The 72089-nt window shown below is 47.5% G+C and overlaps 1 long non-coding RNA gene across 1 annotated transcript; it reads left to right on the top strand.

The window, feature by feature from the left end:
• Window positions 1-27270: 27270 nt before the first annotated feature.
• Window positions 27271-68747, top strand: LOC308525718. The gene is made up of 3 exons (XR_013996468.1): window positions 27271-27392; window positions 36850-36971; window positions 67199-68747. It is a non-coding gene; the product is annotated as an uncharacterized lncRNA (long non-coding RNA).
• The last annotated feature ends 3342 nt before the right edge of the window (window positions 68748-72089 follow it).

The following is a 72089-nucleotide window of genomic DNA, read 5'->3' as shown; positions in this document are numbered from 1 at the left end:
GTATTATGAAGTGGCCTTCTTGATCTCTTTTTATGTCCTTCACTTTGAGATCTAATTTGTCAGATATAAGTATTGCTACCCCGGCTCTTTTTTCACTTCCATTGGCCTGAAAAACCTTTTTCCATCCCTTCACCATCAGTCTGTGTGCGTCTTTTTTTCTGAGGTGGGTTTCCTGTAGACAGCAGATATATGGGTCATGTTTTCTTATCCATTCATTTACCCTATGCCTTTTGACTGGGGAATTTAATCCATTTACATTTAAAGTTATTATTGATAGAAACTTGTTAGTCGCCATTTTTGTTCTTTACCGCTGTGTTCCTTCTTTGTTTCCTGTTTTTTCTATTTATAGCAGACCCTTTAGCATTTCTTGCATTGCTGGTTTGGTTGTAATAAACTCCCGTAGACCATTTTTGTCTGTGAAGCTCCTGATTTGACCCTCAATTTTGATTGATAGCCTCGCTGGGTATAGTATTCTTGGATTCAGACCCTTCCTTTGCATGACTTTGTATATTTCATTCCATTCCCTTCTTGCCTGATGTGTTTCTGTTGAGAAATCGGTCGCTAGTCTGATGGGGGATCCTTTGTAGGTAACTTTCCGTCTCTCTCTGGCTGCTTTTATGATTCTTGCTTTGTCGTTGGTGTTTGCCAATTTAATTATTATGTGCCTTGGTGTCGGTATTTTCGGGTTCCTTTTGTTTGGGACTCTGTGAGCTTCTTGGATTTGTGTGAGTTTTTTCCTCCCTATATCAGGGAAATTTTCTGTTACTATTTTTTCAAACAGGTTTTCTATTCCTTGCTCAGTTTCCTCTCCTTCTGGCACCCCTATTATTCGGATGTTGTTTCGTTTAGCATTGTCCCAGAGTTCTCTTAGGCTCTCTTCCTGCTTTTTAATTTTTTTGCACGTGTTTTTAAATAACAACCTTATTTATTCAAAAGGAGTCTTTAACTTAATGGGAAATAGTCTACATAAATAGGTAGGTACTTTTAGAAATTATCCTTATTTACTATTATAAATGTACAGTTGGGATGTATTCCTCTGAATTATTGAAGATAATCGCCTAGAACTCTTCTGACAGCACGAGAGAAGTCTTCCAGGGCAGCCAGTAGCTGGCTCCATAATGGCTTCAGGTACTGCCTCGGGCCAGGACTGGCCAGGGCAGGGCCTCTCATTGGACCAGTCTGGCCCCTGAGCAGGCCCTTCCTCTGCCTCCGGACAGCTCTGGAGCTCTGGGCTTGGACCTGGAGCAGGAGAAAGAGACACATTGACTCACACTCCTGGATTTGCTGTGACTTAGTGCAGACAGGAAAGATGCCACCGCCTTAAGGAAACTCCAACCCATGAGCCTGCCATTCCCCGATGATCTGCCCACATGATCATTCCCCCTCACCTTGTTGAGTTGCCTCGGTGGGCTCAAGGTGCTGCAGTGCCAACCATAGATTTTGGGCATGGCCCACCAAGTGTGAGGCAGAGTTGACGGTCTCCAAGGCCTGCTCTACCTCGAAGCAGGCGAAAGGAAGGGGCTGCCCAAAACCCTGGACCTGGTCCAGCCAGGTCCCCACCATCGCAGCAAAGGCCCTGGGGAGAGGCAGGTGGGCAACAGAGTCTGAGTCCTGGTCTTTCTTTCCACTCTGCCCTCCCATGGCACACTTGTTTAGATCTGAGCCTCTGTGCAGGCCCCCCTTGCCCACCCAGGGGACAACCCCATGCCACCCTCTGCCCCTGTGTGGCTCTCCTGGTTGTAGCAGTTGTGGGATCCAGCAGGTTCAACACGGAGTCTGAGTAAGACTCTTCTTCCCACTGGCAGCTCTCCGGAAGGTCCTGTGCACTGCACACACCCACCCTCGGGGCACTGGGTATCTGGGATGAGGACTGAGACAGACTGCTGACCACAGTCCGGTTCTGAGCTTGGCCACAGTGGTAAGGGGAGATGGATATGGAGAGGGGAAGGCAGAGCGAGGCGGGATGTTTTTCACAAAACTTTCTCATACTGGCAAGGAAAAAAGAAGCTGATGTTTAATATAGGTTTGGATTTGGGAGGGTGGGATGAATGGTGGTGGTCAAAGTCATGAGAAACAGGGTGTTGTGTTAGTGCCGGCAGTGTATAATAATGAATTTGATTTCCTTTTACATGGTAGACTATTGAATATTGTTAAAATCTTGAAAGGATGGTCAGCTCAATATCTGAAGTTTTATGCCACAACTGGTCCAGTTTTTCATTTAAAAACTTGGTCTAGAACAGCATTGTTGGATATTGGAGATACTAGAGAACTGAGGTTTTACTCTGTTTCACTGATGATTCACTTCATGTTACTTTTGCCCCATACATAAGTAAGATATTAGTAATAAGGGGAATTGGGTATGATGTACATGGTTATTATCTTCACAAATTTTCTGTAAATGTGGAACTATTCTAAAATCAACATCCATTAAAACAATACTCAATATCCTAGGAAATTGTAGCAACTGAACCTAGTGGAATGGACCACTGAAATGACGGGGGAGTATGGGAATTGTCTTAGAGGAAACACCACCTCCCTGCCATATGCTGGACTGTAATGTAACTAGAGGAAATGAGAGAGAGAGAGGACAGTTTCGGAATAATGTTAGGAGTTAAGAGGAAGGTCTCTGTTTTATAACCAGAGTGTGTGAGATTTCTGCATCTTCTGCTACCCCCGCCCCTCTTGGATGGTCTAGCTGAGGCATTGTGATGTCAAGCCACACCATGGCAACCACAGAATTTGGGCAACCAGAGCTGAAGGCAGTGGCTCCTCATTACCCTAAAGAGTATAAATCGAGGCCAGGCCCCCTTCAGTAGTGTCTGTTGCCTCAAGATAGCGAAACTTAATAAGACGATATTGTAGACTAGTAGAGATAAGGAGTAAGACCTCAAACAGAAGGGTGGATGAAGAAACTGTAAGTCCAAAAGTGAATTTATGTTCGTATTGGCGGTAGGTGGGATGGATGGTGGAGGTCGCAGTCATGAGTAACAGCGTGTTGCGTTAGTGATGGCTGTGTATAATTAAGTATTTGATTTCCTTTTTATATGGCAGACTATTGAATATTGATAAAGTATGGAAAGAATGGTCACCTCAAGATGTGAATTTTATGCCACAACTGGTACAGTTTTTCCTTGAACAACTTGGTCTAGAACAGCATTTTTGGATATTGGAGATACTAGAGAAGTGAGGTTTCACTCTGTTTCACTGATGATTCACTTCATGTTACTTTTGCCCCATACATAAGTAAGATATTAGTAATAAGGGAAATTGGGTATGGTGTACATGGTTATTATCTTCACAATTTTTCCGTAAATGTGGAACTGTTCTAAAATAAACATCCATTAAAACAACACTCAAAGTCCTAGGAAATTGTAGCAACTGAACCTAGCGGAATGGACCACTGAAATGACGGGGGAGTATGGGAATTGTCTTAGAGGAAACACCACCTCCCTGCCATATGCTGGACTGTAATGGAACTAGAGGAAATGAGAGAGAGAGGACAGTTTCGGAATAATGTTAGGAGTTAAGAGGAAGGTCTCTGTTTTATAACCAGAGTGTGTGAGATTTCTGCATCTTCTGCAACCCCCGCCCCTCTTGGATGGTCTAGCTGAGGCATTGTGATGTCAAGCCACACCATGGCAACCACAGAATTTGGGCAACCAGAGTTGAAGGGTGTGGCTCCTCATTACCCTCAAGAGTATAAATAGAGGCCAGGCCCCCTTCAGAAGTGTCTGTTGCCTCAAGATAGCGAACCTTAATAAGAGGATATTGTAGACTAGTAGAGATAAGGAGTAAGACTCCAAACAGAAGGGTGGATGAAGAAATTGTAAGTCCAAAAGTGAATTTATGTTCGTATTGGGGGTAGGTGGGATGGATGGTTGAGGTCGCAGTCATGAGTAACAGGGTGTTGCGTTAGTGATGGCAGTGGATAATTAAGTATTTGATTTCCTTTTTATATGGCAGACTAATGAATATTGTTAGAGTATGGGATGGATGGTCAGCTCAAGATGTGAATTGTATGCCACAACTGGTACAGTTTTTCCTTGAACAACTTGGTCTAGAACAGCATTTTTGGATGTTGGAGATACTAGAGAAGTGAGGTTTCACTCTGTTTCACTGATGATTCACTTCATGTTACTTTTGCCCCATACATAAGTAAGATATTAGTAATAAGGGAAATTGGGTATGGTGTACATGGTTATTATCTTCACAATTTTTCCGTAAATGTGGAACTGTTCTAAAATAAACATCCAAGAGTATAAATAGAGGCCAGGCCCCCTTCAGAAGTGTCTGTTGCCTCAAGATAGCGAACCTTAATAAGAGGATATTGTAGACTAGTAGAGATAAGGAGTAAGACTCCAAACAGAAGGGTGGGTGAAGAAACTGTAAGTCCAAAAGTGAATTTATGTTCGTATTGGGGGTAGGTGGGATGGATGGTGGAGGTCACAGTCATGAGTAACAGGGTGTTTTGTTAGTGATGGCAGTGGATAATTAAGTATTTGATTTCCTTTTTATATGGCAGACTATTGAATATTGATAAAGTATGGAAAGGATGGTCACCTCAAGATGTGAATTGTATGCCACAACTGGTACAGTTTTTCCTTGAACAACTTGGTCTAGAACAGCATTTTTGGATGTTGGAGATACTAGAGAAGTGAGGTTTCACTCTGTTTCACTGATGATTCACTTCATGTTACTTTTGCCCCATACATAAGTAAGATAGTAGTAATAAGGGAAATTGGGTATGGTGTACATGGTTATTATCTTCACAATTTTTCCGTAAATGTGGAACTGTTCTAAAATAAACATCCATTAAAACAACACTCAAAATCCGAGGAAATTGTAGCAACTGAACCTAGCGGAATGGACCACTGAAATGACGGGGGAGTATGGGAATTGTCTTGGAGGAAACACCACCTCCCTGCCATATGCTGGACTGTAATGGAACTAGAGGAAATGAGAGAGAGAGAGGACAGTTTCGGAATAATGTTAGGAGTTAAGAGGAAGGTCTCTGTTTTATAACCAGAGTGTGTGAGATTTCTGCATCTTCTGCTCCCCCCGCCTCTCCTTGATGGTCTAGCTGAGGCATTGTGATGTCAAGCCACACCATGGCAACCACAGAATTTGGGCAACCAGAGATGGAGTGGCTCCTCATTACCTTATGGAGTATAAATAGAGGCCAGGCCCCCTTCAGTAGTGTCTGTTGCCTCAAGGTAGCGAAACTTAATAAGACGATATTGTAGACTAGTAGAGATAACGAGTAAGACCTCAAACAGAAGGGTGGATGAAGAAACTGTAAGTCCAAAAGTGAATTTATGTTCGTATTGGGGGTAGGTGGGATGGATGGTGGAGGTCGCAGTCATGAGTAACAGCGTGTTGCGTTAGTGATGGCAGTGTATAATTAAGTATTTGATTTCCTTTTTATATGGCAGACTATTGAATATTGATAAAGTATGGAAAGGATGGTCACCTCAAGATGTGAGTTGTATGCCACAACTGGTACAGTTTTTCCTTGAACAACTTGGTCTAGAACAGCATTTTTGGATGTTGGAGATACTAGAGAAGTGAGGTTTCACTCTGTTTCACTGATGATTCACTTCATGTTACTTTTGCCCCATACATAAGTAAGATATTAGTAATAAGGGAAATTGGGTATGGTGTACATGGTTATTATCTTCACAATTTTTCCATAAATGTGGAACTGTTCTAAAATAAACATCCATTAAAACAACACTCAAAATCCGAGGAAATTGTAGCAACTGAACCTAGCGGAATGGACCACTGAAATGACGGGGGAGTATGGGAATTGTCTTGGAGGAAACACCACCTCCCGGCCATATGCTGGACTGTAATGGAACTAGAGGAAATGAGAGAGAGAGAGGACAGTTTGGGAATAATGTTAGGAGTTAAGAGGAAGGTCTCTGTTTTATAACCAGAGTGTGTGAGATTTCTGCATCTTCTGCTCCCCCCGCCCCTCCTGGATGGTCTAGCTGAGGCATTGTGATGTCAAGCCACACCATGGCAACCACAGAATTTGGGCAACCAGAGCTGAAGGCAGTGGCTCCTCATTACCCTAAAGAGTATAAATCGAGGCCAGGCCCCCTTCAGTAGTGTCTGTTGCCTCAAGGTAGCGAAACTTAATAAGACGATATTGTAGACTAGTAGAGATAACGAGTAAGACCTCAAACAGAAGGGTGGATGAAGAAACTGTAAGTCCAAAAGTGAATTTATGTTCGTATTGGGGGTAGGTGGGATGGATGGTGGAGGTCGCAGTCATGAGTAACAGGGTGTTGCGTTAGTGATGGCAGTGTATAATTAAGTATTTGATTTCCTTTTTATATGGCAGACTATTGAATATTGATAAAGTATGGAAAGGATGGTCACCTCAAGATGTGAATTGTATGCCACAACTGGTACAGTTTTTCCTTGAACAACTTGGTCTAGAACAGCATTTTTGGATGTTGGAGATACTAGAGAAGTGAGGTTTCACTCTGTTTCACTGATGATTCACTTCATGTTACTTTTGCCCCATACATAAGTAAGATATTAGTAATAAGGGAAATTGGGTATGGTGTACATGGTTATTATCTTCACAATTTTTCCGTAAATGTGGAACTGTTCTAAAATAAACATCCATTAAAACAACACTCAAAATCCGAGGAAATTGTAGCAACTGAACCTAGCGGAATGGACCACTGAAATGACGGGGGAGTATGGGAATTGTCTTGGAGGAAACACCACCTCCCTGCCATATGCTGGACTGTAATGGAACTAGAGGAAATGAGAGAGAGAGAGGACAGTTTGGGAATAATGTTAGGAGTTAAGAGGAAGGTCTCTGTTTTATAACCAGAGTGTGTGAGATTTCTGCATCTTCTGCTCCCCCCGCCCCTCCTGGATGGTCTAGCTGAGGCATTGTGATGTCAAGCCACACCATGGCAACCACAGAATTTGGGCAACCAGAGCTGAAGGCAGTGGCTCCTCATTACCCTAAAGAGTATAAATAGAGGCCAGGCCCCCTTCAGTAGTGTCTGTTGCCTCAAGGTAGCGAAACTGAATAAGACGATATTGTAGACTAGTAGAGATAACGAGTAAGACCTCAAACAGAAGGGTGGATGAAGAAACTGTAAGTCCAAAAGTGAATTTATGTTCGTATTGGGGGTAGGTGGGATGGATAGTGGAGGTCGCAGTCATGAGTAACAGCGTGTTGCGTTAGTGATGGCAGTGTATAATTAAGTATTTGATTTCCTTTTTATATGGCAGACTATTGAATATTGATAAAGTATGGAAAGGATGGTCACCTCAAGATGTGAATTGTATGCCACAACTGGTACAGTTTTTCCTTGAACAACTTGGTCTAGAACAGCATTTTTGGATGTTGGAGATACTAGAGAAGTGAGGTTTCACTCTGTTTCACTGATGATTCACTTCATGTTACTTTTGCCCCATACATAAGTAAGATATTAGTAATAAGGGAAATTGGGTATGGTGTACATGGTTATTATCTTCACAATTTTTCCGTAAATGTGGAACTGTTCTAAAATAAACATCCATTAAAACAACACTCAAAATCCGAGGAAATTGTAGCAACTGAACCTAGCGGAATGGACCACTGAAATGACGGGGGAGTATGGGAATTGTCTTGGAGGAAACACCACCTCCCTGCCATATGCTGGACTGTAATGGAACTAGAGGAAATGAGAGAGAGAGAGGACAGTTTCGGAATAATGTTAGGAGTTAAGAGGAAGGTCTCTGTTTTATAACCAGAGTGTGTGAGATTTCTGCATCTTCTGCTCCCCCCGCCCCTCTTGGATGGTCTAGCTGAGGCATTGTGATGTCAAGCCACACCATGGCAACCACAGAATTTGGGCAACCAGAGCTGAAGGCAGTGGCTCCTCATTACCCTAAAGAGTATAAATCGAGGCCAGGCCCCCTTCAGTAGTGTTTGTTGCCTCAAGGTAGCGAAACTGAATAAGACGATATTGTAGACTAGTAGAGATAACGAGTAAGACCTCAAACAGAAGGGTGGATGAAGAAACTGTAAGTCCAAAAGTGAATTTATGTTCCTATTGGGGGTAGGTGGGATGGATGGTGGAGGTCGCAGTCATGAGTAACAGGGTGTTGCGTTAGTGATGGCAGTGTATAATTAAGTATTTGATTTCCTTTTTATATGGCAGACTATTGAATATTGTTAAAGTATGGAAAGGATGGTCATCTCAAGATGTGAATAGTATGCCACAACTGGTACAGTTTTTCCTTGAACAACTTGGTCTAGAACAGCATTTTTGGATGTTGGAGATACTAGAGAAGTGAGGTTTCACTCTGTTTCACTGATGATTCACTTCATGTTACTTTTGCCCCATACATAAGTAAGATATTAGTAATAAGGGAAATTGGGTATGGTGTACATGGTTATTATCTTCACAATTTTTCCGTAAATGTGGAACTGTTCTAAAATAAACATCCATTAAAACAACACTGAAAATCCGAGGAAATTGTAGCAACTGAACCTAGCGGAATGGACCACTGAAATGACGGGGGAGTATGGGAATTGTCTTGGAGGAAACACCACCTCCCTGCCATATGCTGGACTGTAATGGAACTAGAGGAAATGAGAGAGAGAGAGGACAGTTTGGGAATAATGTTAGGAGTTAAGAGGAAGGTCTCTGTTTTATAACCAGAGTGTGTGAGATTTCTGCATCTTCTGCTCCCCCCGCCCCTCTTGGATGGTCTAGCTGAGGCATTGTGATGTCAAGCCACACCATGGCAACCACAGAATTTGGGCAACCAGAGCTGAAGGCAGTGGCTCCTCATTACCCTAAAGAGTATAAATAGAGGCCAGGCCCCCTTCAGTAGTGTCTGTTGCCTCAAGATAGCGAAACTTAATAAGACGATATTGTAGACTAGTAGAGATAAGGAGTAAGACCTCAAACAGAAGGGTGGATGAAGAAACTGTAAGTCCAAAAGTGAATTTATGTTCGTATTGGCGGTAGGTGGGATGGATGGTGGAGGTCGCAGTCATGAGTAACAGGGTGTTGCGTTAGTGATGGCTGTGTATAATTAAGTATTTGATTTCCTTTTTATATGGCAGACTATTGAATATTGTTAGAGTATGGAATGGATGGTCAGCTCAAGATGTGAATTGTATGCCACAACTGGTACAGTTTTTCCTTGAACAACTTGGTCTAGAACAGCATTTTTGGATATCGGAGATACTAGAGAACTGAGGTTTCACTCTATTTCACTGATGATTCACTTCATGTTACTTTTGCCCCTTACATAAGTAAGATATTAGTAACAAGGGAAATTGGGTATGGTGTACATGGTTATTATCTTCACAATTTTTCCGTAAATGTGGAACTGTTCTAAAATAAACATCCATTAAAACAACACTCAAAGTCCTAGGAAATTGTAGCAACTGAACCTAGCGGAATGGACCACTGAAATGACGGGGGAGTATGGGAATTGTCTTGGAGGAAACACCACCTCCCTGCCATATGCTGGAGTGTAATGGAACTAGAGGAAATGAGAGAGAGAGAGGACAGTTTGGGAATAATGTTAGGAGTTAAGAGGAAGGTCTCTGTTTTATAACCAGAGTGTGTGAGATTTCTGCATCTTCTGCTCCCCCCGCCCCTCTTGGATGGTCTAGCTGAGGCATTGTGATGTCAAGCCACACCATGGCAACCACAGAATTTGGGCAACCAGAGCTGAAGGCAGTGGCTCCTCATTACCCTAAAGAGTATAAATAGAGGCCAGGCCACCTTCAGTAGTGTCTGTTGCCTCAAGGTAGCGAAACTGAATAAGACGATATTGTAGACTAGTAGAGATAACGAGTAAGACCTCAAACAGAAGGGTGGATGAAGAAACTGTAAGTCCAAAAGTGAATTTATGTTCGTATTGGCGGTAGGTGGGATGGATGGTGGAGGTCGCAGTCATGAGTAACAGGGTGTTGCGTTAGTGATGGCTGTGTATAATTAAGTATTTGATTTCCTTTTTATATGGCAGACTATTGAATATTGTTAGAGTATGGAATGGATGGTCAGCTCAAGATGTGAATTGTATGCCACAACTGGTACAGTTTTTCCTTGAACAACTTGGTCTAGAACAGCATTTTTGGATATCGGAGATACTAGAGAACTGAGGTTTCACTCTGTTTCACTGATGATTCACTTCATGTTACTTTTGCCCCATACATAAGTAAGATATTAGTAACAAGGGAAATTGGGTATGGTGTACATGGTTATTATCTTCACAATTTTTCCGTAAATGTGGAACTGTTCTAAAATAAACATCCATTAAAACAACACTCAAAGTCCTAGGAAATTGTAGCAACTGAACCTAGCGGAATGGACCACTGAAATGACGGGGGAGTATGGGAATTGTCTTGGAGGAAACACCACCTCCCTGCCATATGCTGGACTGTAATGGAACTAGAGGAAATGAGAGAGAGAGAGGACAGTTTGGGAATAATGTTAGGAGTTAAGAGGAAGGTCTCTGTTTTATAACCAGAGTGTGTGAGATTTCTGCATCTTCTGCTCCCCCCGCCCCTCCTGGATGGTCTAGCTGAGGCATTGTGATGTCAAGCCACACCATGGCAACCACAGAATTTGGGCAACCAGAGCTGAAGGCAGTGGCTCCTCATTACCCTAAAGAGTATAAATAGAGGCCAGGCCCCCTTCAGTAGTGTCTGTTGCCTCAAGGTAGCGAAACTGAATAAGACGATATTGTAGACTAGTAGAGATAACGAGTAAGACCTCAAACAGAAGGGTGGATGAAGAAACTGTAAGTCCAAAAGTGAATTTATGTTCGTATTGGGGGTAGGTGGGATGGATGGTGGAGGTCGCAGTCATGAGTAACAGCGTGTTGCGTTAGTGATGGCAGTGTATAATTAAGTATTTGATTTCCTTTTTATATGGCAGACTATTGAATATTGATAAAGTATGGAAAGGATGGTCACCTCAAGATGTGAATTGTATGCCACAACTGGTACAGTTTTTCCTTGAACAACTTGGTCTAGAACAGCATTTTTGGATGTTGGAGATACTAGAGAAGTGAGGTTTCACTCTGTTTCACTGATGATTCACTTCATGTTACTTTTGCCCCATACTTAAGTAAGATATTAGTAATAAGGGAAATTGGGTATGGTGTACATGGTTATTATCTTCACAATTTTTCCGTAAATGTGGAACTGTTCTAAAATAAACATCCATTAAAACAACACTCAAAATCCGAGGAAATTGTAGCAACTGAACCTAGCGGAATGGACCACTGAAATGACGGGGGAGTATGGGAATTGTCTTGGAGGAAACACCACCTCCCTGCCATATGCTGGACTGTAATGGAACTAGAGGAAATGAGAGAGAGAGAGGACAGTTTGGGAATAATGTTAGGAGTTAAGAGGAAGGTCTCTGTTTTATAACCAGAGTGTGTGAGATTTCTGCATCTTCTGCTCCCCCCGCCCCTCCTGGATGGTCTAGCTGAGGCATTGTGATGTCAAGCCACACCATGGCAACCACAGAATTTGGGCAACCAGAGCTGAAGGCAGTGGCTCCTCATTACCCTAAAGAGTATAAATCGAGGCCAGGCCCCCTTCAGTAGTGTCTGTTGCCTCAAGGTAGCGAAACTTAATAAGACGATATTGTAGACTAGTAGAGATAACGAGTAAGACCTCAAACAGAAGGGTGGATGAAGAAACTGTAAGTCCAAAAGTGAATTTATGTTCGTATTGGGGGTAGGTGGGATGGATGGTGGAGGTCGCAGTCATGAGTAACAGGGTGTTGCGTTAGTGATGGCAGTGTATAATTAAGTATTTGATTTCCTTTTTATATGGCAGACTATTGAATATTGATAAAGTATGGAAAGGATGGTCACCTCAAGATGTGAATTGTATGCCACAACTGGTACAGTTTTTCCTTGAACAACTTGGTCTAGAACAGCATTTTTGGATGTTGGAGATACTAGAGAAGTGAGGTTTCACTCTGTTTCACTGATGATTCACTTCATGTTACTTTTGCCCCATACATAAGTAAGATATTAGTAATAAGGGAAATTGGGTATGGTGTACATGGTTATTATCTTCACAATTTTTCCGTAAATGTGGAACTGTTCTAAAATAAACATCCATTAAAACAACACTCAAAATCCGAGGAAATTGTAGCAACTGAACCTAGCGGAATGGACCACTGAAATGACGGGGGAGTATGGGAATTGTCTTGGAGGAAACACCACCTCCCTGCCATATGCTGGACTGTAATGGAACTAGAGGAAATGAGAGAGAGAGAGGACAGTTTGGGAATAATGTTAGGAGTTAAGAGGAAGGTCTCTGTTTTATAACCAGAGTGTGTGAGATTTCTGCATCTTCTGCTCCCCCCGCCCCTCCTGGATGGTCTAGCTGAGGCATTGTGATGTCAAGCCACACCATGGCAACCACAGAATTTGGGCAACCAGAGCTGAAGGCAGTGGCTCCTCATTACCCTAAAGAGTATAAATAGAGGCCAGGCCCCCTTCAGTAGTGTCTGTTGCCTCAAGGTAGCGAAACTGAATAAGACGATATTGTAGACTAGTAGAGATAACGAGTAAGACCTCAAACAGAAGGGTGGATGAAGAAACTGTAAGTCCAAAAGTGAATTTATGTTCGTATTGGGGGTAGGTGGGATGGATAGTGGAGGTCGCAGTCATGAGTAACAGCGTGTTGCGTTAGTGATGGCAGTGTATAATTAAGTATTTGATTTCCTTTTTATATGGCAGACTATTGAATATTGATAAAGTATGGAAAGGATGGTCACCTCAAGATGTGAATTGTATGCCACAACTGGTACAGTTTTTCCTTGAACAACTTGGTCTAGAACAGCATTTTTGGATGTTGGAGATACTAGAGAAGTGAGGTTTCACTCTGTTTCACTGATGATTCACTTCATGTTACTTTTGCCCCATACATAAGTAAGATATTAGTAATAAGGGAAATTGGGTATGGTGTACATGGTTATTATCTTCACAATTTTTCCGTAAATGTGGAACTGTTCTAAAATAAACATCCATTAAAACAACACTCAAAATCCGAGGAAATTGTAGCAACTGAACCTAGCGGAATGGACCACTGAAATGACGGGGGAGTATGGGAATTGTCTTGGAGGAAACACCACCTCCCTGCCATATGCTGGACTGTAATGGAACTAGAGGAAATGAGAGAGAGAGAGGACAGTTTCGGAATAATGTTAGGAGTTAAGAGGAAGGTCTCTGTTTTATAACCAGAGTGTGTGAGATTTCTGCATCTTCTGCTCCCCCCGCCCCTCTTGGATGGTCTAGCTGAGGCATTGTGATGTCAAGCCACACCATGGCAACCACAGAATTTGGGCAACCAGAGCTGAAGGCAGTGGCTCCTCATTACCCTAAAGAGTATAAATCGAGGCCAGGCCCCCTTCAGTAGTGTTTGTTGCCTCAAGGTAGCGAAACTGAATAAGACGATATTGTAGACTAGTAGAGATAACGAGTAAGACCTCAAACAGAAGGGTGGATGAAGAAACTGTAAGTCCAAAAGTGAATTTATGTTCCTATTGGGGGTAGGTGGGATGGATGGTGGAGGTCGCAGTCATGAGTAACAGGGTGTTGCGTTAGTGATGGCAGTGTATAATTAAGTATTTGATTTCCTTTTTATATGGCAGACTATTGAATATTGTTAAAGTATGGAAAGGATGGTCATCTCAAGATGTGAATAGTATGCCACAACTGGTACAGTTTTTCCTTGAACAACTTGGTCTAGAACAGCATTTTTGGATGTTGGAGATACTAGAGAAGTGAGGTTTCACTCTGTTTCACTGATGATTCACTTCATGTTACTTTTGCCCCATACATAAGTAAGATATTAGTAATAAGGGAAATTGGGTATGGTGTACATGGTTATTATCTTCACAATTTTTCCGTAAATGTGGAACTGTTCTAAAATAAACATCCATTAAAACAACACTGAAAATCCGAGGAAATTGTAGCAACTGAACCTAGCGGAATGGACCACTGAAATGACGGGGGAGTATGGGAATTGTCTTGGAGGAAACACCACCTCCCTGCCATATGCTGGACTGTAATGGAACTAGAGGAAATGAGAGAGAGAGAGGACAGTTTGGGAATAATGTTAGGAGTTAAGAGGAAGGTCTCTGTTTTATAACCAGAGTGTGTGAGATTTCTGCATCTTCTGCTCCCCCCGCCCCTCTTGGATGGTCTAGCTGAGGCATTGTGATGTCAAGCCACACCATGGCAACCACAGAATTTGGGCAACCAGAGCTGAAGGCAGTGGCTCCTCATTACCCTAAAGAGTATAAATAGAGGCCAGGCCCCCTTCAGTAGTGTCTGTTGCCTCAAGATAGCGAAACTTAATAAGACGATATTGTAGACTAGTAGAGATAAGGAGTAAGACCTCAAACAGAAGGGTGGATGAAGAAACTGTAAGTCCAAAAGTGAATTTATGTTCGTATTGGCGGTAGGTGGGATGGATGGTGGAGGTCGCAGTCATGAGTAACAGGGTGTTGCGTTAGTGATGGCTGTGTATAATTAAGTATTTGATTTCCTTTTTATATGGCAGACTATTGAATATTGTTAGAGTATGGAATGGATGGTCAGCTCAAGATGTGAATTGTATGCCACAACTGGTACAGTTTTTCCTTGAACAACTTGGTCTAGAACAGCATTTTTGGATATCGGAGATACTAGAGAACTGAGGTTTCACTCTGTTTCACTGATGATTCACTTCATGTTACTTTTGCCCCATACATAAGTAAGATATTAGTAACAAGGGAAATTGGGTATGGTGTACATGGTTATTATCTTCACAATTTTTCCGTAAATGTGGAACTGTTCTAAAATAAACATCCATTAAAACAACACTCAAAGTCCTAGGAAATTGTAGCAACTGAACCTAGCGGAATGGACCACTGAAATGACGGGGGAGTATGGGAATTGTCTTGGAGGAAACACCACCTCCCTGCCATATGCTGGAGTGTAATGGAACTAGAGGAAATGAGAGAGAGAGAGGACAGTTTGGGAATAATGTTAGGAGTTAAGAGGAAGGTCTCTGTTTTATAACCAGAGTGTGTGAGATTTCTGCATCTTCTGCTCCCCCCGCCCCTCTTGGATGGTCTAGCTGAGGCATTGTGATGTCAAGCCACACCATGGCAACCACAGAATTTGGGCAACCAGAGCTGAAGGCAGTGGCTCCTCATTACCCTAAAGAGTATAAATAGAGGCCAGGCCACCTTCAGTAGTGTCTGTTGCCTCAAGGTAGCGAAACTGAATAAGACGATATTGTAGACTAGTAGAGATAACGAGTAAGACCTCAAACAGAAGGGTGGATGAAGAAACTGTAAGTCCAAAAGTGAATTTATGTTCGTATTGGCGGTAGGTGGGATGGATGGTGGAGGTCGCAGTCATGAGTAACAGGGTGTTGCGTTAGTGATGGCTGTGTATAATTAAGTATTTGATTTCCTTTTTATATGGCAGACTATTGAATATTGTTAGAGTATGGAATGGATGGTCAGCTCAAGATGTGAATTGTATGCCACAACTGGTACAGTTTTTCCTTGAACAACTTGGTCTAGAACAGCATTTTTGGATATCGGAGATACTAGAGAACTGAGGTTTCACTCTGTTTCACTGATGATTCACTTCATGTTACTTTTGCCCCATACATAAGTAAGATATTAGTAACAAGGGAAATTGGGTATGGTGTACATGGTTATTATCTTCACAATTTTTCCGTAAATGTGGAACTGTTCTAAAATAAACATCCATTAAAACAACACTCAAAGTCCTAGGAAATTGTAGCAACTGAACCTAGCGGAATGGACCACTGAAATGACGGGGGAGTATGGGAATTGTCTTGGAGGAAACACCACCTCCCTGCCATATGCTGGACTGTAATGGAACTAGAGGAAATGAGAGAGAGAGAGGACAGTTTGGGAATAATGTTAGGAGTTAAGAGGAAGGTCTCTGTTTTATAACCAGAGTGTGTGAGATTTCTGCATCTTCTGCTCCCCCCGCCCCTCCTGGATGGTCTAGCTGAGGCATTGTGATGTCAAGCCACACCATGGCAACCACAGAATTTGGGCAACCAGAGCTGAAGGCAGTGGCTCCTCATTACCCTAAAGAGTATAAATAGAGGCCAGGCCCCCTTCAGTAGTGTCTGTTGCCTCAAGGTAGCGAAACTGAATAAGACGATATTGTAGACTAGTAGAGATAACGAGTAAGACCTCAAACAGAAGGGTGGATGAAGAAACTGTAAGTCCAAAAGTGAATTTATGTTCGTATTGGGGGTAGGTGGGATGGATGGTGGAGGTCGCAGTCATGAGTAACAGCGTGTTGCGTTAGTGATGGCAGTGTATAATTAAGTATTTGATTTCCTTTTTATATGGCAGACTATTGAATATTGATAAAGTATGGAAAGGATGGTCACCTCAAGATGTGAATTGTATGCCACAACTGGTACAGTTTTTCCTTGAACAACTTGGTCTAGAACAGCATTTTTGGATGTTGGAGATACTAGAGAAGTGAGGTTTCACTCTGTTTCACTGATGATTCACTTCATGTTACTTTTGCCCCATACTTAAGTAAGATATTAGTAATAAGGGAAATTGGGTATGGTGTACATGGTTATTATCTTCACAATTTTTCCGTAAATGTGGAACTGTTCTAAAATAAACATCCATTAAAACAACACTCAAAATCCGAGGAAATTGTAGCAACTGAACCTAGCGGAATGGACCACTGAAATGACGGGGGAGTATGGGAATTGTCTTGGAGGAAACACCACCTCCCTGCCATATGCTGGACTGTAATGGAACTAGAGGAAATGAGAGAGAGAGAGGACAGTTTGGGAATAATGTTAGGAGTTAAGAGGAAGGTCTCTGTTTTATAACCAGAGTGTGTGAGATTTCTGCATCTTCTGCTCCCCCCGCCCCTCCTGGATGGTCTAGCTGAGGCATTGTGATGTCAAGCCACACCATGGCAACCACAGAATTTGGGCAACCAGAGCTGAAGGCAGTGGCTCCTCATTACCCTAAAGAGTATAAATCGAGGCCAGGCCCCCTTCAGTAGTGTCTGTTGCCTCAAGGTAGCGAAACTGAATAAGACGATATTGTAGACTAGTAGAGATAACGAGTAAGACCTCAAACAGAAGGGTGGATGAAGAAACTGTAAGTCCAAAAGTGAATTTATGTTCGTATTGGGGGTAGGTGGGATGGATGGTGGAGGTCGCAGTCATGAGTAACAGGGTGTTGCGTTAGTGATGGCAGTGTATAATTATTTGATTTCCTTTTTATATGGCAGACTATTGAATATTGTTAAAGTATGGAAAGGATGGTCAGCTCAAGATGTGAATTGTATGCCACAACTGGTACAGTTTTTTCTTGAACAACTTGGTCTAGAACAGCATTTTTGGATGTTGGAGATACTAGAGAAGTGAGGTTTCACTCTGTTTCACTGATGATTCACTTCATGTTACTTTTGCCCCATACATAAGTAAGATATTAGTAATAAGGGAAATTGGGTATGGTGTACATGGTTATTATCTTCACAATTTTTCCGTAAATGTGGAACTGTTCTAAAATAAACATCCATCAAAACAACACTGAAAATCCGAGGAAATTGTAGCAACTGAACCTAGCGGAATGGACCACTGAAATGACGGGGGAGTATGGGAATTGTCTTGGAGGAAACACCACCTCCCTGCCATATGCTGGACTGTAATGGAACTAGAGGAAATGAGAGAGAGAGAGGACAGTTTCGGAATAATGTTAGGAGTTAAGAGGAAGGTCTCTGTTTTATAACCAGAGTGTGTGAGATTTCTGCATCTTCTGCTCCCCCCGCCCCTCCTGGATGGTCTAGCTGAGGCATTGTGATGTCAAGCCACACCATGGCAACCACAGAATTTGGGCAACCAGAGCTGAAGGCAGTGGCTCCTCATTACCCTAAAGAGTATAAATCGAGGCCAGGCCCCCTTCAGTAGTGTCTGTTGCCTCAAGGTAGCGAAACTGAATAAGACGATATTGTAGACTAGTAGAGATAACGAGTAAGACCTCAAACAGAAGGGTGGATGAAGAAACTGTAAGTCCAAAAGTGAATTTATGTTCGTATTGGGGGTAGGTGGGATGGATGGTGGAGGTCGCAGTCATGAGTAACAGGGTGTTGCGTTAGTGATGGCAGTGTATAATTAAGTATTTGATTTCCTTTTTATATGGCAGACTATTGAATATTGTTAAAGTATGGAAAGGATGGTCAGCTCAAGATGTGAATTGTATGCCACAACTGGTACAGTTTTTCCTTGAACAACTTGGTCTAGAACAGCATTTTTGGATGTTGGAGATACTAGAGAAGTGAGGTTTCACTCTGTTTCACTGATGATTCACTTCATGTTACTTTTGCCCCATACATAAGTAAGATATTAGTAATAAGGGAAATTGGGTATGGTGTACATGGTTATTATCTTCACAATTTTTCCGTAAATGTGGAACTGTTCTAAAATAAACATCCATTAAAACAACACTGAAAATCCGAGGAAATTGTAGCAACTGAACCTAGCGGAATGGACCACTGAAATGACGGGGGAGTATGGGAATTGTCTTGGAGGAAACACCACCTCCCTGCCATATGCTGGACTGTAATGGAACTAGAGGAAATGAGAGAGAGAGAGGACAGTTTGGGAATAATGTTAGGAGTTAAGAGGAAGGTCTCTGTTTTATAACCAGAGTGTGTGAGATTTCTGCATCTTCTGCTCCCCCCGCCCCTCTTGGATGGTCTAGCTGAGGCATTGTGATGTCAAGCCACACCATGGCAACCACAGAATTTGGGCAACCAGAGCTGAAGGCAGTGGCTCCTCATTACCCTAAAGAGTATAAATAGAGGCCAGGCCCCCTTCAGTAGTGTCTGTTGCCTCAAGATAGCGAAACTTAATAAGACGATATTGTAGACTAGTAGAGATAAGGAGTAAGACCTCAAACAGAAGGGTGGATGAAGAAACTGTAAGTCCAAAAGTGAATTTATGTTCGTATTGGCGGTAGGTGGGATGGATGGTGGAGGTCGCAGTCATGAGTAACAGGGTGTTGCGTTAGTGATGGCTGTGTATAATTAAGTATTTGATTTCCTTTTTATATGGCAGACTATTGAATATTGTTAGAGTATGGAATGGATGGTCAGCTCAAGATGTGAATTGTATGCCACAACTGGTACAGTTTTTCTTGAACAACTTGGTCTAGAACAGCATTTTTGGATATCGGAGATACTAGAGAACTGAGGTTTCACTCTGTTTCACTGATGATTCACTTCATGTTACTTTTGCCCCATACATAAGTAAGATATTAGTAACAAGGGAAATTGGGTATGGTGTACATGGTTATTATCTTCACAATTTTTCCGTAAATGTGGAACTGTTCTAAAATAAACATCCATTAAAACAACACTCAAAGTCCTAGGAAATTGTAGCAACTGAACCTAGCGGAATGGACCACTGAAATGACGGGGGAGTATGGGAATTGTCTTGGAGGAAACACCACCTCCCTGCCATATGCTGGAGTGTAATGGAACTAGAGGAAATGAGAGAGAGAGAGGACAGTTTGGGAAAAATGTTAGGAGTTAAGAGGAAGGTCTCTGTTTTATAACCAGAGTGTGTGAGATTTCTGCATCTTCTGCTACCCCCGCCCCTCCTGGATGGTGTAGCTGAGGCATTGTGATGTCAAGCCACACCATGGCATTCACAGGATTTGGGCAACCAGAGCTGAAGGGAGTGGCTCCTCATTACCCTAAAGAGTATAAATCGAGGCCAGCCCCCCTTCAGTAGTGTCTGTTGCCTCAAGATAGCGAAGCTTAATAAGATGATATTGTAGACTTGTAGAGATAAGGAGTAAGCGTCCAAACAGAATGGTGGATTAAGAAACTGTAAGTCCAAAAGTGAATTTATGTTCGTATTGGGGGTAGGTGGGATGGATGGTGGAGGTCGCAGTCATGAGTATCAGGGTGTTGTGTTTGTGATGGCAGTGTATAATTAAGTATTTGATTTCCTTTTTATATGGCAGACTATTGAATATTGTTAAAGTATGGAAAGGATGGTCAGCTCAAGATGTGAATTTTATGCCACAACTGGTGGGAATGTGTAGGATGTGTAGGATTGGCTGGAGAGTAGAGAGACTGTTGTCAAGGATACTGTTCTATGATAGTTCAGGGGGAAAAGATTGGCTCTGAAGAGTGAAGACAGAAATGAGAGACAGAGCTGAGGGAATGTGTAAGTCCTGAGACATCAGGAGTGAGGGAGAGTATGAAAATACTATTGGGGTGGGGATGGGAGTGGCCCGGAAGAGATTAATGTGGGGAAAGGAGGACCTATGTAATACTTTCAACAATGTACATTTAAAAAATAAACATAAAATAAAGTACTCTCTGCTTTTAGAGGCTGGGAGGATGGGATTTCATAAAAGGAAGCTGAGTCAATAATAGGTACAGTGTAGATTTGAGACATTTCAGGTGGGAGTGCAGCTCTAATGCCGGTTTTTCCTAAATTCAACAACCACAGATCAGAAAATTCAATTAAAACTGGATAGAGGGCTTGAACGGGAATTTCTCTAAAGATATGTACATGGCCAATGAGCACATGAAACAGTGCTCAGCATGTTTAATGATTAGGCAAATGCAAATCAAAACCACAGTGAGATATCATGTCATACCTACTAAAGATATGTACATGGCCAATGAGCACATGAAACAGTGCTCAGCATGTTTAATGATTAGGCAATTGCAAATCAAAACCACAGTGAGATACCATGTCATACCTACTGAGATTACTGATATATTAAACAATGAAAAAAATAAGTGAGGATGTTGAAACTGGAACCCTGTGATTACTGGTGGAAAATTAAAAATTGCCACCGTTGGAAACCATTTGCTGTTTCTCAAAAAGTTAAAGCTCCACAGGGTGGAGGGGATCAATGGGGGATAGAAAGGGACATCTATAATATTTTCAACAATAAATTTCAAGATAAATTGGGGGGTGGGTAGAGTTAAACCTAGAATCACCATATGATTCAGCCATTCCCCTTTTGGGTATATATACACAAAAGACAGAAGCATCGATCAGATGCTCAAACCTCAGAGGGAAGGTAGGGGAGGGTGGGGGTCAGGGCTAGAGGTCAACCAAAGGACTTGTATACATGCATATAAGCATAACCAATGGACACAGACCCAGGGGACTGAGTTCATGAATGGGAGTGGGGTGCGGGGCAATGGAGGAATTAGGACATATATGTAATACCTTAATAAAAAACTGTTGAAATAAAAAGAAAAGATTTGAAAGCAAGGACTCAGTCGAACACCAGTGTTCATAGCAGCATTATTCACAATAGTTGACATTAGAAACAACCCCAATGTGTATGGAGAGATGACTGGATATACAATATGTGGTATATGCCTACAATGAAATATTTAGCCTTTAAAATGAAGGAAATTCTGAGATGTGCTACAACATGGATGAACCTTGAGGATGTTATACCCAACATAACATAAATACTGTATAATTCCACCTTCAAGGGGTACTTTGCTTCGAATAGGTAAATTCATAAGGACAGAAAATATAATAGAAGGTAAGGGAGGGAGAAAGGGGGAGTTGTTGAATTGGCAGTTTGTGTTTGGGATAATGGGAAAGTTCTGGAAATGGATAGCATTGAGGTTACACAACTTTATGAATGAATGTATTTAATGGTACTGAATTTGTACACCATAAATGGTTAAAATGGTAAATTTCACATTATGTATATTTAACCACAATTAAAAAACCCATAAAATACCATTAAATAATTTCAAGTAAGTGATTGTTAGGCATGCTAGTGAAAGTTGAATGGCATTTCCTAGTTTATGTTTTGCAAGATGAAAGGGAAAGTTTAGTTTTTCTAAAGATTTTTTTCTGACTGTCTAAGAATGATGAGATCATTAAGAAGCCTGTAGGTTATGAATAGCTCTTCTGGTAATCTTTAGTTTTATAAAGGACATAAGGTCAATACAGGTTGAGCCATGGTTTGAGGACACTTTTGTGGCAAGGCTTCTATCTAGTAGATTTTTAAATTTTTATCTACTCTTTTCTTAAAATTTATTTACACACATACTTTTTCTTTTCTTATAATATTTATTATTAATCTGTTTAATTTTATTTTATCTTTTTTAGTTCCCATGGTGTATGTGTTGAGCTGGTGAGAAGATAGTATATAGCTATATGTCATATTTATTTATTTATTTATTTTTAAAATCTTTCCTTTTGAAAGTATTATAGATGTTCCCCCCCCTTTTTAAAAATATATTTTATTGATTTCTTACAGAGAGGAAGGGAGAGAGATAGTTAGAAACATCAATCAGCTGCCTCCTGCACACCCCCTGGGGATGTGCCCTCAACCCAGGTACATGCCCTTGACCGGAATCGAACCTGGGACCTTTCAGTCTGCAGGCCAACGCTCTATCCACTGAGCCAAACCGGCTTCAGTGTCCCCCCTTTGTTATTGTTCCCTTCTAGCTCACCATAATTCTTATTTAGATACTATTTGTTAATAGGCAATTATTTAGATGCAATTCTTAGATAAGCATTTTGATTTAATTTTAGGCATTTATCATATCACAGGGTAAGTCTGAAAAAGCCTACAATAAGTTTCTGTTTAGAATTTTATTGAACTTTTTCATTCCAAATGTATACCTCTTTTTTGTTGTTGTTCAAAACAAAGTGAACAATTGTGGTTTTGTCTAAGCATTTTTATATTATTCATTAAAGGAAGAGTCCCACATCTCTTTCTGGAGAAGGTGCTGTGGAGACTGTGGAAATGACAACAAAGAGCCTCAAATCTCGTGGAGAAAGTGCTTTGGAGACTGGAAATGACAACAGAGGATTTAGAAGATCACTAAAGTTATTTAGGTGTTTTGATATTCCTTTCATTTTCCAGCATTGTGATTACTTAATTTTTAAAATGTTTTCATTTATTTCAGGGACAGGAAGGGAGAGGGAGAGAGATAGAAATATCCTTGATGAGAGAGAATCATCAGTTGGCTGCTTCCTGCACACACCCTCCTGGGAATAAAACCGGAAACCTGGTCATGTGCCCTCGTCAGGAATTGAACCATGACCTCTTTGTTCATGGATTGATGTTCAACCACTGAGCCACACCTGCTGGGCCAGCATTGTGATTTTTTTTTCATATTCTTAGATCAACTTAGTGTAAAAATGGAACTTGAATCCTTTAATTGAACTTTTTATTGTTTAAACCAGTGGTTCTCAACCTGTGGGTCGTGAGCCCTTTAGGGGTCGAATGACCTTTTCACAGGGGTCGCCTAATACCATGGGAAAACACATATATATTTACATATTGTTTTGTGATTAATCACTATGCTTTAATTATGTTCAATTTGTAATAGTGAAATTGGGGGTCAACATAACATGAGGAACTATATTAAAGGGTCGCGGCATTAGGAAGGTTGAGTTTAACACTGGTTTAAAGTATTACATATGTCTTCTCCACCCATCGACCCCTCCTTGATCACTCCCACCCCCCTAATTACAAGGAGGCATGATTTAAAAAGTCAATATCTGTTTCTTCTTCTCGGGATTGGGAGTATTTACTGAATTCAGACCACCCCCAGAAGGTTGAGTCTCACCTTTTGAACAGATCTTTATGTCTGAATCCTTTGGAAAGTTTCTCAGATGAAGGATGAAGACTTGTCACAGAATTTCAGTCTGGATTCTTCTACACTTCTCTCACATACCTGCAATCTTTTTCCTTCTTCACTGGGTCTCTGAGGAGCCTAAATGGAATACTCTGATGGGAGAAGGAATTCATTCACTTGTTGACCCCCCCCTTGTTCAGTTGGCAAGGTAAATACTGTGTGTAGAGTGAAAACTTCCAGGAGTGCTCAGGTGACTCAGAAATTGGCCTTAGGAACCCAGAGCATTTTTTTGCAAAACACAGAATTGTTTGAAGATATTGGCAATGTAAGGTCTTGTGAGTCATCTTTGTCCTAAGATCAGCAGGAAGCCAGGAAACAGGGTAAACACTGGGGGTGACCCAGTGCATTTCATGGTGACAAGCTGACTGCCTGCACTGTGGTGGAAGGTCTATAACAATACCTGCTATGCTGTAACAATACCTACATTCTAGTAGTGCTTACAGTTCAGAGAATTGCAGTTTAGCTACATAAATTGTCAACAAGGCCAGGGAATCAAGACCCCCATTAGTGATGAGAAAACCTGTCAGAGTGTGTTTCCAAGACCATGACACTTGGTTCGCTGTGGGCTCTGCTGCACTTGTGCTGTGGCCTTCTGTGTCTCTCAGGTTCCTGGTGGATCTGCATTTAAATGGTGCTGAGACTGCACTCTCACAGCCTGGCCGGCACTCTGTTTCACACTGAATTCTAAAGGTCACACACTTGGGTATTGTGACCCTTGATAATAAAATTGAATGGAATAAAAATATCAACATCTGAGTTAATATTATAGCATGTTTTCTAATTTTTGTGATCTTCCTTGAGATAAAGAAGTTGTATTCTGAGACATGGCACTTTTAGTTTTTTTATTTCTCTTAGGACAAATCATTACTATCATGAAAACTGTTTTATAATGAAATGATTTCCAACCCTAATAACGGGCTCTGGTATTTTTCACATATTTTATTTAGTTTTAAAACGTCATAGTGAATTAACTGGTATTTCCCCATTTTCTGGAGAAAATATTGAGGCTCTAGAGATGGTTTTTTGAAGATCAACAGCTAATAGGTAATGGAAGAGAACCGAGATCACAGTGTTTTTACAGTAGTTTCACCTGCACAAAATTTGTCTAGCAAAAGTCGTTGAGGTTGCACTTATCATACTGGGCACTGGAAAGTCCAGAAATAGAATAAAGGGGCTCTGGATTTGATTATCTTTTTTCTCATAAGTATGTTTTTAAATGGGAAAGTTCTACTGATGAATGCTAACTGTTGGGGGTAAATATTGGAATACCTTCCTAGTTATTTGTATTTTATATGTTCTTGTTGTTGTAGGGACTAAAAATTGGAGTTTTACTTAGATCATTGCTGCAAGGATTACACAATGCTTTTCGGAACAACTGAAGAAGTATGCACACTTGATCAAGGTAAGCATCTGTGTCATTAAAGGTTTTGTGAAGAGTATGGTGACATTTGCTTGTATTTCTGTTATGTTTGGATTCTATGTCATAAACTCGCTTCTAAACAACATAGAGTACAGCCCAACTGATGGGGTGTCAGGTCCTGTCACTTGTCTTGTACTCTCGTTATTGAGGTCCCTTCCTTCCTCTCAGCGTCTGTCTCGCTTTCTGTGTGTGTGTGTCTCTGTCTGTGCCACTGACCTGTTATTCTGTCAGTAAGCTGAGTCCACCCCCTTTTCCTTACCACTTTAACCAATCTTGGTTTTGGTAAGTTCTCCACTTTGTTCTGAGAGTGTTTTGGTCTGAGAAAAGATACGGCATATCCTGCTACTTTATTGTAACTTCTAGACATAAGCTGTCTAGTCCCATGAGTGGGATAGATTTCCACCTTGACATTCCTGATACGACGATTCTAGTGTGAAGCCATCAAGGTTAACAGCAAGAGTACTAAGCCACATTGACTTCAGGGCCTCCTGATCCCATGTGTTCTCTGTGACCTGTCAACCTCTAGTATCGCCAGGTCCCTAAGCATTCTCTACGGGCAGCCCGAAGGATCTCTTGAAAATGTAAATATAATCATGTCTCTTCTGAAGACTAACAGTGGTCTCCTATGGCCTTTAGAAATGAGTCCCAAATCCTTAGCGTGTCCGTCCAGGCCGTCCATGATCCGACCTTAGCTTCTTTTGCAGTCTTGTCTCTGCCTCACCCCTTTTCTGTGGTCACACTTTGAGATCCTCATTGGCATCACACTCTGCCAGCCCAGCTTAGAGCTGTGCCATGCCCTGTATCCCGACGTCTCACTCTGGAGTCAGTGGAAGGCTGGTGTACATTCCGGAATCGCCCATCTTTCCCCTGTCCTGCTCTCTGCTCCCATCGGTTTTTGTTTTTGTTTTCATGTTTGTTGTTGTTGTTGTTTTGCAGTACCATGAAATGCTACAACCTTGTCCACCCTCAGGAGTTTTAAGGATCTCATTCAGTGTGGCAGCTGAGAATTATAAGCAGCAGAATAGTGATGAAGCTAACAGTAGGGACTTGTCTTTCTCACCAAAGAACAAGTCCACAGGTAGGTGGATCCAATATTGAATTCAGCTGCTCAGTGATGTCAGGGTAGGCTCCCAGCATCAAGGAGAGGGAAAAATTCCTCTGCTCGCTATTGTGCTTTATATCAGGGAGAAACTTAGTGTCTCAGAAATCAACTATGAAACTCTGGCGTGAACCCTTGGGCAGAACGGGCCAAATTGCAAGGGACATGGGGCAGTTTAGTGTCAAAGTGCTCCTGAAGGAGGTGCCTCAGCCCAGGAGGAGGTGGTGAGGGGAAGGGCAGTGGGGACCTGTCGGCTGGTGATCTTCCTGTTTCTACTGTGATCACTAAGGGCCCCGTACATTTCTTCTGTGTGGACTTGTGGAGGAAAGGTGTCCCGAGACTCAGGGATGACTGTTTCACAACTGTTGCCTAGTGTTTTGAAGTACCCTGTCTCATAGGGTCCATATTATCCACATAGAACTGGTTAAACATATATGTTTTTATTGATCTCAGAGAGAGGAAGGGAAGGGGAACAGAGAGAGCCGGGGGTGGGGGTGGGGGTGGGGGTGGTGAGGAGGCTGGGGAAGGGGAGAGAGAAACATCAATGATGAGAGAGCATCATCAGTCCCATAGCTCCTAGCGCGCAACCCCAGTACGGGCCCTGACTGGGAATGAACCGGGGATCTCTTAGTTCCGGGGTCCACGCTCAAGCACTGAGCCACGCCAGTCGGGCAGCCACATATCAATTTAAAATGAAACCTTTTTTTAAGTCAAATTTAGTAAAACTTAAAATTCACTGAGACATTTAGGTTTCTCTTGTTGGATACCTGAGGAGTGTTGGCTTGGTGTATTGACCAGCTGGTTTTCCTTGAAAGCAAATATGAAATGAAAGAAAGGAAATGTGTCTCCCCTCAGAGCAAGAGTACTACTCACATGAGAACGTTGAGCTTTGGATGATTGGGCCACAGCACTGAATGGATCCCTCTTGCACAGCGTGCCTCCTTTTGAAATACTCACCAGTGGCATTCCTTTGTCCTTTTCTGCTTAGAATTTTCTGACATGGTGGTTTTCATTTTAATTATAGATTGTTCGAGTGGTGGTGTCAGTGAACTATGGCCCCTCGGGTAGAACCAGGGCTGTGTACCTTGTTTCCGTACTGTCCTGTTCCAGTGGAACCATTGCCTCTCCCTAAGCTGAGTTTGACTGGTGAGTTAAATACTGGGCTCATGGAGGAAGGGAAATGATTCAGGAAGTGTTTAGTGGAGGGAGTTGTTTTGAGTTACTCCTGTTGCAACCAAAGCAATGCTCTTGCTATCCCTAGTGATTTTAAGTATGGTTGAGAGCTAGTCTACTGGTCGTTTCTGGCCAAATAGCAAATGCAGCTAAACGGCGAGGGAAGTAGAATGCCCCCCATTAAGTAATTTTTCCTTTCCTGAGACCATTTCAGGACACAAATTGGCACTTGGGAAAGTTTAGAAAGATATGATTGACTCTGGCCAGTGTTGCACGGTGGTCGAGCGTCCGTCTGTGAAGCAGGCAGGAGTGCACAGTTGGTTTGATTCCGGGTCAGGGCACAGGCCTGGGTTGCAGACTGGATCACCAATAGGGGTCGTGAAGGAGGCAACCTATCCATGTTTGTCTCTCATGGTTCACGTTTCTGTCTCGCCCTTTGTCCCGCCCTGAAATCAATCAAAGTGTATTGTTAAAATATATACTGAGTCTAACCCCAGCTGATGGGGCTCATTGGATTGGCCTCTCCCCTTGCACTGAAAGTTTCTGGATCTGTTCCCAGGGAGGGCACATGGCAGGGTTTTGTGGTCAATTCCATGTCACGGGGGTGGGCAGGAGGCGGCTGGTGCGCCTCTCATCTGTGTTCTCTGCCTCTCCCTTCCTCTCTCTACTGTCTGTCTATATCTTGGAGGTATGATCCTTGTGTCAACCAGAACCTATACATGAAGCAAAATGAGAAGAAACTGTCACTTCTGGTAGTTTCACTGCTGACAGTTCACCAGTGTGAACATTCTGGTGTATATATTTCCAGATTTTATTTCCCCATTTTATCAGTGTATACGTAGTTATCAGAGGAAATTAAATGTTTCAAAACTTATTTTAAAACTGTATTATACAGTGAGCACCTTCCATGTCAGCATATATGTGTACGTGCATGTGTGTGTGTGTGTGTGTGTGTGTGTATGGAACTATGTATATGTACGTGAGAAGACATGATCTACACATGTTTTTAATAAACAAACTTATTTATTCAAAAGGAGTATTTAACTGAATGGGAAATAGTCTACATAAATAGGTAGGTACTTTTAGAAATTATCCTTATTTACTATTATAAATGTCCAGTTGGGATGTATTCCTCTGAATTATTTAAGATAATCGCCTAGAACTCTTCTGATAGCATGAGAGAAGGCTTCCAGCGCAGCCAGTAGCTGGCTCCATAATGGCTTCAGGTACTGCCTCGGGCCAAGCCTGGCCAGGGCAGGGCCTCTCGTTGGACCAGGCTCTGGCCCCTGAGCGGGCCCTTCCTCTGCCTCCGGACAGCTCTGGATCTCTGGGCGTGGACCTGGAGCAGGAGAAAGAGACACATTGACTCACACTCCTGGCTTTCCTGTGACTTAGTGCAGACAGGAAAGATGCCACCGCCTTTAAGGGAACTCCAGCCCATGAGCCTGCCCTCCCCCGATGATCTGCCCGGATGATCATTCCGCCTCACCTTGTTGAGTTGCCTCGGTGGGCTCAAGGTGCTGCAGCGCCAACCATAGATTTTGGGCGTGGCCCACCAGGTGTGAGGCAGGGGAGTTGACGGGCACCAAGACCTGCTCTACCTCGAAGCAGGCGAAAGGAAGGGGCTGCCCCAAACCCTGGACGTGGTCCAGCCAGGTCCCCACCATCGCAGCAAAGGCCCTGGGGAGAGGCAGGTGGGCAGCAGATTCTGAGTCCTGGTCTTTCCTTCCACTCTGCCCTCCCATGGCACACTTGTTTAGATCTGAGCCTCTATGCAGGCCCCCCTTGCCCACCCAGGGGACAGCCCCATGCCACCCCCGGCCCCAGTGTGGCTGTCCTGGTTGTAGCAGTTGTGGGATCCAGCAGGTTCAACATGGAGTCTGTGTGAGACTCTTCTTCCCACTGGCAGCTCTCCTGAAGGTCCAGTGCACTGCCCACCCCCACCCTCCAGGCTCTGGGCATCTGGGCTGAGGACTGAGACAGATTTGTGAGCAGCCTGCTCACCACAGGCCTGTTCTGAGCCTGGCGACCGTGGTCAGGGGAGATGGATATGGAGAAGGGCAGGCAGAGCGGGTGGGTCTGTGGGGGGTGGGAGGGGACTGTGAGGGACAACTCAGCACAGCGTCTCCTCTGGGTCTACAAGGCCCGGGACCCCACCCACTGTCATCTTTAACTCCTGTCCTCCTGGAATAGAAGACTCCAGAGCCCAGGCCTTTCTTGGGAATCAGATGATGTATAAGATTAGGGTTCTGCCAGGCACTCTCCACCCCCCACCCACCACAGTCCCCACGATGCTGACTCTGGGGGCCCTCCTTCTGGACCCGGAGACCACTCACTTTATGACTTGGTCCTGCGGTGTGTCAGCGCGGTCATTGTAAGCATGTGTGCCTCCAGATGGAAAAATCACTCTGATTGCATCAGCCCTGATGGATGGCGGACACGACCTGCGAATGATGGAGAGCGTGACTGCTGGACCCAATGCCCAGAACTGAGTCCCAGGGATTGTGTCTGCTTCATTCCTTGAGTCAGGCTAAGTGTCTCCACAAGTGCATGCACATTGTCGAGTAAAGAAACTCCAACCAGAAGCATGCCATACATCTGAGTGGGCCTGGGCCCGTGCTCTCCCCAGAAATCCCAAGTGTGGCTACACCAAGGACCAGGACCGGCTAGGTGAAATCTCACACTGCTTAACAGGTTGCTTTGCATGTGCTTTTCCAACCTCTGATGCCACAGGCCGCTGATGGGTGTGTCATAGTTCTTTCCGTGGGACAGAGTGAAAGAGTTGCCACCAATAAGCGCCGCACATCCAGCTTCCCTGTCTGCAGAGCCAGGGAGCAGGTGAGACCTGCCCTGGCTTGTCCCCACAGTAGTGCTATGAGGTTCCCCCCACAGCAGCCCACTTTCAGAGGAGCATCCTGAGACTCGGGAAGATGTGGTGATGTTTTCATACCTCACAGCTAGCAGTGGGCAGAGTCACGAGTGTGTGCTCACCTAGTTAGAAGCTCGTCCAGGAACCGTTGGGCTCTGGAGCAGGCCAGCGTGGAGACGTGGGGGACGATTCCCCCCGGGAAAGCTGGTACCATGGCCATGGCCACCTTCTCCGAGGTGCCTTCCTGGAGGGCCTAGATCCTGCAGGACTCATGCAGGTTACCAGTTCGCTCAGCTGCACACTGGGTGGGAGAAGGAAGGATATCCCTGTCAGCGGCATGACCGTGAATCCCACAAGGATGGAGGTTCGGAGCTCAGTCGGGAGGTCCCAGCCCCACTGGGACGTGTGCAAGAGGAGGGACAGGAGTGCCCCGGCTGGAGGAGGTTCTAGGCCTTCAAAGTGCCACTGAAGTTCCGTACACGTTCATACAATTGCCACCTTCTCGGCACCTTTCCCCCCTCACGGCCCCCTTCCCTTTAGCTGAGGATCCACAAACCTCCTTGTAGTGATAGTGTATATGAGACCCCGGGCCCTGTGAGTCCCAAAGAAAGGTCCTCGTTACAGAGATGAGAACAGGGAGGCTTAGGAAATATCAGATGCCTGCTCACGGGCATGCAGGTCAGAACTGGGTGCTGTCCCGCATGACATCCCCTCTCAGGTGCCAGAGACTTCCCTGCTACTGACATGGGTGGAGAGGGTGTGGGGACCTTGTCCCTCCCCAGCGTGGGAACAGTGTACACGGTAGAAATGGCCTGTGAAAGCCTTTGACTTCAAAAGAGAAAGTTATGTTTTATCCTTTTACATTAAAGGGCATTGTAAGACCCTCATTATGGGGATGGCAGATCCCGCAAGGTGGCAAATGCCTGGAGACTGCAGATGGGAGAAAGGCGATCACGGGGCAGGAATCTGACCAGAGGACTCGGGGAGGAGCTGATCCAGGTGATGGGTGTAAAGTGACAGGTGCCTCAGTGTCCCCATGAGGCAATTGCCAGGGACGGAACACTGTGTTTGAGTTGGACACCTTGACGTCGGCCAGGTGAAAATTTCAATGAGTGAGATTTCCTGGGCCAGGCTGAGAGCAAGGCAGCAGCCATCATCAGAAACTGCTGTTGGCAACGTCCCTGCCACAACCCTTTGGGCTTGGAATCTGCCTGCAGCCATTCAAATTTTACACGTGCTCGTCCTTCCCCCAGCAGTGGGCGTTCATCTCCAGCTGGGGACATTACATGTCCTGTGGCCTGAATTGTGTACCCCTAATCCCATGACTTTGCAACCCCTCGAACTTGATTATGTGTCTGCATTTGAGTTTTAGTCTTCAAGCAAGTCATTCAGGTGACGTGAATTCAGTGGTGTGGGTCTTCATCGAATCTGACCAGTGTCCTTTGAAGAGGAGGGGAGGACACGTGGCAGTGCAGAGGGGAGTCCATGTGACACACAGAGAGAAGACAGCCATCTACAAGCTGAGGAGCGACCCCCTCAGGAGATACCAGCCCCACTGACAGCACCACCTCTCACTTCAAGCCTCCGGAATTGTGAGAAAATGAATGTCTGCTGTTAACACCACCCAGTGCGGCCCTATGTTATGGCAGCACAAGCAAGCAACCTAACACAGTCCGTTCCGACACACATCAGTGTTCCGGGCAGCACTGCTGACATGGCAGCTGAACTGCATTAGGCCCATGTCCATCAGCACTGAAAGGCCACATCGCTGGGCAAACGACCTCCCCGACTGGACCAGGTCTGCAAGGACAGTGGAGCTGAGTGCTCCAGAGGATTTGTGGCAAGTGTAGTTTAAGCAACACAAACAGCGAAATGCCCACGTGCTCATGGTCGACTGTGAAGTCACACGACATTTCTCTCTCTGATATTGCTACAAATATGTGAGGAGCGTCTCTCTACCATCCCATGTAGCTGGAGGGGGGCGTGGGTGTCCACATTTCTTTGTCTTGGGGCTGTGGGACACTAGGGAGAGTCCTGGGAGGGTGCCCGGGGAGTCCCCAGATTGGAGTGTGGGTTCTGGGCACTGCCAGGTTGTGTTGGGGTTTTGGGTGTAGAGACCCTCGAGGCCAACTCTCACCTCAGACAGGCACTGGTCTGTGTCATCAGCCTGGTGCACCTGCACCCTGACCCCGTAGGTGGTGTAGTCGGGTCCATGGGCCAGCACCTCAATGATGTCCTCCTTGGAGCTCTGCAAAGACAGAGTGGGTACTGAGCCAGGAGGCATCAGGAACCTTCCACCCAATCTGTGGTCCTGTGTCATGGCAGACCTAGTCTGTGAGGACACAGGGAGGATGTTCCTGGCAGCCCTGCTGAGCTAGCAACAATTGATTTGTGTCAAGGTGTAGCCATAGTGAAAGCCTGAATGACTGAAGAAAACTCTGTCCTTGTTGGGATGATATGGAGTTGGGTCAGGCCACAGCTCCTGAGCTGGCCGCACTGCAATGGTTTGTCGTCCTCTGTGAGGTGATAGGTTGCAGAGAAAAGTATTCAAGACCTTAATCCCTTCCTACACCCCTAACCGCCCCCCCGCTGCCCCCCCCTTCTTTTTTTCTTTTTTAAATACACTGCACTATCAAGTGGGATGATGTGTAAGGCTTGCAGAAGGCCTACAAGGACAGTCGGGCAGGGGCTGGTCCACAGGATACTTGGGGCAGGGTGTTCATCAGTTGAAAGGGGCATGAGGCAAAGACAGCAACAGATGCTTTCTCTCTGATCCCAAGAACACAGGAAGAAAGACTGCTTTTCTCCCCTACCAGGGAGCTGGTTGGGAGGATTGAAGGTGCAACTCACTTTGGGAGTGGGCCTGTGAGAACTTGAGGCCGCAGATTTGAGTCTGACTTCTGGTCCCACCCCAGTCACCTCAGGGTCCTGGGTGTGGGCCAGCTCTCACCTCAGTTTGGCACTGGACGGTTTTCCTGCCCTGACGCACTTGTCCTTTGTACCCGTTGAGGGCATAAGTGAACCTGTCAGCCAGCTCCTCGACGCTGCCCTTGTTGGAGCTCTGCAAAGACAGAGCCCGCTACCGGGCCAGGAGGCATGAGGGGCCCGGGCATTACCAGTGGGGAAGATGCCCACCACCCATTCTGCTCCCCAGATCAGGCAGAGAGGGGCATCTGCAAAGACCTCCAGGGAGGGAGTGAAGTTGATGACCCCTTGAGCACCCCTGCGATTTAACAGGTGGGTAGCAGAGCTCCGACCCCAGCACTCAGCTTCCCTTCCTGTGAGCCATGACCTGGGCAGTGAACATGATACACCCTCCAACACCCTCCAGACTTCTGACACTTACCAACCTGCTCCTGAGCCCAGGATGAGCATCCCTCATTCCCCGCTTCCTTCCCCTCACCATCCTGGACACACACACACACACACACACACACAAACATACACACACCCCCGGGATGAGGGGTAAGAGGTGTGGTGCTCCCCAGGTGTGACCCCTAATTGGCACCCAAGTGTGAGCTTAAATGGCCTGCCCTCGGTTACCTGTGTGTGCCTCCTTCCAGAGGGCGAGGGGTCACGGTGGTGGCGCTTGCGCCTGTTTCCCCAGCAACAGAAACATCTCTTGCCCTGGGCTTTCTTCTTGCCAGAGCATCGCAAGAACGGGAAGCAACAGAGAGACATCCTGGTCTCCTGACCTTCTCCACTCAAGTGAGCTGGAAAGGCAGTTGTCTCTAGAATGTGGGTACCTGGTTACCACGGTTCCCATTTCTGTTGGGGATCTGTCCCCAGGGAAGTGAGGTCACCCCTTCAAGGTTCCATGACCTGTGCCCCTTCCTCCAATCAGGGCCACCCAATGGCCCCTCTGGGCTGCTGACCTCTCACCTTCCTGGCCCATGTTATCTCCATACCTGTATACAAGCATCCAACACAGCCCTCCCCCATGCTCCCTGGGAAGAAGGAGGCCCCTGGTTTTGGGGGAGAAAGCCGAGTTCACACCTCCTTTTTCTTAGGTGATCTGTGCCCTGGGGGAAGCCTCTGTGCCTCTCAGGGCCTCCCCCAGGCTCCCAAGCTGCCCAGTGAGGATGATGCTAGACACCATTTCCATAGGAAGTCATCAGGTGCAGATGGGACAATTCCCCTAACAGCTGTGGGCTGGTGTCCCATGAATCTGGTACACAAACATAGAGGTGGAAGGTGACAAGAATGAGTGGGACACAGCATGCAACACTAGACAAAAGAGCCCTGGGCCCAGCCTGTGATCTCAGGGAAGTCACTGCTCATGTGGGCCTCATTTTCAAGTCTGTACCTTTAAGGGTTTGAAAGGACAGGAAATTCAGATATGGTCACTCACTGGCCTAAAACCTCACCGTGGTCTCTTGTTATAAACTTAGCCTCGGACAAGTGCCTCATGTGGGTCCAAGCGTTAGGGGCCTTCACAGTGGCTTGGAGTGAGTCCAGCCTCCTGGTGGGAACATCCTTGTGTGTCCGCTGAGTGCTCAGTAACTGGCTTCTGAACAACATAGAGGACAGCCCAGCTGATGGGGTGTCAGGTCCTGTCACTTGTCTTGTACTCTCGTTCTTGAGGTCCCTTCCTTGCTCTCAGCCTCTCTCTGGCTTTCTGTGTGTGTGTGCGTCTCTGTCTGTGCCACTGACCGGTTGTTCTGTCTGGAAGCTGAGTCCACACCCTTTTCCTTACCACTTTAACCAATCTTGGTTTTGGTATGTTCTCCACTTTGTTCGGAGAGTGTCTTGGTCTGAGAAAACATACGGCATATCCTGCTACTTTATTATAACTTCTAGACATAAGCTGTCTAGTCCCATGAGTGGGATAGATTTCCACCTTGACATTCCTGATACGACGATTCTAGTGTGAAACCATCAAGGTTAACAGCAAGAGTACTAAGCCACATTGACTTCAGGGCCTCCTGATCCCATGTGTTCTCTGTGACCTGTCAACCTCTAGTATCACCAGGTCCCTAAGCATTCTCTACCAGCAGCCCGAAGGATCTTTTGAAAATGTCAGTATGATCATGTCTCTTCTGAAAACTGCCAGTGGTCTCCTATGGCCTTTAGAAATGAGTCCCAAATCCTTAGCGTGTCCGTCCAGGCCGTCCATGATCCGACCTTAGCTTCTTTTGCAGTCTTGTCTCTGCCTCACCCCTTTTCTGTGGTCACACTTTGAGATCCTCATTGGCATCACACTCTGCCAGCCCAGCTTAGAGCTGTGTCATGCCCTGTATCCCGACGTCTCACTCTGGAGTCAGTGGAAGGCTGGTGTACATTCCGGAATCGCCCATCTTTCCCCTGTCCTGCTCTCTGCTCCCATCGGTTTTTGTTTTTGTTTTCGTGTTTGTTGTTGTTGTTGTTTTGCAGTACCATGAAATGCTACAACCTTGTCCACCCTCAGGAGTTTTAAGGATCTCATTCAGTGTGGCAGCTGAGAATTATAAGCAGCAGAATAGTGATGAAGCTCACAGTAGGGACTTGTCTTTCTCACAAAAGAACAAGTCCACAGGTAGGTGGATCCAATATTGAATTCAGCTGCTCAGTGATGTCAGGGTAGGCTCCCAGCATCAAGGAGAGGGAAAAATTCCTCTGCTCGCTATTGTGCTTTATATCAGGGAGAAACTTAGTGTCTCAGAAATCAACTATGAAACTCTGGCGTGAACCCTTGGGCAGAACGGGCCAAATTGCAAGGGGCATGGGGCAGTTTAGTGTCAAAGTGCTCCCGAAGGAGGTGCCTCAGCCCAGGAGGAGGTGGTGAGGGGAAGGGCAGTGGGGACCTGTCGGATGGAGAGCTTCCTGTTTCTACTGTGATCACTAAGGGCCCCGTACATTTCTTCTGTGTGGACTTGTGGAGGAAAGGTGTCCCGAGACTCAGGGATGACTGTTTCACAACAGTTGCCTAGTGTTTTGAAGTACCCTGTCTCATAGGGTCCATATTATCCACATAGAACTGGTTAAACATATATGTTTTTATTGATCTCAGAGAGAGGAAGGGAAGGGGAACAGAGACAGCCGGGGGTGGGGGTGGGGGTGGGGATGGTGAGGAGACTGGGGAAGGGGAGAGAGAAACATCAATGATGAGAGAGCATCATCAGTCCCATAGCTCCTAGCGCGCAACCCCAGTACGGGCCCTGACTGGGAATGAATCGGGGATCTCTTAGTTCCGGGGTCCACGCTCAAGCACTGAGCCATGCCAGTCGGGCAGCCACATATCAATTTAAAATGAAACCTTTTTTTTAAGTCAAATTTAGTAAAACTTAAAATTCACTGAGACATTTAGGTTTCTCTTGTTGGATACCTGAGGAGTGTTGGCTTGGTGTATTGACCAGCTTGTTTTCCTTGAAAGCAAATATGAAATGAAAGAAAGGAAATGTGTCTCCCCTCAGAGCAAGAGTACTGCTCACATGAGAACGATGAGCTTTGGATGATTGGGCCACAGCACTGAATGGATCCCTCTTGCACAGCGTGCCTCCTTTTGAAATATTCACCAGTGGCATTCCTTTGTCCTTTTCTGCTTAGAATTTTCTGACATGGTGGTTTTCATTTTAATTATAGATTGTTCGAGTGGTGGTGTCAGTGAACTATGGCCCCTCGGGTAGAACCAGGGCTGTGTACCTTGTTTCCGTACTGTCCTGTTCCAGTGGAACCATTGCCTCTCCCTAAGCTGAGTTTGACTGGTGAGTTAAATACTGGGCTCATGGAGGAAGGGAAATGATTCAGGAAGTGTTTAGTGGAGGGAGTTGTTTTGAGTTACTCCTGTTGCAACCAAAGCAATGCTCTTGCTATCCCTAGTGATTTTAAGTATGGTTGAGAGCTAGTCTACTGGTTGTTTCTGGCCAAATAGCAAATGCAGGTAAACGGCGAGGGAAGTAGAATGCCCCCCATTAAGTAATTTTTCCTTTCCTGAGACCATTTCAGGACACAAATTGGCACTTGGGAAAGTTTAGAAAGATATGATTGACTCTGGCCAGTGTTGCACGGTGGTCGAGCGTCCGTCTGTGAAGCAGGCAGGAGTGCACAGTTGGTTTGATTCCGGGTCAGGGCACAGGCCTGGGTTGCAGACTGGATCACCAATAGGGGTCGTGAAGGAGGCAACCTACCCATGTTTGTCTCTCATGGTTCACGTTTCTGTCTCGCCCTTTGTCCCGCCCTGAAATCAATCAAAGTGTATTGTTAAAATATATACTGAGTCTAACCCCAGCTGATGGGGCTCATTGGATTGGCCTCTCCCCTTGCACTGAAAGTTTCTGGATCTGTTCCCAGGGAGGGCACATGGCAGGGTTTTGTGGTCAATTCCATGTCACGGGGGTGGGCAGGAGGCGGCTGGTGCGCCTCTCATCTGTGTTCTCTGCCTCTCCCTTCCTCTCTCTACTGTCTGTCTATATCTTGGAGGTATGATCCTTGTGTCAACCAGAACCTATACATGAAGCAAAATGAGAAGAAACTGTCACTTCTGGTAGTTTCACTGCTGACAGTTCACCAGTGTGAACATTCTGGTGTATATATTTCCAGATTTTATTTCCCCATTTTATCAGTGTATACGTAGTTATCAGAGGAAATTAAATGTTTCAAAACTTATTTTAAAACTGTATTATACAGTGAGCACCTTCCATGTCAGCATATATGTGTACGTGCATGTGTGTGTGTGTGTGTGTGTGTGTGTATGGAACTATGTATATGTACGTGAGAAGACATGATCTACACATGTTTTTAATAAACAAACTTATTTATTCAAAAGGAGTATTTAACTGAATGGGAAATAGTCTACATAAATAGGTAGGTACTTTTAGAAATTATCCTTATTTACTATTATAAATGTCCAGTTGGGATGTATTCCTCTGAATTATTTAAGATAATCGCCTAGAACTCTTCTGATAGCACGAGAGAAGGCTTCCAGCGCAGCCAGTAGCTGGCTCCATAATGGCTTCAGGTACTGCCTCGGGCCAAGCCTGGCCAGGGCAGGGCCTCTCGTTGGACCAGGCTCTGGCCCCTGAGCGGGCCCTTCCTCTGCCTCCGGACAGCTCTGGATCTCTGGGCGTGGACCTGGAGCAGGAGAAAGAGACACATTGACTCACACTCCTGGCTTTCCTGTGACTTAGTGCAGACAGGAAAGATGCCACCGCCTTTAAGGGAACTCCAGCCCATGAGCCTGCCCTCCCCCGATGATCTGCCCGGATGATCATTCCGCCTCACCTTGTGGAGTTGCCTCGGTGGGCTCAAGGTGCTGCAGCGCCAACCATAGATTTTGGGCGTGGCCCACCAGGTGTGAGGCAGGGGAGTTGACGGGCACCAAGACCTGCTCTACCTCGAAGCAGGCGAAAGGAAGGGGCTGCCCCAAACCCTGGACGTGGTCCAGCCAGGTCCCCACCATCGCAGCAAAGGCCCTGGGGAGAGGCAGGTGGGCAGCAGATTCTGAGTCCTGGTCTTTCCTTCCACTCTGCCCTCCCATGGCACACTTGTTTAGATCTGAGCCTCTATGCAGGCCCCCCTTGCCCACCCAGGGGACAGCCCCATGCCACCCCCGGCCCCAGTGTGGCTGTCCTGGTTGTAGCAGTTGTGGGATCCAGCAGGTTCAACATGGAGTCTGTGTGAGACTCTTCTTCCCACTGGCAGCTCTCCTGAAGGTCCAGTGCACTGCCCACCCCCACCCTCCAGGCCCTGGGCATCTGGGCTGAGGACTGAGACAGACTTGTGAGCAGCCTGCTCACCACAGGCCTGTTCTGAGCCTGGCCACCGTGGTCAGGGGAGATGGATATGGAGAAGGGCAGGCAGAGCGGGTGGGTCTGTGGGGGGTGGGAGGGGACTGTGAGGGACAACTCAGCACAGTGTCTCCTCTGGGTCTACAAGGCCCGGGACCCCACCCACTGTCATCTTTAACTCCTGTCCTCCTGGAATAGAAGACTCCAGAGCCCAGGCCTTTCTTGGGAATCAGATGATGTATAAGATTAGGGTTCTGCCAGGCACTCTCCACCCCCCACCCACCACAGTCCCCACGATGCTGACTCTGGGGGCCCTCCTTCTGGACCCGGAGACCACTCACTTTATGACTTGGTCCTGCGGTGTGTCAGCGCGGTCATTGTAAGCATGTGTGCCTCCAGATGGAAAAATCACTCTGATTGCATCAGCCCTGATGGATGGTGGACACGACCTGCAAATGATGGAGAGCGTGACTGCTGGACCCAATGCCCAGAACTGAGTCCCAGGGATTGTGTCTGCTTCATTCCTTGAGTCAGGCTAAGTGTCTCCACAAGTGCGTGCACATTGTCGAGTAAAGAAACTCCAACCAGAAGCATGCCATACATCTGAGTGGGCCTGGGCCCGTGCTCTCCCCAGAAATCCCAAGTGTGGCTACACCAAGGACCAGGACCGGCTAGGTGAAATCTCACACTGCTTAACAGGTTGCTTTGCATGTGCTTTTCCAACCTCTGATGCCACAGGCTGCTGATGGGTGTGTCATAGTTCTTTCCGTGGGACAGAGTGAAAGAGTTGCCACCAATACCGCCGCACATCCAGCTTCCCTGTCTGCAGAGCCAGGGAGCAGGTGAGACCTTCCCTGGCTTGTCCCCACAGTAGTGCTATGAGGTTCCCCCCACAGCAGCCCACGTTCAGAGGAGCATCCTGAGACTCGGGAAGATGTGGTGATGTTTTCATACCTCACAGCTAGCAGTGGGCAGAGTCACGAGTGTGTGCTCACCTAGTTCGAAGCTCGTCCAGGAACCTTTGGGCTCTGGAGCAGGCCAGCGTGGAGACGTGGGGGATGATTCCCCCCGGGAAAGCTGGTACCATGGCCATGGCCACCTTTTCCGAGGTGCCTTCCTGGAGGGCCTGCATCCTGCAGGACTCATGCAGGTTACCAGTTCGCTCAGCTGCACACTGGGTGGGAGAAGGAAGGATATCCATGTCAGCGGCATGACCGTGAATCCCACAAGGATGGAGGTTCGGAGCTCAGTCGGGAGGTCCCAGCCCCACTGGGACGTGTGCAAGAGGAGGGACAGGAGTGCCCCGGCTGGAGGAGGTTCTAGGCCTTCAAAGTGCCACTGAAGTTCCGTACATGTTCATACAATTGCCACCTTCTCGGCACCTTTCCCCCCTCACGGCCCCCTTCCCTTTAGCTGAGGATCCACAAACCTCCTTGTAGTGATAGTGTATATGAGACCCCGGGCCCTGTGAGTCCCAAAGAAAGGTCCTCGTTACAGAGATGAGAACACACAGGCTTAGGAAATACCAGATGCCTGCTCACGGGCATGCAGGTCAGAACTGGGTGCTGTCCCACATGACATCCCCTCTCAGGTGCCAGAGACTTCCCTGCTACGGACATGGGTGGAGAGGGTGTGGGGACCTTGTCCCTCCCCAGCGTGGGAACAGTGTACACGGTAGAAATGGCCTGTGAAAGCCTTTGACTTCAAAAGAGAAAGTTATGTTTTATCCTTTTACATTAAAGGGCATTGTAAGACCCTCATTATGGGGATGGCAGATTCCGCAAGGTGGCAAATGCCTGGAGACTGCAGATGGGAGAAAGGCGATCACGGGGCAGGAATCTGACCAGAGGACTCGGGGAGGAGCTGATCCAGGTGATGGGTGTAAAGTGACAGGTGCCTCAGTGTCCCCATGAGGCAATTGCCAGGGACGGAACACTGTGTTTGAGTTGGACACCTTGACGTCGGCCAGGTGAAAATTTCAATGAGTGAGATTTCCTGGGCCAGGCTGAGAGCAAGGCAGCAGCCATCATCCGAAACTGCTGTTGGCAACGTCCCTGCCACAGCCCTTTGGGCTTGGAATCTGCCTGCAGCCATTCAAATTTTACACGTGCTCGTCCTTCCCCCAGCAGTGGGCGTTCATCTCCAGCTGGGGACATTACATGTCCTGTGGCCTGAATTGTGTACCCCTAATCCCATGACTTTGCAACCCCTCGAACTTGATTATGTGTCTGCATTTGAGTTTTAGTCTTCAAGCAAGTCATTCAGGTGACGTGAATTCAGTGGTGTGGGTCTTCATCGAATCTGACCAGTGTCCTTAGAAGAGGAGGGGAGGACACGTGGCAGTGCAGAGGGGAGTCCATGTGACACACAGAGAGAAGACAGCGATCTACAAGCTGAGGAGCGACCCCCTCAGGAGATACCAGCCCCACTGACAGCACCACCTCTCACTTCTAGCCTCCGGAATTGTGAGAAAAGGAATGTCTGCTGTTAACACCACCCAGTGCGGCCCTATGTTATGGCAGCACAAGCAAGCAACCTAACACAGTCCGTTCCGACACACATCAGTGTTCCGGGCAGCACTGCTGACATGGCAGCTGAACTGCATTAGGCCCATGTCCATCAGCACTGAAAGGCCGCATCGCTGGGCAAATGACCTCCCCGACTGGACCAGGTCTGCAAGGACAGTGGAGCTGAGTGCTCCAGAGGATTTGTGGCAAGTGTAGTTTAAGCAACACAAACAGCGAAATGCCCACGTGCTCATGGTCGACTGTGAAGTCACACGACATTTCTCTCTCTGATATTGCTACAAATATGTGAGGAGCGTCTCTCTACCATCCCATGTAGCTGGACGGGGGCGTGGGTGTCCACATTTCTTTGTCTTGGGGCTGTGGGACACTAGGGAGAGTCCTGGGAGGGTGCCCGGGGAGTCCCCAGATTGGAGTGTGGGTTCTGGGCACTGCCAGGTTGTGTTGGGGTTTTGGGTGTAGAGACCCTCGAGGCCAACTCTCACCTCAGACAGGCACTGGTCTGTGTCATCAGCCTGGTGCACCTGCACCCTGACCCCGTAGGTGGTGTAGTCGGGTCCATGGGCCAGCACCTCAATGATGTCCTCCTTGGAGCTCTGCAAAGACAGAGTGGGTACTGAGCCAGGAGGCATCAGGAACCTTCCACCCAATCTGTGGTCCTGTGTCATGGCAGACCTAGTCTGTGAGGACACAGGGAGGATGTTCCTGGCAGCCCTGCTGAGCTAGCAACAATTGATTTGTGTCAAGGTGTAGCCACAGTGAAAGCCTGAATGACTGAAGAAAACTCTGTCCTTGTTGGGATGATATGGAGTTGGGTCAGGCCACAGCTCCTGAGCTGGCCGCACTGCAATGGTTTGTCGTCCTCTGTGAGGTGATGGGTTGCAGAGAAAAGTATTCAAGACCTTAATCCCTTCCTACACCCCTAACCGCCCCCCCGCTCCCCCCCCTTTTTTTTTTCTTTTTTAAATACACTGCACTATCAAGTGGGATGATGTGTAAGGCTTGCAGAAGGCCTACAAGGACAGTCGGGCAGGGGCTGGTCCACAGGATACTTGGGGCAGGGTGTTCATCAGTTGAAAGGGGCATGAGGCAAAGACAGCAACAGATGCTTTCTCTCTGATCCCAAGAACACAGGAAGAAAGACTGCTTTTCTCCCCTACCAGGGAGCTGGTTGGGAGGATTGAAGGTGCAACTCACTTTGGGAGTGGGCCTGTGAGAACTTGAGGCCGCAGATTTGAGTCTGACTTCTGGTCCCACCCCAGTCACCTCAGGGTCCTGGGTGTGGGCCAGCTCTCACCTCAGTTTGGCACTGGACGGTTTTCCTGCCCTGACGCACTTGTCCTTTGTAGCCGTTGAGGGCATAAGTGAACCTGTCAGCCAGCTCCTCGACGCTGCCCTTGTTGGAGCTCTGCAAAGACAGAGCCCGCTACCGGGCCAGGAGGCATGAGGGGCCCGGGCATTACCAGTGGGGAAGATGCCCACCACCCATTCTGCTCCCCAGATCAGGCAGAGAGGGGCATCTGCAAAGACCTCCAGGCAGGGAGTGAAGTTGATGACCCCTTGAGCACCCCTGCGATTTAACAAGTGGGTAGCAGAGCTCCGACCCCAGCACTCAGCTTCCCTTCCTGTGAGCCATGACCTGGGCAGTGAACATGACACACCCTCCAGCACCCTCCAGACTTCTGACACTTACCAACCTGCTCCTGAGCCCAGGATGAGCATCCCTCATTCCCCGCTTCCTTCCCCTCACCATCCCGGACACACACACACACACACACACACACACCCGGGATGAGGGGTAAGAGGTGTGGTGCTCCCCAGGTGTGACCCCCTAATTGGCACCCAAGTGTGAGCTTAAAGGGCCTGCCCTCGGTTACCTGTGTGTGCCTCCTGCCAGAGGGCGAGGGGTCACGGTGGTGGCGCTTGCGCCTGTTTCCCCAGCAACAGAAACATCTCTTGCCCTGGGCTTTCTTCTTGCCAGAGCATCGCAAGAACGGGAAGCAACAGAGAGACATCCTGGTCTCCTGACCTTCTCCACTCAAGTGAGCTGGAAAGGCAGTTGTCTCTAGAATGTGGGTACCTGGTTACCACGGTTCCCATTTCTGTTGGGGATCTGTCCCCAGGGAAGTGAGGTCACCCCTTCAAGGTTCCATGACCTGTGCCCCTTCCTCCAATCAGGGCCACCCAATGGCCCCTCTGGGCTGCTGACCTCTCACCTTCCTGGCCCATGTTATCTCCATACCTGTATACAAGCATCCAACACAGCCCTCCCCCATGCTCCCTGGGAAGAAGGAGGCCCCTGGTTTTGGGGGAGAAAGCCGAGTTCACACCTCCTTTTTCTTAGGTGATCTGTGCCCTGGGGGAAGCCTCTGTGCCTCTCAGGGCCTCCCCCAGGCTCCCAAGCTGCCCAGTGAGGATGATGCTAGACACCATTTCCATAGGAAGTCATCAGGTGCAGATGGGACAATTCCCCTAACAGCTGTGGGCTGGTGTCCCATGAATCTGGTACACAAACATAGAGGTGGAAGGTGACAAGAATGAGTGGGACACAGCATGCAACACTAGACAAAAGAGCCCTGGGCCCAGCCTGTGATCTCAGGGAAGTCACTGCTCATGTGGGCCTCATTTTCAAGTCTGTACCTTTAAGGGTTTGAAAGGACAGGAAATTCAGATATGGTCACTCACTGGCCTAAAACCTCACCGTGGTCTCTTGTTATAAACTTAGCCTTGGACAAGTGCCTCATGTGGGTCCAAGCGTTAGGGGCCTTCACAGTGGCTTGGAGTGAGTCCAGCCTCCTGGTGGGAACATCCTTGTGTGTCCGCTGAGTGCTCAGTAACTGGCTTCTGAACAACATAGAGGACAGCCCAGCTGATGGGGTGTCAGGTCCTGTCACTTGTCTTGTACTCTCGTTCTTGAGGTCCCTTCCTTGCTCTCAGCCTCTCTCTGGCTTTCTGTGTGTGTGTGTGCGTCTCTGTCTGTGCCACTGACCGGTTGTTCTGTCTGGAAGCTGAGTCCACCCCCTTTTCCTTACCACTTTAACCAATCTTGGTTTTGGTAAGTGCTCCACTTTGTTCTGAGAGTGTCTTGGTCTGAGAAAACATACGGCATATCCTGCTACTTTATTATAACTTCTAGACATAAGCTGTCTAGTCCCATGAGTGGGATAGATTTCCACCTTGACATGCCTGATACGACGATTCTAGTGTGAAACCATCAAGGTTAACAGCAAGACTACTAAGCCACATTGACTTCAGGGCCTCCTGATCCCATGTGTTCTCTGTGACCTGTCAACCTCTAGTATCGCCAAGTCCCTAAGCATTCTCTACCAGCAGCCCGAAGGATCTTTTGAAAATGTCAATATGATCATGTCTCTTCTGAAAACTGCCAGTGGTCTCCTATGGCCTTTAGAAATGAGTCCCAAATCCTTAGCGTGTCCGTCCAGGCCGTCCATGATCCGACCTTAGCTTCTTTTGCAGTCTTGTCTCTGCCTCACCCCTTTTCTGTGGTCACACTTTGAGATCCTCATTGGCATCACACTCTGCCAGCCCAGCTTAGAGCTGTGCCATGCCCTGTATCCCGACGTCTCACTCTGGAGTCAGTGGAAGGCTGGTGTACATTCCGGAATCGCCCATCTTTCCCCTGTCCTGCTCTCTGCTCCCATCGTCTTTTGTTTTTGTTTTCCTGTTTGTTGTTGTTGTTGTTTTGCAATACCATGAAATGCTACAACCTTGTCCACCCTCAGGAGTATTAAGGATCTCATTCAGTGTGGCAGCTGAGAATTATAAGCAGCAGAATAGTGATGAAGCTCACAGTAGGGACTTGTCTTTCTCACAAAAGAACAAGTCCACAGGTAGGTGGATCCAATATTGAATTCAGCTGCTCAGTGATGTCAGGGTAGGCTCCCAGCATCAAGGAGAGGGAAAAAATCCTCTGCTCGCTATTGTGCTTTATATCAGGGAGAAACTTAGTGTCTCAGAAATCAACTATGAAACTCTGGCGTGAACCCTTGGGCAGAACGGGCCAAATTGCAAGGGACATGGGGCAGTTTAGTGTCAAAGTGCTCCTGAAGGAGGTGCCTCAGCCCAGGAGGAGGTGGTGAGGGGAAGGGCAGTGGGGACCTGTCGGATGGAGAACTTCCTGTTTCTACTGTGATCACTAAGGGCCCCGTACATTTCTTCTGTGTGGACTTGTGGAGGAAAGGTGTCCCGAGACTCAGCGATGACTGTTTCACAACAGTTGCCTAGTGTTTTGAAGTACCCTGTCTCATAGGGTCCATATTATCCACATAGAACTGGTTAAACATATATGTTTTTATTGATCTCAGAGAGAGGAAGGGAAGGGGAACAGAGAGAGCCGGGGGTGGGGGTGGGGGTGGGGGTGGGGGTGGTGAGGAGGCTGGGGAAGGGGAGAGAGAAACATCAATGATGAGAGAGCATCATCAGTCCCATAGCTCCTAGCGCGCAACCCCAGTACGGGCCCTGACTGGGAATGAATCGGGGATCTCTTAGTTCCGGGGTCCACGCTCAAGCACTGAGCCACGCCAGTTGGGCAGCCACATATCAATTTAAAATGAAACCTTTTCTTAAGTCAAATTTAGTAAAACTTAAAATTCACTGAGACATTTAGGTTTCGCTTGTTGGATACCTGAGGAGTGTTGGCTTGGTGTATTGACCAGCTGGTTTTCCTTGAAAGCAAATATGAAATGAAAGAAAGGAAATGTGTCTCCCCTCAGAGCAAGAGTACTGCTCACATGAGAACGATGAGCTTTGGATGATTGGGCCACAGCACTGAATGGATCCCTCTTGCACAGCGTGCCTCCTTTTGAAATACTCACCAGTGGCATTCCTTTGTCCTTTTCTGCTTAGAATTTTCTGACATGGTGGTTTTCATTTTAATTATAGATTGTTCGAGTGGTGGTGTCAGTGAACTATGGCCCCTCGGGTAGAACCAGGGCTGTGTACCTTGTTTCTGTACTGTCCTGTTCCAGTGGAACCATTGCCTCTCCCTAAGCTGTGTTTGACTGGTGAGTTAAATACTGGGCTCATGGAGGAAGGGAAATGATTCAGGAAGTGTTTAGTGGAGGGAGTTGTTTTGAGTTACTCCTGTTGCAACCAAAGCAATGCTCTTGCTATCCCTAGTGATTTTAAGTATGGTTGAGAGCTAGTCTACTGGTTGTTTCTGGCCAAATAGCAAATGCAGCTAAACGGCGAGGGAAGTAGAATGCCCCCCATTAAGTAATTTTTCCTTTCCTGAGACCATTTCAGGACACAAATTGGCACTTGGGAAAGTTTAGAAAGATATGATTGACTCTGGCCAGTGTTGCACGGTGGTCGAGCGTCCGTCTGTGAAGCAGGCAGGAGTGCACATATAGTTGGTTTGATTCCGGGTCAGGGCACAGGCCTGGGTTGCAGACTGGATCACCAATAGGGGTCGTGAAGGAGGCAACCTATCCATGTTTGTCGCTCATGGTTCACGTTTCTGTCTCGCCCTTTGTCCCGCCCTGAAATCAATCAAAGTGTATTGTTAAAATATATACTGAGTCTAACCCCAGCTGATGGGGCTCATTGGATTGGCCTCTCCCCTTGCACTGAAAGTTTCTGGATCTGTTCCCAGGGAGGGCACATGGCAGGGTTTTGTGGTCAATTCCATGTCACGGGGGTGGGCAGGAGGCGGCTGGTGCGCCTCTCATCTGTGTTCTCTGCCTCTCCCTTCCTCTCTCTACTGTCTGTCTATATCTTGGAGGTATGATCCTTGTGTCAACCAGAACCTATACATGAAGCAAAATGAGAAGAAACTGTCACTTCTGGTAGTTTCACTGCTGACAGTTCACCAGTGTGAACATTCTGGTGTATATATTTCCAGATTTTATTTCCCCATTTTATCAGTGTATACGTAGTTATCAGAGGAAATTAAATGTTTCAAAACTTATTTTAAAACTGTATTATACAGTGAGCACCTTCCATGTCAGCATATATGTGTACGTGCATGTGTGTGTGTGTGTGTGTATGGACTATGTATAAGTACTGGAGAAGACATGGTCTACACATGTTTTTAATAAACAAACTTATTTATTCAAAAGGAGTATTTAACTGAATGGGAAATAGTCTACATAAATAGGTAGGTACTTTTAGAAATTATCCTTATTTACTATTATAAATGTCCAGTTGGGATGTATTCCTCTGAATTATTTAAGATAGTCGCCTAGAACTCTTCTGATAGCACGAGAGAAGGCTTCCAGCGCAGCCAGTAGCTGGCTCCATAATGGCTTCAGGTACTGCCTCGGGCCAAGCCTGGCCAGGGCAGGGCCTCTCGTTGGACCAGGCTCTGGCCCCTGAGCGGGCCCTTCCTCTGCCTCCGGACAGCTCTGGATCTCTGGGCGTGGACCTGGAGCAGGAGAAAGAGACACATTGACTCACACTCCTGGCTTTCCTGTGACTTAGTGCAGACAGGAAAGATGCCACCGCCTTTAAGGGAACTCCAGCCCATGAGCCTGCCCTCCCCCGATGATCTGCCCGGATGATCATTCCGCCTCACCTTGTTGAGTTGCCTCGGTGGGCTCAAGGTGCTGCAGCGCCAACCATAGATTTTGGGCGTGGCCCACCAGGTGTGAGGCAGGGGAGTTGACGGGCACCAAGACCTGCTCTACCTCGAAGCAGGCGAAAGGAAGGGGCTGCCCCAAACCCTGGATGTGGTCCAGCCAGGTCCCCACCATCGCAGCAAAGGCCCTGGGGAGAGGCAGGTGGGCAGCAGATTCTGAGTCCTGGTCTTTCCTTCCACTCTGCCCTCCCATGGCACACTTGTTTAGATCTGAGCCTCTATGCAGGCCCCCCCTTGCCCACCCAGGGGACAGCCCCATGCCACCCCCGGCCCCAGTGTGGCTGTCCTGGTTGTAGCAGTTGTGGGATCCAGCAGGTTCAACATGGAGTCTGTGTGAGACTCTTCTTCCCACTGGCAGCTCTCCTGAAGGTCCAGTGCACTGCCCACCCCCACCCTCCAGGCCCTGGGCATCTGGGCTGAGGACTGAGACAGACTTGTGAGCAGCCTGCTCACCACAGGCCTGTTCTGAGCCTGGCCACCGTGGTCAGGGGAGATGGATATGGAGAAGGGCAGGCAGAGCGGGTGGGTCTGTGGGGGGTGGGAGGGGACTGTGAGGGACAACTCAGCACAGCGTCTCCTCTGGGTCTACAAGGCCCGGGACCCCACCCACTGTCATCTTTAACTCCTGTCCTCCTGGAATAAAAGACTCCAGAGCCCAGGCCTTTCTTGGGAATCAGATGATGTATAAGATTAGGGTTCTGCCAGGCACTCTCCACCCCCCACCCACCACAGTCCCCACGATGCTGACTCTGGGGGCCCTCCTTCTGGACCCGGAGACCACTCACTTTATGACTTGGTCCTGCGGTGTGTCAGCGCGGTCATTGTAAGCATGTGTGCCTCCAGATGGAAAAATCACTCTGATTGCATCAGCCCTGATGGATGGTGGACACGACCTGCAAATGATGGAGAGCGTGACTGCTGGACCCAATGCCCAGAACTGAGTCCCAGGGATTGTGTCTGCTTCATTCCTTGAGTCAGGCTAAGTGTCTCCACAAGTGCGTGCACATTATCGAGTAAAGAAACTCCAACCAGAAGCATGCCATACATCTGAGTGGGCCTGGGCCCGTGCTCTCCCCAGAAATCCCAAGTGTGGCTACACCAAGGACCAGGACCGGCTAGGTGAAATCTCACACTGCTTAACAGGTTGCTTTGCATGTGCTTTTCCAACCTCTGATGCCACAGGCCGCTGATGGGTGTGTCATAGTTCTTTCGTGGGACAGAGTGAAAGAGTTGCCACCAATAAGCGCCGCACATCCAGCTTCCCTGTCTGCAGAGCCAGGGAGCAGGTGAGACCTTCCCTGGCTTGTCCCCACAGTAGTGCTATGAGGTTCCCCCCACAGCAGCCCACTGTCAGAGGAGCATCCTGAGACTCGGGAAGATGTGGTGACGTTTTCATACCTCACAGCTAGCAGTGGGCAGAGTCACGAGTGTGTGCTCACCTAGTTAGAAGCTCGTCCAGGAACCGTTGGGCTCTGGAGCAGGCCAGCGTGGAGACGTGGGGGACGATTCCCCCCGGGAAAGCTGGTACCATGGCCATGGCCACCTTCTCCGAGGTGCCTTCCTGGAGGGCCTAGATCCTGCAGGACTCATGCAGGTTACCAGTTCGCTCAGCTGCACACTGGGTGGGAGAAGGAAGGATATCCCTGTCAGCGGCGTGACCGTGAATCCCACAAGGATAGAGGTTCGGAGCTCAGTCGGGAGGTCCCAGCCCCACTGGGACGTGTGCAAGAGGAGGGACAGGAGTGCCCCGGCTGGAGGAGGTTCTAGGCCTTCAAAGTGCCACTGAAGTTCCGTACATGTTCATACAATTGCCACCTTCTCGGCACCTTTCCCCCCTCACGGCCCCCTTCCCTTTAGCTGAGGATCCACAAACCTCCTTGTAGTGATAGTGTATATGAGAGCCCGGGCCCTGTGAGTCCCAGAGAAAGGTCCTCGTTACAGAGATGAGAACACACAGGCTTAGGAAATATCAGATGCCTGCTCACGGGCATGCAGGTCAGAACTGGGTGCTGTCCCGCATGCCATCCCCTCTCAGGTGCCAGAGACTTCCCTGCTACGGACATGGGTGGAGAGGGTGTGGGGACCTTGTCCCTCCCCAGCGTGGGAACAGTGTACACGGTAGAAATGGCCTGTGAAAGCCTTTGACTTCAAAAGAGAAAGTTATGTTTTATCCTTTTACATTAAAGGGCATTGTCAGACCCTCATTATGGGGATGGCAGATTCCGCAAGGTGGCAAATGCCTGGAGACTGCAGATGGGAGAAAGGCGATCACGGGGCAGGAATCTGACCAGAGGACTCGGGGAGGAGCGGATCCATGTGATCGGTGTAAAGTGACAGGTGCCTCAGTGTCCCCATGAGGCAATTGCCAGGGACGGAACACTGTGTTTGAGTTGGACACCTTGACATCGGCCAGGTGAAAATTTCAATGAGTGAGATTTCCTGGGCCAGGCTGAGAGCAAGGCAGCAGCCATCATCAGAAACTGCTGTTGGCAACGTCCCTGCCACAGCCCTTTGGGCTTGGAATCTGCCTGCAGCCATTCAAATTTTACACGTGCTCGTCCTTCCCCCAGCAGTGGGCGTTCATCTCCAGCTGGGGACATTACATGTCCTGTGGCCTGAATTGTGTACCCCTAATCCCATGACTTTGCAACCCCTCGAACTTGATTATGTGTCTGCATTTGAGTTTTAGTCTTCAAGCAAGTCATTCAGGTGACGTGAATTCAGTGGTGTGGGTCTTCATCGAATCTGACCAGTGTCCTTAGAAGAGGAGGGGAGGACACGTGGCAGTGCAGAGGGGAGTCCATGTGACACACAGAGAGAAGACAGCCATCTACAAGCTGAGGAGCGACCCCCTCAGGAGATACCAGCCCCACTGACAGCACCACCTCTCACTTCTAGCCTCCGGAATTGTGAGAAAAGGAATGTCTGCTGTTAACACCACCCAGTGCGGCCCTATGTTATGGCAGCACAAGCAAGCAACCTAACACAGTCCGTTCCGACACACATCAGTGTTCCGGGCAGCACTGCTGACATGGCAGCTGAACTGCATTAGGCCCATGTCCATCAGCACTGAAAGGCCACATCGCTGGGCAAACGACCTCCCCGACTGGACCAGGTCTGCAAGGACAGTGGAGCTGAGTGCTCCAGAGGATTTGTGGCAAGTGTAGTTTAAGCAACACAAACAGCGAAATGCCCACGTGCTCATGGTCGACTGTGAAGTCACACGACATTTCTCTCTCTGATATTGCTACAAATATGTGAGGAGCATCTCTCTACCATCCCATGTAGCTGGAGGGGGGCGTGGGTGTCCACATTTCTTTGTCTTGGGGCTGTGGGACACTAGGGAGAGTCCTGGGAGGGTGCCCGGGGAGTCCCCAGATTGGAGTGTGGGTTCTGGGCACTGCCAGGTTGTGTTGGGGTTTTGGGTGTAGAGACCCTCGAGGCCAACTCTCACCTCAGACAGGCACTGGTCTGTGTCATCAGCCTGGTGCACCTGCACCCTGACCCCGTAGGTGGTGTAGTCGGGTCCATGGGCCAGCACCTCAATGATGTCCTCCTTGGAGCTCTGCAAAGACAGAGTGGGTACTGAGCCTGGAGGCATCAAGAACCTTACACCCAATATGTGGTCCTGTGTCATGGCAGACCTAGTCTGTGAGGACACAGGGAGGATGTTCCTGGCAGCCCTGCTGAGCTAGCAACAATTGATTTGTGTCAAGGTGTAGCCACAGTGAAAGCCTGAATGACTGAAGAAAACTCTGTCCTTGTTGGGATGATATGGAGTTGGGTCAGGCCACAGCTCCTGAGCTGGCCGCACTGCAATGGTTTGTCGTCCTCTGTGAGGTGATGGGTTGCAGAGAAAAGTATTCAAGACCTTAATCCCTTCCTACACCCCTAACCGCCCCCCCGCTCCCCCCCCCTTTTTTTTCTTTTTTAAATACACTGCACTATCAAGTGGGATGATGTGTAAGGCTTGCAGAAGGCCTACAAGGACAGTCGGGCAGGGGCTGGTCCACAGGATACTTGGGGCAGGGTGTTCATCAGTTGAAAGGGGCATGAGGCAAAGACAGCAACAGATGCTTTCTCTCTGATCCCAAGAACACAGGAAGAAAGACTGCTTTTCTCCCCTACCAGGGAGCTGGTTGGGAGGATTGAAGGTGCAACTCACTTTGGGGGTGGGCCTGTGAGAACTTGAGGCCGCAGATTTGAGTCTGACTTCTGGTCCCACCCCAGTCACCTCAGGGTCCTGGGTGTGGGCCAGCTCTCACCTCAGTTTGGCACTGGACGGTTTTCCTGCCCTGACGCACTTGTCCTTTGCACCCGTTGAGGGCATAAGTGAACCTGTCAGCCAGCTCCTCGACGCTGCCCTTGTTGGAGCTCTGCAAAGACAGAGCCGGCTACCGGACCAGGAGGCATGAGGGGCCCGGGCATTACCAGTGGGGAAGATGCCCACCACCCATTCTGCTCCCCAGATCAGGCAGAGAGGGGCATCTGCAAAGACCTCCAGGCAGGGAGTGAAGTTGATGACCCCTTGAGCACCCCTGCGATTTAACAAGTGGGTAGCAGAGCTCCGACCCCAGCACTCAGCTTCCCTTCCTGTGAGCCATGACCTGGGCAGTGAACATGACACACCCTCCAGCACCCTCCAGACTTCTGACACTTACCAACCTGCTCCTGAGCCCAGGATGAGCATCCCTCATTCCCCGCTTCCTTCCCCTCACCATCCCGGACACACACACACACACACACACACACACACACCCGGGATGAGGGGTAAGAGGTGTGGTGCTCCCCAGGTGTGACCCCCTAATTGGCACCCAAGTGTGAGCTTAAAGGGCCTGCCCTCGGTTACCTGTGTGTGCCTCCTGCCAGAGGGCGAGGGGTCTCGGTGGTGGCGCTTGCGCCTGTTTCCCCAGCAACAGAAACATCTCTTGCCCTGGGCTTTCTTCTTGCCAGAGCATCGCAAGAACGGGAAGCAACAGAGAGACATCCTGGTCTCCTGACCTTCTCCATTCAAGTGAGCTGGAAAGGCAGTTGTCTCTAGAATGTGGGTACCTGGTTACCACGGTTCCCATTTCTGTTGGGGATCTGTCCCCAGGGAAGTGAGGTCACCCCTTCAAGGTTCCATGACCTGTGCCCCTTCCTCCAATCAGGGCCACCCAATGGCCCCTCTGGGCTGCTGACCTCTCACCTTCCTGGCCCATGTTATCTCCATACCTGTATACAAGCATCCAACACAGCCCTCCCCCATGCTCCCTGGGAAGAAGGAGGCCCCTGGTTTTGGGGGAGAAAGCCGAGTTCACACCTCCTTTTTCTTAGGTGATCTGTGCCCTGGGGGAAGCCTCTGTGCCTCTCAGGGCCTCCCCCAGGCTCCCAAGCTGCCCAGTGAGGATGATGCTAGACACCATTTCCATAGGAAGTCATCAGGTGCAGATGGGACAATTCCCCTAACAGCTGTGGGCTGGTGTCCCATGAATCTGGTACACAAACATAGAGGTGGAAGATGACAAGAATGAGTGGGACAAAGCATGCAACACTAGACAAAAGAGCCCTGGGCCCAGCCTGTGATCTCAGGGAAGTCACTGCTCATGTGGGCCTCATTTTCAAGTCTGTACCTTTAAGGGTTTGAAAGGACAGGAAATTCAGATATGGTCACTCACTGGCCTAAAACCTCACCGTGGTCTCTTGTTATAAACTTAGCCTCGGACAAGTGCCTCATGTGGGTCCAAGCGTTAGGGGCCTTCACAGTGGCTTGGAGTGAGTCCAGCCTCCTGGTGGGAACATCCTTGTGTGTCCGCTGAGTGCTCAGTAACTGGCTTCTGAACAACATAGAGGACAGCCCAGCTGATGGGGTGTCAGGTCCTGTCACTTGTCTTGTACTCTCGTTCTTGAGGTCCCTTCCTTGCTCTCAGCCTCTCTCTGGCTTTCTGTGTGTGTGTGCGTCTCTGTCTGTGCCACTGACCGGTTGTTCTGTCTGGAAGCTGAGTCCACCCCCTTTTCCTTACCACTTTAACCAATCTTGGTTTTGGTAAGTGCTCCACTTTGTTCTGAGAGTGTCTTGGTCTGAGAAAACATACGGCATATCCTGCTACTTTATTATAACTTCTAGACATAAGCTGTCTAGTCCCATGAGTGGGATAGATTTCCACCTTGACATGCCTGATACGACGATTCTAGTGTGAAACCATCAAGGTTAACAGCAAGACTACTAAGCCACATTGACTTCAGGGCCTCCTGATCCCATGTGTTCTCTGAGACCTGTCAACCTCTAGTATCGCCAAGTCCCTAAGCATTCTCTACCAGCAGCCCGAAGGATCTTTTGAAAATGTCAATATGATCATGTCTCTTCTGAAAACTGCCAGTGGTCTCCTATGGCCTTTAGAAATGAGTCCCAAATCCTTAGCGTGTCCGTCCAGGCCGTCCATGATCCGACCTTAGCTTCTTTTGCAGTCTTGTCTCTGCCTCACCCCTTTTCTGTGGTCACACTTTGAGATCCTCATTGGCATCACACTCTGCCAGCCCAGCTTAGAGCTGTGCCATGCCCTGTATCCCGACGTCTCACTCTGGAGTCAGTGGAAGGCTGGTGTACATTCCGGAATCGCCCATCTTTCCCCTGTCCTGCTCTCTGCTCCCATCGTCTTTTGTTTTTGTTTTCCTGTTTGTTGTTGTTGTTGTTTTGCAATACCATGAAATGCTACAACCTTGTCCACCCTCAGGAGTATTAAGGATCTCATTCAGTGTGGCAGCTGAGAATTATAAGCAGCAGAATAGTGATGAAGCTCACAGTAGGGACTTGTCTTTCTCACAAAAGAACAAGTCCACAGGTAGGTGGATCCAATATTGAATTCAGCTGCTCAGTGATGTCAGGGTAGGCTCCCAGCATCAAGGAGAGGGAAAAAATCCTCTGCTCGCTATTGTGCTTTATATCAGGGAGAAACTTAGTGTCTCAGAAATCAACTATGAAACTCTGGCGTGAACCCTTGGGCAGAACGGGCCAAATTGCAAGGGACATGGGGCAGTTTAGTGTCAAAGTGCTCCTGAAGGAGGTGCCTCAGCCCAGGAGGAGGTGGTGAGGGGAAGGGCAGTGGGGACCTGTCGGATGGAGAACTTCCTGTTTCTACTGTGATCACTAAGGGCCCCGTACATTTCTTCTGTGTGGACTTGTGGAGGAAAGGTGTCCCGAGACTCAGGGATGACTGTTTCACAACAGTTGCCTAGTGTTTTGAAGTACCCTGTCTCATAGGGTTCATATTATCCACATAGAACTGGTTAAACATATATGTTTTTATTGATCTCAGAGAGAGGAAGGGAAGGGGAACAGAGAGAGCCGGGGGTGGGGGTGGGGGTGGGGGTGGGGGTGGTGAGGAGGCTGGGGAAGGGGAGAGAGAAACATCAATGATGAGAGAGCATCATCAGTCCCATAGCTCCTAGCGCGCAACCCCAGTACGGGCCCTGACTGGGAATGAATCGGGGATCTCTTAGTTCCGGGGTCCACGCTCAAGCACTGAGCCACGCCAGTTGGGCAGCCACATATCAATTTAAAATGAAACCTTTTCTTAAGTCAAATTTAGTAAAACTTAAAATTCACTGAGACATTTAGGTTTCGCTTGTTGGATACCTGAGGAGTGTTGGCTTGGTGTATTGACCAGCTGGTTTTCCTTGAAAGCAAATATGAAATGAAAGAAAGGAAATGTGTCTCCCCTCAGAGCAAGAGTACTGCTCACATGAGAACGATGAGCTTTGGATGATTGGGCCACAGCACTGAATGGATCCCTCTTGCACAGCGTGCCTCCTTTTGAAATACTCACCAGTGGCATTCCTTTGTCCTTTTCTGCTTAGAATTTTCTGACATGGTGGTTTTCATTTTAATTATAGATTGTTCGAGTGGTGGTGTCAGTGAACTATGGCCCCTCGGGTAGAACCAGGGCTGTGTACCTTGTTTCCGTACTGTCCTGTTCCAGTGGAACCATTGCCTCTCCCTAAGCTGTGTTTGACTGGTGAGTTAAATACTGGGCTCATGGAGGAAGGGAAATGATTCAGGAAGTGTTTAGTGGAGGGAGTTGTTTTGAGTTACTCCTGTTGCAACCAAAGCAATGCTCTTGCTATCCCTAGTGATTTTAAGTATGGTTGAGAGCTAGTCTACTGGTTGTTTCTGGCCAAATAGCAAATGCAGCTAAACGGCGAGGGAAGTAGAATGCCCCCCATTAAGTAATTTTTCCTTTCCTGAGACCATTTCAGGACACAAATTGGCACTTGGGAAAGTTTAGAAAGATATGATTGACTCTGGCCAGTGTTGCACGGTGGTCGAGCGTCCGTCTGTGAAGCAGGCAGGAGTGCACATATAGTTGGTTTGATTCCGGGTCAGGGCACAGGCCTGGGTTGCAGACTGGATCACCAATAGGGGTCGTGAAGGAGGCAACCTATCCATGTTTGTCGCTCATGGTTCACGTTTCTGTCTCGCCCTTTGTCCCGCCCTGAAATCAATCAAAGTGTATTGTTAAAATATATACTGAGTCTAACCCCAGCTGATGGGGCTCATTGGATTGGCCTCTCCCCTTGCACTGAAAGTTTCTGGATCTGTTCCCAGGGAGGGCACATGGCAGGGTTTTGTGGTCAATTCCATGTCACGGGGGTGGGCAGGAGGCGGCTGGTGCGCCTCTCATCTGTGTTCTCTGCCTCTCCCTTCCTCTCTCTACTGTCTGTCTATATCTTGGAGGTATGATCCTTGTGTCAACCAGAACCTATACATGAAGCAAAATGAGAAGAAACTGTCACTTCTGGTAGTTTCACTGCTGACAGTTCACCAGTGTGAACATTCTGGTGTATATATTTCCAGATTTTATTTCCCCATTTTATCAGTGTATACGTAGTTATCAGAGGAAATTAAATGTTTCAAAACTTATTTTAAAACTGTATTATACAGTGAGCACCTTCCATGTCAGCATATATGTGTACGTGCATGTGTGTGTGTGTGTGTGTATGGAACTATGTATATGTACGGGAGAAGACATGGTCTACACATGTTTTTAATAAACAAACTTATTTATTCAAAAGGAGTATTTAACTGAATGGGAAATAGTCTACATAAATAGGTAGGTACTTTTAGAAATTATCCTTATTTACTATTATAAATGTACAGTTGGGATGTATTCCTCTGAATTATTTAAGATAGTCGCCTAGAACTCTTCTGATAGCACGAGAGAAGGCTTCCAGCGCAGCCAGTAGCTGGCTCCATAATGGCTTCAGGTACTGCCTCGGGCCAAGCCTGGCCAGGGCAGGGCCTCTCGTTGGACCAGGCTCTGGCCCCTGAGCGGGCCCTTCCTCTGCCTCCGGACAGCTCTGGATCTCTGGGCGTGGACCTGGAGCAGGAGAAAGAGACACATTGACTCACACTCCTGGCTTTCCTGTGACTTAGTGCAGACAGGAAAGATGCCACCGCCTTTAAGGGAACTCCAGCCCATGAGCCTGCCCTCCCCCGATGATCTGCCCGGATGATCATTCCGCCTCACCTTGTTGAGTTGCCTCGGTGGGCTGAAGGTGCTGCAGCGCCAACCATAGATTTTGGGCGTGGCCCACCAGGTGTGAGGCAGGGGAGTTGACGGGCACCAAGACCTGCTCTACCTCGAAGCAGGCGAAAGGAAGGCGCTGCCCCAAACCCTGGACGTGGTCCAGCCAGGTCCCCACCATCGCAGCAAAGGCCCTAGGGAGAGGCAGGTGGGCAGCAGATTCTGAGTCCTGGTCTTTCCTTCCACTCTGCCCTCCCATGGCACACTTGTTTAGATCTGAGCCTCTATGCAGGCCCCCCCTTGCCCACCCAGGGGACAGCCCCATGCCACCCCCGGCCCCAGTGTGGCTGTCCTGGTTGTAGCAGTTGTGGGATCCAGCAGGTTCAACATGGAGTCTGTGTGAGACTCTTCTTCCCACTGGCAGCTCTCCTGAAGGTCCAGTGCACTGCCCACCCCCACCCTCCAGGCCCTGGGCATCTGGGCTGAGGACTGAGACAGACTTGTGAGCAGCCTGCTCACCACAGGCCTGTTCTGAGCCTGGCCACCGTGGTCAGGGGAGATGGATATGGAGAAGGGCAGGCAGAGCGGGTGGGTCTGTGGGGGGTGGGAGGGGACTGTGAGGGACAACTCAGCACAGCGTCTCCTCTGGGTCTACAAGGCCCGGGACCCCACCCACTGTCATCTTTAACTCCTGTCCTCCTGGAATAGAAGACTCCAGAGCCCAGGCCTTTCTTGGGAATCAGATGATGTATAAGATTAGGGTTCTGCCAGGCACTCTCCACCCCCCACCCACCACAGTCCCCACGATGCTGACTCTGGGGGCCCTCCTTCTGGACCCGGAGACCACTCACTTTATGACTTGGTCCTGCGGTGTGTCAGCGCGGTCATTGTAAGCATGTGTGCCTCCAGATGGAAAAATCACTCTGATTGCATCAGCCCTGATGGATGGTGGACACGACCTGCGAATGATGGAGAGCGTGACTGCTGGACCCAATGCCCACAACTGAGTCCCAGGGATTGTGTCTGCTTCATTCCTTGAGTCAGGCTAAGTGTCTCCACAAGTGCGTGCACATTATCGAGTAAAGAAACTCCAACCAGAAGCATGCCATACATCTGAGTGGGCCTGGGCCCGTGCTCTCCCCAGAAATCCCAAGTGTGGCTACACCAAGGACCAGGACCGGCTAGGTGAAATCTCACACTGCTTAACAGGTTGCTTTGCATGTGCTTTTCCAACCTCTGATGCCACAGGCCGCTGATGGGTGTGTCATAGTTCTTTCCGTGGATCAGAGTGAAAGAATTGCCACCAATAAGCGCCGCACATCCAGCTTCCCTGTCTGCAGAGCCAGGGAGCAGGTGAGACCTGCCCTGGCTTGTCCCCATAGTAGTGCTATGAGGTTCCCCCCACAGCAGCCCACTGTCAGAGGAGCATCCTGAGACTCGGGAAGATGTGGTGACGTTTTCATACCTCACAGCTAGCAGTGGGCAGAGGCACGAGTGTGTGCTCACCTAGTTAGAAGCTCATCCAGGAACCCTTGGGCTCTGGAGCAGGCCAGCGTGGAGACGTGGGGGACGATTCCCCCCAGGAAAGCTGGTACCATGGCCATGGCCACCTTCTCCGAGGTGCCTTCCTGGAGGGCCTGCATCCTGCAGGACTCATGCAGGTTACCAATTCGCTCAGCTGCACACTGGGTGGGAGAAGGAAGGACGTCCATGTCAGCGGCATGACCGTGAATCCCATAAGGATGGAGGTTCGGAGCTCAGTCGGGAGGTCCCAGCCCCACTGGGACGTGTGCAAGAGGAGGGACAGGAGTGCCCCGGCTGGAGGAGGTTCTAGGCCTTCAAAGTGCCACTGAAGTTCCGTACATGTTCATACAATTGCCACCTTCTCGGCACCTTTCCCCCCTCACGGCCCCCTTCCCTTTAGCTGAGGATCAACAAACCTCCTTGTAGTGATAGTGTATATGAGACCCCGGGCCCTGTGAGTCCCAGAGAAAGGTCCTCGTTACAGAGATGAGAACACAGAGGCTTGGGAAATATCAGATGCCTGCTCACGGGCATGCAGGTCAGAACTGGGTGCTGTCCCGCATGCCATCCCCTCTCAGGTGCCAGAGACTTCCCTGCTACGGACATGGGTGGAGAGGGTGTGGGGACCTTGTCCCTCCCCAGCGTGGGAACAGTGTACACGGTAGAAATGGCCTGTGAAAGCCTTTGACTTCAAAAGAGAAAGTTATGTTTTATCCTTTTACATTAAAGGGCATTGTAAGACCCTCATTATGGGGATGGCAGATTCCGCAAGGTGGCAAATGCCTGGAGACTGCAGATGGGAGAAAGGCGATCACGGGGCGGGAATCTGACCAGAGGACTCGGGGAGGAGCTGATCCAGGTGATGGGTGTAAAGTGACAGGTGCCTCAGTGTCCCCATGAGGCAATTGCCAGGGACGGAACACTGTGTTTGAGTTGGACACCTTGACGTCGGTCAGGTGAAAATTTCAATGAGTGAGATTTCCTGGGCCAGGCTGAGAGCAAGGCAGCAGCCATCATCAGAAACTGCTGTTGGCAACGTCCCTGCCACAGCCCTTTGGGCTTGGAATCTGCCTGCAGCCGTTCAAATTTTACACATGCTCATCCTTCCCCCAGCAGTGGGCGTCCATCTCCAGCTGGAAACTTTACATGTACTGTGGCCTGAATTGTGTACCCCTAATCCCATGACTTTGCAACCCCTCGAACTTGATTATGTGTCTGCACTTGAGTTTTAGTCTTCAAGCAAGTCATTCAGGTGACGTGAACTCAGTGGTGTGGGTCTTCATCGAATCTGACCAGTGTCCTTAGAAGAGGAGGGGAGGACACGTGGCAGTGCAGAGGGGAGTCCATGTGACACACAGAGAGAAGACAGCCATCTACAAGCTGAGGAGCGACCCCCTCAGGAGATACCAGCCCCTCTGACAGCACCATCTCTCACTTCTAGCCTCCGGAATTGTGAGAAAATGAATGTCTGCTGTTAACACCACCCAGTGCGGCCCTATGTTATGGCAGCCCAAGCAAGCAACCTAACACAGTCCGTTCCGACACACATCAGTGTTCCGGGCAGCACTGCTGACATAGCCGCTGAACTGCATTAGGCCCATGTCCATCAGCACTGAAAGGCCACATCGCTGGGCAAACGACCTCCCCGACTGGACCAGGTCTGCAAGGACAGTGGAGCTGAGTGCTCCAGAGGATACATGGCAAGTGTAGTTTAAGTATCAGACACAGCGAAATGCCCACGTGCTCATGGTCGACTGTGAAGTCACACGACATTTCTCTCTCTGATATTGCTACAAATATGTGAGGAGCGTCTCTCTACCGTCCCATGTAGCTGGAGGGGGGCGTGGGTGTCCGCATTTCTTTGTCTTGGGGCTGTGGGACACTAGGGAGAGTCCTGGGAGGGTGCCCGGGGAGTCCCCAGATTGGAGTGTGGGTTCTGGGCACTGCCAGGTTTTGTTGAGGTTGTGGGTGTAGAGACCCTCGAGGCCAGCTCTCACCTCAGACAGGCACTGGTCTGTGTCGTCAGCCTGGTGCACCTGCACCCTAACCCCGTAGGTGGTGTAGTCGGGTCCATGGGCCAGCACCTCAATGATGTCCTCCTTGGAGCTCTGCAAAGACAGAGTGGGTACTGAGCCAGGAGGCATCAGGAACCTTCCACCCAATCTGTGGTCCTGTGTCATGGCAGACCTAGTCTGTGAGGACACAGGGAGGATGTTCCTGGCAGCCCTGCTGAGCTAGCAACAATTGATTTGTGTCAAGGTGTAGCCACAGTGAAAGCCTGAATGACTGAGGAAAACTCTGTCCTTGTTGGGATGATATGGAGTAGGGTAAGGCCACAGCTCCTGAGCTGGCCGCACTGCAATGGTTTGTCGTCCTCTGTGAGGGGATAGGTTGCAGAGAAAAGTATTCAAGACCTTAATCCCTTCCTACACCCCTAACCCCCACCCCCGCTTCCCCTCCCCCCCCCCTTTTTTTTCTTTTTTCAATACACAGTACTATCAAGTGGGATGATGTGTATGGCTTGGAAAAGGTCTGCAAGGGCAGTCGGGCTGGGGCTGGTCCACAGGATACTTGGGGCAGGGACTTCATCAGTTGAAAGGGGCATGAGGCAAAGACAGCAACAGATGCTTTCTCTCTGATCCCAAGAAGCACAGGAAGAAAGACTGCTTTTCTCCCCTACCAGGGAGCTGGTCGGGAGGATTGAAGGTGCAGATCACTTTGGGAGCGGGCCTGTGAGAACTTGAGGCCCCAGATTTGTGTCTGACTTCTGGTCCCACCCCAGTCACCTCAGGGTCCTAGGTGTGGGCCAGCTCTCACCTCAGTTTGGCACTGGATGGTTTTCCTTTCCTGACGCACTTGTCCTTTGTACCCGTTGAGGGCATAAGTGAACCTGTCAGCCAGCTCCTCGACGCTGCCCTTGTTGGAGCTCTGCAAAGACAGAGCCCGCTACCAGGCCAGGAGGCATGAGGGGCCCGGGCATTACCAGTGGGGAAGATGCCCACCACCCATTCTGCTCCCCAGATCAGGCAGAGAGGGGCATCTGCAAAGACCTCCAGGCAGGGAGTGAAGTTGATGACCCCTTGAGCACCCCTGCGATTTAACAAGTGGGTAGCAGAGCTCCGACCCCAGCACTCAGCTTCCCTTCCTGTGAGCCATGACCTGGGCAGTGAACATGACACACCCTCCAACACCCTCCAGACTTCTGACACTTACCAACCTGCTCCATAGCCCAGGTTGAGGATCTCTCATCCCCCGCTTTCTTCCCCTCACCATCCCGGACACACACACACATACACACACACACACACACACCACACACACACCTGGGATGAGGGGTAATAGGTGTGGGCTCCCCACGTGACCCCCAGTGGGCACCCAAGTGTGAGCTGAAAGGGCCTGCCCTTGGTTACCTGTGTATACCTCGTGCCAGAGGGCGAGGGGTATCGGTGGTGGCACTTGTGCCTGTTTCCCCAGCAACAGAAACATCTCTCGCCCTGGGGTTTCTTCTGCCCAGAGCGTCGGAAGAATGGGAAGCAACAGAGAGACATCCTGGTCTCTTGACCTTCTCCACTCAAGTGAGCTGGCAAGGCAGTTGTCTCTACAACAGGCGTGGGCAAACTTTTTGACTTGAGGGCCACAATGGGTTCTTGGCAGGCTATAAGAAAAGCATGGATGGAGTGTTTGTGTGAACTAATGTAAATTCAAAGTAAACATCATTAAATCAAAGGGTGCGGTCTTTTTTTTTTTTCAGTTTTATTATTTCCAAAGAGCCAAATCCAGCCCGCGGGCCATAGTTTGCCCATGGCTGTCCCAAGTGCTGGGACTTGGAGTGTCCCATGGGGTAGTGGCTGTTGTGGGCAGGAAGGGCTCATTCCAAGGGTGAACTTGGGCTTGTTAGTTATTTAAAACGCTTGGAGGATTGGGGTTCCCCTGGGCCTTGCTCTGTGGGGGCAGCCAAGGAGTCACTTTCCCGAAGGGTGGGACTTGGCCAGCCCCTGGTTCCTGGGAGAAACCAGGAGAGTGGAGAGGCTCCATCAAGTCGCCACCTGGGACCAAGAGCCCCAGTGAGAGACCAATAGCCCCCGTGGGGGCTCCTTCCCTGTGCGGGGCTGGTCCCCTGTCATTGTGGGGCAGGTGGCATATGATCCCTGGACCTGGAGGAGTGGTGGCTGCTGAGCTGACAGGAGGCAGCTGGGGACAGAGTTCCAGCCAGACCCCAGCAGGGCCCCCTGTCCATTAAGCCAGGCAGTGAGGGGTCCTGCTTCTCTGGGGCTTGTGTCTCAAGCCAGGGGACAAGACAGATCTGTTGTCCCCAGAAAGTTAACGACCTGGTCAAATAGGGTGTGTGTGTGTGGGGGGGGGGGGGTGAGCAGGGGAGGGTGGAGAGTCGAAATGAGGGAAGAGAATGGGCAGCGGCAGAGCTTATTCCAGGCCTAGGAATATGTGTCTTGGAGGGTAGTCACCACGTGAGCCCATATACAACTTGGTTTTTATTCAGCAATGGCTTCAGTGCAAGGATGATGATTAAATTGTGGTTGGTTGGGTGGTTGGGTGGTTGGGTGGTTGGTTGGTTGGGTGGGAGGTTGGTTGCTTTGGTCTCAGAAGAAATAAGAGGTAGAGACAATCGTCAGTCTTTACTTAGAGCCCAGCAGTGGCCTGACTGGGTCTTGGCTGGTAGGGCCTGTCCTTCTCAGGCTGAGTTTGGAAGTGTTCTGAGAGAGATGGCAGCACTTCTCCCACCTGTGAGCTGAGGCTGGTATCCTTGCTGCCTAGCAGCTGGCTGTCCGAGGGGCTTAGTGGCAGGAATGATTCACACACAGCTCCCTTCCTCACTGGGGAGAATAGGTGACATGTGGCTCTCAGTCCTTGCACTAAACTAATGTCAGGTTGGGGCAGACCCTACATGGAAGTATTTCAGCTTCACAAATCATTTGAGTGAGTTAAATAACAACTCTTATGTTTTTTTAATTTTTAAGGCAGAAAATACAGCCACATTTTAATTTGATGTTTACAGGAGTTGATTTTTACACCCCCAAAATTGGCTTCAGCTGAAGTTTTCCATACCTGGGAAGTTACTTGTTGAATTTTAATAAAAGTGACATATAGTGCTCAACACATCTGTATTTTCTGAGCCTTTTCCACCAATACAAAGAATATGCAATTGATGTTTTAAAAAGATAATGCTAAATTTACTAGTTTGGGTTATAGTACAGTTACTAAGAAATGTTTAATAGTATCTACCGAAATTTTATAGGATAAGTTTTATAGAGATTATATATTTTTGAAATGAGTAGTATTATAAAACTGTGTTTACATTTTTGTGAAGTTTTGTACCACAAAGTTTAAAACAAGAAAAAGTTTATTATTGCTGAGATATTTAGGAACATTGTAGAAATCTGAACCTACAATTATTTTTTGAAGCATTTGTAGAAACCTTATTTAAGAGGTCTAATTTTACCCTCATCCTATAGATGCAGCTAGGAAACCCAGAAAGGGTAAGTGAAATCCCCAAGACCACAAGCTATTAATAGCAGAGATCAAATGAGAACCCAGGGCAAGTGCTCATTCTATTTTTCCTGTCAGCCTCTGTAGACCCAGTTGAGGTTAGAACCATAGAGCTGTGACTTAGGAGATCTGAATCCTTTAAAAATCTTTTCTGTATACATATGTTTCTCTTAGGAGTCTTGATAGTATTATTTAATTACTAGAGTCCTAGTGCATGAATTCGTGCACATTGAAAGGAAATTAATTAGAAGAAATATTGTAAGATCACTATTTGCCCTTTCTCAATAATAGAAGTGTATACCAAATTCACGATCAACAATGACAGATGGAAACACATGCAACTGGCGCCAGTGAGATAGATAGATAGATAGATAGATAGATATAGATATAGATATAGATATAGATATAGATATAGATATAGATATAGATATAGATGATATAGATGATATAGATATAGATATAGATATAGATATAGATATAGATATAGATTAGATATAGATATAGTTATAGATATAGATATATAGATATTTGCTTACTTAGACCTGCTTTCTGATTAGGTAAACTTTTTCCAGCTTGGTGAAGTGCCCCAATTTCTTTTTCAGGATATTGACAGCAAAACAGCATAAATACCAATATGAAAGCAGATTATTATTGTGGATCATGCAGAGATAACAAAGGGAGAAATATTTAACTATAACCCCGTTTGACTATATTCCGTGCAGTGAGAAAGCCTGAAGTCATGTTCAGGCTCTACCATTTTTTGCTTCTTTTCATTTGGGTCAGTTTTTAAAACATTCTAAATCTCCATTTTCTGGCTAATGAAATGAAAACAGGATTCTACCGAGTCTCCTCTCTACCTATTCCAGGACTTCAGTGAGGATCAAATGAGATGAGGCACATGAAAACACTTCAAAGACATTTGGTTAAAGTGTAAAATGTTTGCACCTGGCTATAAAGCAAGTGGGGGAAGAAACTCCAAGGAGGCTAGTCACTAGGGAGAGGAAGCCTGGCATTACTATGTGACATCATTACCTGGTGCCCACAGCCACCATTTCTGTGCTGGGCTGGCCTGTGGGCTTTGTGCCATGGGTTCGTGGCGGGGCCTGTGTCCCACTTGGGAAAAGAGGAGTGTTGCTTGTGGACTCTGGGTGCGCAGTGCCCTTCCTATGTAAAGGGCCAGTTCAGGTCACAGCAGCTCCAGTATTGAACATCTGCCCCTGGTGGTCAGTGCTCTTCATAGTGAATGGTCAGGTGGTGGAATCCTTAGCACATTAGCCTTTTATATATATGGATTTGCAATAAGAACGGCAAAAACCGTTTTTAAAAAAGTTACTGTGGCTCATGTCTGAAGTTTATCAAATCTGAAACTTTACTGTAGATATCAGCCTTCCAATGAGGAATTCTTCAAATACAGCCTGAGCTGTGGACCTTGAGGCATCCTGCCTAAGAGCCTCTCTTCAGGGTTGCTGACCCGCCCCATCCCCTACCGTGCCTCTAACCCCTGCCCATTATTTTTTCCAAGCAGACCCAGCATCTCCAAAGCCCAGTGTTCTCAATCAGGAGCTGTTGTAGTGCAAGAATGCATTTTAAAGGATATTTCACAACCCAAAGCACTTTTTACGCTTCTCAAAGATAAGTGGATGGTCACTGAACATGGATGGAAAATGCGTTTTACACCAAAAAAGTTACTTAAATGTGTTTTAGAAGATTTTTTTCATCATCAAAATAATATAGGATCATTAGAATTTTAAAAAGAATAGTATAAAGTAAAGGAAATCACTTCTTTCCACTATCCAAGGTTAACCACTGTCAACATTTCAAAGTATTTCCTTTTGTCTTTCGTACATTTATATATCTAGATACCTTTTTGAGGTGATACTATTAATTCATTTATATTAATATATGTTGCATTGACTTCAGAGAGGAAAGGAGAGGGAGAGAGAGAGGTAGTAGTAATATGAATGATGAGAACGAATCATTCATCACCTGCATCCTACATGCCCCCTACTAAGGATGGAGCCCCACGTACTCTGACAGGGACTCCATGTATGACCTCCTGGTTCATAGATCAAGGCTCAACCAGTGAGCACGCCTCCAGGGCAAGATGATACTATTTGTTATGTGTGTATCCTGATTTGTTTTCTCTTAGTTATGGTGTTTTCATTCCACTGCATCTATAAGCACTTTTTTCTTGTTTATGAAGGCACTGTTTATTTTTCCCAGCTTTATTGAGAAATAATCAATATACACCACTGTATAAGTTTAAGGTAGACAAAAGGATGGTTTGATTTGCCTACATTGTGAAATGACTACCACAGTGGGTTCAGCTAACATGTACTGAAGATGTGACAAACCAGAATTGAAATCTCTAATGTAATTTGGGTTATTTTTTCTTCAAAGTCAAATCTACAATTGTTACTATTGCAAAAAGAGCTTGTACTTGGAACTAAAGTGCAGGGTGTGGTGGGTCTGCAGGGTGGGGCTCTACTGCCCTGGCCCCTTGCACTTGAGCCCTGTGCCTATTCTCATGCAGATCCTTTCTCCTTCCAGACTTCACATGAGGCTGGTGATGGATGTGCTGCCCCTGCTGGACGGGTTCCACAGTCTGTCTTCCCACCACGGAGTGTCAGAGGTGAGAGCCCCCTGTGTAAGGCTGTGGAGCATATGAAGTTCAGAGTCACTTGTGTCTCAGCAGCTCTGGGGGTGACCTCAGCATCAGCATGCGCAGAGCCTATGCTGGCCTCCAGGGTGTGCTCTGTGCGGGTCCAGCTCACCCACAGCTCCTCTCTCCCTGGATTTCAGCCACCTTACTGGTCCTTCTGCTAGAAGCTCTGGTTCTCTCAGAACCTTACACTCCTCTCCACCCATGAGCTGTGTGGCAGCTTCATATAACAGGATGGTTTTCAGGGAAAACTGGCAAGAGAAAAAGAAGAAAAATAATCAGGAGTCGCCACAATACTTTGGAGTCCAGGGCCTGGCCAGGAGAGAAGGGGGAAGGGTCCAGGGCAGCCGCCACTCTGGCTCCAACAGGCCCCTGGTCCAGTCCTCTCTGAGCCATTCCCGTCCTGCGCACAGAGCAGTGCTAACACTCACTGCCTTCAAGACAAATCAGCTCACCACTGTGCTGGTCACTGGTCAGGTTCTCAATTCTCTCCCCACTCAGCCCACTGCTGCTCTCTCTGGAGTCCGCAGATACTATTCTCTCTGAGACCATGGTTGACATCATTGGGTGGACAGCTGGCCATTGGTCTGCTCCGTCTCGATGGCTCCAGAATGATGTGTTTTCTTCTTTTGAGAAGAAGAAAAAAGAGCAAGAATATGGTTCTGGACAGCAAGTAGCCTTTCTGTAGAAATGCGTGGACAGTGAGTTTTTTACTCTTAGTACTTTGAAGTGCTATGTGGATTGGCATGAGGTACTTTTATTTTATTATTCTTTCTGGATGTTCTTCCTGAAGGTGACTGAGTTGGCTGGCTGCACAGGTAAAGGAACAAGAGAGTGAGTGTGCTGCCCTGTGTGCCAAGTAGCAAGGAGTTTGTGCTGTTCTGCATTTCTGAGCCATTCTCACTATGTGAATCAGCTCTGGCCAGAGGCAAGGATAGCCATGAGTGGCTGCTCCCAGGCCATCCTGACACCACTTGTCTGCCCGACCTCTACACCATTGAGCTGTGCTCATTGCCAGCTAAATCTACAAGCCAGGGGAGCCCTGGAGCCCTGAGTCACTGCGTGCAGAGCATGAGCAATGGTGGCTCCCTGACCCACATCATGGACCAAAAAGAGCAAGATTTTATGGGGTACAGACACTGAAAAGGCCTTCATGACAGCCCTACAGTATTACCCTAATGGAACAGGTTTGGATGGACAATGACAAACTCCCTACTTGACCACAGAGTAAAGTACCAAACCTTTAATGAGTGACCCTCCGTCTCTCATCTACGTTTCACCCCTTAAAATAGGGATGTGTTGATTTCATCCACCAGCATTACTTCTTCCATCTCGCATTCAAGTTGACAGGAAAATTGGAGCCATCTATGGAAGGAGAGAGCATATGAAGACAGGGTATTATTTTTAGATCATTTTGAGCACCACTCTGTCGAGTACAAAGAGAAAAATTATTTATCTTTCCTGACCTTTAACAGGGCATAGGTATCTTTTCTGCAGTTGAGATCTGTAGATGATTAAACGGCACCTGCTTCCAAGGACAATGCTGCCTTCCTTCATCCTTGTCCTTGGGTTGCGTCACTCCTGGGCCCTGTGCCCAGGTCCCAACCAAGACACCGAGAAGTGAATCTGCTCTGTCGACGAGACCCTGGCCCAGCGTTCCTGGAATGGCACAAAAGGCCCATCCTTGTCACTTGGTGGATGTGGTTTAATGAAGCAGAGGGTCACTGTGGGAGATTTGCACTACCTGCGTTGTGTTTGTGAGATGGTTAAAAGATTTGAAGCTCCTTTAAGAAACCAGGTGGCACAGTGAAGGAGCTGTTCCCCCGAGTGATCGCATTAGAGGTGGCTGAGACACAGCAGCTGTATTAAAAGCTGTGGAAGCTTCATGATGGGATGAGAACTTAACTGTGTAGGTCACTGGTCTGGATGGTGGCCCTCAATCCCACTGACCACCAGTTCCTGTGGGCAATTCCTTATCCTCAGCCCTGACCCCAACTGGACCTGCTGGACCAGATTCCCTGGGGCAAGACCACCAAATCTGGTTGTCGCCCCTTTTAGTTTTGAACCTTTTGAAAATATAATTGTAGATTCCATTATTTATAAGAGATAACGCAGAGGTAGCCCATGGAATCTGACCTGGTTTCCCTCAACAATATCTTATAAAAATCTCACAACCAGGATATTGACAGTGACCCAACCGCCCATGTATCGCCGATAGAAAACAGCTCTACCGGATTCTCCCACACCCAGGACAGAGCCTTCTATTTTTTTTTTGGTATATTATTATCACAGTAATATATACACAATGAAATTTACCATTTTAACTATTTTTCAGAGCACAGTCCAGTGGTGGTAAGTGGTCCTTAACACAACTTAACAAACATATTGTTGTGCTGCCCTTACCACCATCGGCTCCATCACTGTTCTCATCTTCTCCAACTGAAGCTCTGTCCCCACTAAACAACAACTCTGCATCCACTCCCCCATTACTGGTACCCTCCATCTTACCTCTATGACTCTGATGGCTCTAGGGACCTCATGTGAGTGGGATCACACACTATTTGTCCTTTTGTGACTGGCTTATTTCATTGAGCATCATGTCTTCAGGGTCCATCCAGGTTGTAGCATGTGCCACAATGGCCTCTTTTTCTAAATTGAATATATTGGGGGTGAGATTGGTAATGAAATCATGTAGCTTTCAGGTATACAGTTCTGTAATACATCACCTGTATGTTGAAGTATGTATCTCACCTCCCTCCCCTCTTACCCCAGGTCAGGTCTCCTTCCATCACAATTTATCCTTTCTAAGCCCTCTTCTACACACACCCCTCTCTCCGTGATAATCACCAAACTGCTGTCTGTGTCTATAAGTCTTTTCTTTGCTTAATCCCTTCACCTTTTCCCCCTAGTCCCCCAACCTCCTCCCCTCTGACAGTATTCAGTCAGTTTTCTGCACCTATGAGTCTGTTTCTATTTTGATTGTAGTTTGTTTTGTTCATTAGATTCCACATATAAGTGAAACCGTAAGGAACTTGTATTTCTCTGACTGGCTTACTTCACTTCACTTAGCATAATACTCACCGGCTCCATCCATGCTGTTGTAAAAGGTAAGACTTCCTTCATTTCCTTTTTGTGTGTGTGGGTGAGTCGTATTCCGTTGTGTTAATGTACCACAGCCTTTTCTCCACTTATCTGCTGCTGGGCACTTGGGCTGCTGTGAAATCTTCGCTATTGTAAGTAATGCTGCAGTGAACATAGCATTGCATATATCCTTTCCGATCAGTGTTTCAGGTTTCTGCAGATATATTCTCAGAAGTGGAAATGTTAGGTCATAAAGCAGTTCTATTTTTAATTTTTGAGGTAACTTCATACTACTTTCCACAGTGGTTGCACCAATCTGCATTCCCCCCAAGAGTACACGAGAGTTCTCTTTTCTCCACATATTCACCAGCACTTGATGTTTATTGATTTATTGATGATAGCCATTCTGACAGATGTGAGGTGATACCTCACTGTGATTTTAATTTCCATTTCTGTAATGATTAGTGATGCTCAGCATCTTTTCATTTGTGTAATAATCATCTGCAGATCCTCGCTGGAGAAGTGTCTGTTTAGGTTCTTTGCTCATTTTTAAATTGGATTGTTTAATTTTGTTATGATGTTGAGTTTTTTAAGTTCTTCATAAATTTTGGATATTAAACCCTTATCAGATGTGTCAGTGGCAAATATGTTCTCCCATTCAGTGGGTTGTCTTTTCATTTTGTTGGTGGTTTCCTTTGCTGTGCAACAACTTTTTAGATGGATGTAGTCCCATTTGTTTTTTCTTTTGCTTCTGTTGCCCAAATGGATATATCAGAATAAAAAAATATTTCTATGAAAATTTATTGCCTTTATTTTCTTCTAGAATTTTTACGGTTTCAAATCTCACTTTCAAGTCTTTAATCCAGTCTGTGTTTACTCTTCAATATGGTGTAAGAAGGTAGGCTGCATTCATTGATTTTTCTACTTATGTGTCCAATTTTCCCAATAGCATTTATTGAGTGGACTATCTTTACCACATTATATATTCTTGTGTCCTTTATCAAATATTAATTGGCCATAAATGTATGGGTTTATTTCTGGACTTTTTATTCTGTTCCATTGATCTTTTTTATGTCATGTGTATTTTTTTATTGTTTTATTGCTTAAATTTTACAAAAGGTATTACATATGTGTCCTTTTTTTTCCCCCGCCCCTGACATTCCCCAGGCCTCCCCTACCCCCCAGTGTCTTATGTCCATTGGTTATGCTTATATGCATGCATACAAGACCTTCGGTTGATCTCTTACCTCCCTCCCTCCTGCCCCCCAACCCTCCCTGCCCTTCCCGCTGCAGTTTGACAATCAATTTCAGGCAGCTCTGCCTCTGTATCTATTATTGTTCATAAGTTTATAATGGTCTTTATTATCCCTGAATGAGTGAGATCATGTGGTATTTTTCCTTCATTGACTGGCTTATTTCACTTAGCATAATGCTCTCCAGTTCCATCCATGCCGTTGCAAATGGTACGAGTTCCTTCTTTTTTACAGCAGCATAGTATTCCATAGTGTAGATGTACCACAGTTTTCTAATCCATTCATCTACTGATGGGCACTTAGGCCAACAGCCCGCATTCTGAAGCACACCTGAGCCCGGAGGTGGGAGGGGGGGCGGGAGAAGGACCAGGTGGGGGCGTGGAGCCCTGTGGAAGGGGCAGCCTGGTAGGGAGACCTACCAGACACAGTCCTGCAGGACCTGGGA

This window comes from Myotis nattereri, assembly GCF_964212035.1.
Source record: "Myotis nattereri genome assembly, chromosome: 10".
NCBI classification, from domain to species: domain Eukaryota; kingdom Metazoa; phylum Chordata; class Mammalia; order Chiroptera; family Vespertilionidae; genus Myotis; species Myotis nattereri.
Note: the sequence above shows the minus strand (reverse complement) of the source record. Positions and strands in the feature narration are given on the sequence as shown.